The sequence below is a fragment of the Protopterus annectens genome, chromosome 7.part0, assembly GCF_019279795.1.
Source record: "Protopterus annectens isolate FY-2018-M chromosome 7.part0, PAN1.0, whole genome shotgun sequence".
Classification (NCBI taxonomy): Eukaryota; Metazoa; Chordata; order Ceratodontiformes; family Protopteridae; genus Protopterus; species Protopterus annectens.
Genome location: NC_056739.1, coordinates 1,700,117,850 through 1,700,189,938, shown reverse-complemented (window position 1 = coordinate 1,700,189,938; position 72,089 = coordinate 1,700,117,850).

Sequence of the window (72,089 nt, the reverse complement as noted above, 5' to 3'; positions counted from 1 at the left end):
GGGATGCTTGGGAATAAGTCAATAATGTCAATGGTAATCATAAACTGTGTTTCTGCAAAAAATTCATTTTTTATTCCTTTTAAAAATTCCCATGAATCTTTGCAAATACATTCTAATGATGTTATACATTTTTTGGTCATGTTGTCGATGTATTTTCCTAATGGCTCAGTAATGCCCTTTGCTCCCGCTACTATCAGCCTAAATTTTAAAGGTTGTAGGCCCTTGTGGACTTTTGGTATTCCAAAAATTATGGGGGTTAGTGGTTTTTGTACTAGGAGGTAATTAAAGAGCTGTTCATTTATTGCTCCTTGCAAAAGGTGGTCTTCTAAATAGTATCTATAGTATAGTATAGTAGTGCTCTTTCCTGGCATGAAACCATACTGCTGATCACTAATTATCACCTCCCTTCTTAACCTAGCTTCTACTACTCTTTCCCATAACTTCAAGCTGTGACTGATCAATTGTATCCCTCTGTAGTTACTGCAGCTCTGCACATCACCCTTATTCTTAAAGATAGGTACCAAAACACTTTTTCTCCACTCCTCAGGCATCCTCTGACTTTCCAAAATTTCATTAAGCAATCTAGTTAAAAATTCCACTGCCATTTCTCCTAAGCACCTCCATGATTCCATTGGTATGTCATCTGGGCCAACAGCCTTTCCATTCTTCATCCTCTTCATAGCTGTCCTTACTTCTTCCTTGCTAATCTGTTTCGCTTCCTGATTCACTATCCCCACATCATCCAACCTTCTCCCTCTCTCATTCTCTTCATTCATCAGCCAAGAAGTTCAGTGTGAGAACTGAGTTCTATTTTTGTTTTATTAGAAGAATGTATCATGAAGGGGAATAGGAGGTCTGATGGTTTGTTGCATGAGAAAATCATAAGTTTAGTTTTATTGGGATTGAGGATTAATTGAGCATCATAGATCCAAGATTCTATCTCTGTAAAGTCATCTGCATATTGTATGGCAGTGGCCTGGTGAGTAGCAGTGTGAAGCTTGTTGGTGAAGATGGAAAATAGAAGCGGACCTAGAATGTATCCTTGTGGGACACCTAATGGGACAGGAAGTAGAGAACAGAGTTCATGTTGCCATTTTACAGCCTGCTGATGGTCTGATAAGTAATCGTGGAACCATGTAAGGGCAGAGTGGCTTGTTCATTGAGGTGTTTCTGATGAGAGATGGTATCAAATGCTTTGGACATGTCAAGGAAAATGAAGAAGACTAGATAGCCATTGCTTCTGAAATGGTTGATAGAGTTTATGAAGCTTAAGAGACCTGAGGTGGTACTGTGGTTGGGTCTAAAGCTGTGATGGGAATTAGTTAGGTTATTGGAAATTAAGTAAAGCATGAGTTGGGAATGGATACATTTATGTAGAATTTTGGATAGTGGAGATAAGATGGCAATAGACCTGTAATTGGAGAAGTCTGTAGATGTACTGCCTTTATGTAATGGGGTGATGTAGGACATTTTCCAAATCTTAGGAATGCACTGTTCTGTTATGGAGTGATTGATTAAGATAGAAATTGGGTAAGAGATTGTGTCAGCAGCTATCTTAAGATATTTAGAAGGGAGATGGACCTGCAAACTTTAATATGGGTCTAGAAATTTTGATCATTTTACTGAACAGTAATTGTAAACTGGTGAATGAACTTGATACAAAGATCAAATAACTAAATACTAATTTCAGTCAGCCAGCCAGGTTATTCAGTAGAAGTGAATATGAGTTATTGTTTCACATTTGGCAAGGAATATTGGGTGGCATAGCAGCACAGCAGGTAGCATTGTCTCCTCTAGGACAGAGGTTCATTGGTCTGATTCTTGGCTGGGGTGCCTTCTTTGTGGAGGCTGCTTGTCCTCCCTGTGTTCGCGTGGGTTTCCTCCAGGTGCTATGGTTTCCTCCCACATTCCAAAGACATGCAGTAGTTGGATCGGACTCTCTAAAGTGGCCATAGGTGTGAGTGTGTGTGTGCAAGTGTAGTGTGGAAGAACTACTGCAGCAGGGCTAGCCACCCCTCAGTGTAAACCTCTACTCTAGATGATTGCCACTGTTGAAGTGACACCTCGACCCCATGTGCAAAAATGAGAAAAGGGTCTGTGGATGGATGAATTGTTACCAGTGAAAGGAGTAAGCCTAAGTTTTAGTATTTTTTTATGGTGCTGTTTTTTACAGTTTTGAGGGACAAGGTGTGGGAAGTATTGTCAAGATCTGTGGGAATAGTTAGAGGAGTATTGTTGTTTGTTTATTTATTTATTTGTTTGTTTATTGAGAATAAGAAGAAGAGGTGATGAGACAATAAAACTTGCATGCCAGATGGGTTTCCTCCAAGAGTGCTCATGCAGATGACCAATGCCAAATATAAAAATATTTGAAGTGGGACCTGATAAATGGAGGAGGAACTGGTAATACCATTGTTGCCAAGAAGCCTCTAGGAAAATTAGTTTAAATGTGGTGACAGTGGTATGTAAAGGCAGTAGAAAAGATTATGAAGAAGGTGATGTAACCTTTGTAAACAATGTTTGGAAAAATATGAACTAATGCAGATTTTCAGAAATGAGATGCTATCCAAGTAGGTGATAGTCTTTATCAGTGGACTGAAATTTATTTTATTTACTAAATAATTAAGCTGCTTTTCCTAATGTGCATCACTTATTTGTTTGAATTTCATCTATTTTTAAAGTGCTTTATAATAAAGCAGTATAACAAAAGTTGAGTTGAAAATGAGAAAACAGTCGAGTAAACAAAATGACAAGGCATTTTTTTAGATTTTTGGTAACCTATTTAAATCAGAATTGCAGAACAATTTGGTAGGAAAATAATGCAATGGATGTAGAAAGATATTCACAGGGTGGAAGTGAGTGGCCTGTTAACTTAATAAGAGGAAGCACTGAATGGGATTCCTCAAGGATTTGTTGAGCAGCTTTTATGCAGCCTGTATATTTCTGACTGTACTTTTCGCTGAAATTATTGTTTTGAGGAAGGATTATGTTAGGCGTCTTTCATGAAAAGGAATTTGATATTTGGATTTCACTTATATTTAGCATGAAAATGTGGCTGTTAAGGCAAATAATGTGATAAGGGTTACATAGCCTAGAGTGCACTTCTAACAGATAATTAGGTTATCTTTTCGTTATATAAAGCATTTGTTATCAGTGTTTTGCACAATTTCAGAGGTATTTCACTGTGAGGAAAGATAGAAAAGAGAATAACCAAAGTGACTTGGGACTTCCCTTTATTGATGGTAGAAGCTGAAATTAGTTTCATTTTAAATTAAGTTTGGACATACAGAATATGGCTTCTTGTGACAATGGGAAATAATATGCCTCTGAGTAACTGCTTAATTTGAATAAATAAGACCACACATTGGGAGAACTTCATAATCAACATCCACACTGCAGACTAAGCACAGTGCAGGCAGATTTCTGGGTTCACAGATGCGGGATTAAAATGCACAATTATTGACTTTGTTCTAAGCGTTCAAAGGTTGCTGCATAAGTGAAAGTAGTGCACGCAGTCCAGCAACCTCTACCCACTGCACCAGAGCACACAGTGTGAGGGAAGAGCTGAATTTATACATAAAGTGTAAAGCACAGCAGCACGGTCCAATTCTTGTGATTAGTGCACATGATACTATGGGAGTTGTACATTTATGCTGAGCATACCCGCTGCTATCTCGTCATGAATAGTGTTCATGGCACTGTGGGAGTTGTGCTTTTATGCTGGGGGTGTCTTCTACTATCTCCTCATGAATAATGCATATGGCACTGTGGGAGTTGTGCTTTTATACTGAAGGTATCCTCTGCTATCTCCTCATGAATAGTCTCCTAATGAATAGTGCACACGGCACTGCAGGAGTTGCACATTTATGCTAAGAGGAGCTGTCATCTTTTCATGATTAGTGCACATGGCATTGTGGGAATTGTACATTTATGCTGAGGATACACCCTGCTGTCTCTTCATGGACAGTGCACATGGCTTTGTGAGCATTGCATATTTAAGCTGAGGGTGCTCCCCGCTGTTTCTTCATGAATAGTACACATGGTTCTATGTGCACTGCATATTTATGCTAAGGGTGCATATCACCCCAGCACTGAGCATCTTCTCTCAGGATAGCACAAGTGCACCATGTAGTCATACATTTGGAAGCACAGTTCACTCGCATAGCATGAGGTGATGAGGGTAAACATAGTGGATTGTTACTGCAATGCTAGTATCAAGAATGGGCAACTAAAAGCTTACTGAACTGTGCTGTGCTCACCACATCATGAGTACTAGTGCTTGCTTACTTTTGTTTTGGCTTTTTACTATGTGATGAATGTCACAAAATTACAGAATCCTGGAACATACTAGCTCCTATTGGGCTGTTTTCTTGTCAGTACAGCCCATAATTACATTTTGGTGCAGTTGCCCTGCATTGTCTCTTGTAGTACAATATCAGCAACTACTTTATACAGGTGACAAAAAAACTAAGAATAGAGAATTGGGAAATAAGGCAAAAGAAATTGAAAGACCACCAAAAAAGAGGAAATATATACAGTTTGGAGCAGTATCTATGAAGATCCCTTGGAACATAACAAAGATGTTGAACGAACAGAAGACGTAACAGAAAGAATAAGACATTCAAATGTATAGGATATAAAATGGGATGAAGTAACAGCCAGAGAGACTGAAACAAAATTAAGAAAAGCTCCTAAATGGAAAATCCCAGGCCCAGATGCAGCACCTAACTTTTGACTAAAAGTATTAACATCTTACATGAAGATTTAGCCATGAGTAAGAACTATTTTTATGCAAACCCCAAACAGACATCCTCCTGGTTGAACAGGAAAAACAAAACTCCTACTTAAAGCGAACCTACAAGCTATCCTAAAAACTATAGACCAATAACTTGCCTTCCAATGACATATAAACTATACACTGGAATTGACGCCGACAGAGTTTATAGCCATTGAGAAGAAAACTCAATCATGGCAAGAGAACAAAAGAGTAACAAAAGAAAGTCATATGGAAAGAAAGGATCGTTTGTTGTTGTTAAAGCCATAATGGAGAACTGTAAAAAGGGGAAGAATCTAAGTATGGCATGGACAGACTACAAAAAAGCAGTTGATAATATTCCACATTCATGTATAAAAGAGCGTTTACAGATGTATAAGAAACACCCTACACTGATTAATTATATTACGGTGAGCATGAAACAGTGGCAAACCCGTTTGAACTTAAGCCATGATAAAGGAGAGATGATTATTCCAGGGAAAAAAATCAAAGGGTGATATTCAAGGGTGACTCTTTGTCACTGCTGCTCTTTTGTCTTTCCCTTAACCCATTACGTTCTCTATGTAACAGAATAGGTCATGGCTATAATTTGGCTCCCAGAAAACAACAAAGTGTAAAGACTTCTCATCTTCTTTTGTGGATGATTAAAAACAGTATAGTTCACCAGATGAAGAAATTAAAGTGCAACTGAAAGTGGTCAAAACTTGTTCAGATTATATGTTCTGTCTTTCGGTTTATCCCGGTTAGGGGTCACCACAGCGGAACTCCGGTCCGCTAATGTTTGGTAGTGGATTTTTACTTGCCGAGTTACCAGCCCTGATGCACAACCTTCAATGAAGGCACACCCATTCACGCATGCCTCCACACAGAAGATGTTCTAGCTGAGAATCGAACACGACAACGTCTTGCTGTGAGGCGACAATGCTACCGCAGCACCACTACCGAGGGTACTTGTTCAGATGATATAAGAATGTCATGTGGTCTTGATAAATGTGCAAAAGCAACTTTTAAAGCAGGAAAGCTGTAGCTCCAAGAGCACATTAGCCTGGGACAGGAATGTAATATAAAAGGACTTGATTGAGAGGGACTGTATACATATTTGGGAATTGATGAAGGATCAACAATAAAATATTAACAAATGCAAATAAAACTTAGTAAGGAATATTTTAGAATGCTAAAATTAATACTGAAAACAGCTCTGACATCTAAGAACAAAATCCAAGCTGTAAACCAACTTGCTCTTCCTGTCATAACTTACAGTTTTGGAGTGACTGCTAGGTCCCAAAAGGTGATGGTTCTGTTGGACAGGAAAACAAGAAGGATGCTTCCTGCTGCAGCACTACAAAAATATCAGTTTGGGAAAGGAATGTGATATAAAAGATCTGAGCTAGAGGGAGTGTATAAATATTTGGGAATTGATGGTGGGTCAGCAATAAAACATGAACAAATGTAAATAAAACTTAGTAATGAATAACTTTAGAAGACTAAAATTGAATACAAAAAACAGACCTGACATGTAGGAACAAAGTCCAAGCTATAAACAAATCTGCTCTTCTTGTTCTAACTTACAGTTTTGGGGTGACTGGTCCCAAAAGGTATTCAAACAGAATGACAGGACAACAAGAAAAATGCTTTGTGCTTATCAAATGACTTATAAAAATCAGTTTATACCAAGATTATATATTCCTCGTTCTAAAGGAAGTATGGGCCTCCTCAAAACTGGTTACATGTGTAGCTCTGCATACGACTGCATACATAACATATCTGCTGTCCTCACAAGATCCAAACATAGTGAAAGTTTTAAAACATGAGGGCAACAAGTCTAAGATGACTTCCCTGCATATTTTAGCAGAAGCATATTGGTGTCTAGTGGGAAATTAAATCAAACCAGAAGAAGTTAAAAGTCAGGCAGTAACTGGAATGTGCCATAAAAACCCAAAAAACTAAAGGAAGAATATAAGGTGAGGGATCTGATAAGGCAAGAAATGGGGAAAAGGCACGAATATAGTACAGAAAACTCCTGGAACAACCTCATGTTGATCAGGATCTAATGCAGGAATGGTTTAGGAGGGGTGAGCTTAAACCAAAAGATGAAAGGTTAATATCTGTAGCTCAGGATAGTGGACTATGTACACTTTGGTTTACAATGTCCATTGAATGTGTCAGAGAAACAGACAAAAAATGCAGGTTTTGTAAAACAGAATTGGAAATAGTCACACATCCGTTTGCTGGGTATGGCACACTAATGCCTGTATACTGAAAGGCATAATAATGTGGCAAGACTGTTACATTGGGGATTGTGCAAACAGCTGAAAAGCATTGGAAACATGAGCCACAAAGCATTATAGAAAATTATGAAGTTTATATCACATATACAAAGACGTGCATCTGGAGTGTTTTTTCCCCCCAGGCCTCCGCTGAAATTTGGCTTTGTTCCAAGTTGGACTTTCCTGGTAAACAAATGTTAAATAAATAAATAAATATAGTAGTCCATGAAAAGAAGAAGAAAAAGTAGCATTGATCATTGAAATTGCTACATTCAGTGATTACAGTGTTTTATGTATAGAGAAGCACAAAATCGTCAAAAAACAGGATTTACACTCAAAAATGAGGGCAATGTGGAAGAAGGATAACCAGACAGTTCCAATAGTAGTAGGAGCAATGGGTCTCATAAAAAAAAATATTTACAGTCATATTCAGATATGTTACCGATACATGTATCTCCATATGAACTGCAAGAGTGGGCACATTGCAGGTGCTGCAAGGAGCTCTTTTGACTAACATCAAAGACTGAAACAATACTAATGTCACTTTGACTTAGGAATGGGGTCCATTCCCATCATGGTACTAGAAACACAAAAGATTTGGAGAAATTAGAGTAACATAACTGTAAAGTACACTGGCTTATGTGATTGTGTCATGTCTGATGTGTGTGTATGTACTTGGGTATAAATATAATATGCGCACACACGTACACTGTGTATGGCTGCATGATAAAAGATTGGTGCATGAGTCTGATACTTAGATGTGCATTCACTAATGTGCACATGAAGGAAAGAGCAGTGAAATCAAAAACTTGCAGTTAAACCATTTTTTTTAATTAGCACCCATTAGACATCACTGTTACACCACTCCAAAATTGCTTTATTAACCCATCTCTTCTTTTCAAGAACTAAATCCTATGGTCTGCTTGTTTCCGTAGGGGTAGATGGTAAGCATGATGGGAGCCATGTACATGGGGAATGTTTTTACGTTAGTTCTACCATTTTCCTCATGTATGTCCATTGACAATTTTGGGACTAGGTGCGCAATCGGCTGTGCTGACTGTTGCTCACTTCTGTAAGTGATGTAAGCTCTCAAATGCCCCACTGTCACCATTAAAGCAAATGCCTCCATTAAATAGAAAGAAAGGGGGTTACAATAGAAACAAACTTATAGTGAAATACATTAATAGAGGATCAGAAAGACCAGACTGGCTGTAAAAGAAGAGTAACTCTGCAAGTTAAGGAGAAGAGGGAAGCCAACACTTACAGAAATGAAGAAGGGAAAGTCAGTTAAAAATGACAAGGAAACAAATGAATATAGTATGGTGAAAATGTGAAAATGAAAACAGAAGCAAAACAAGGCAGTTAGAGGGTTATTGAAAATTTGAGGAAGAAAAACTGTGATTGAGAAATAGGATCCTAGTGAACAGAAAACTAAATAATACAACAGGAACAAGATTTTAAGGTTTGGAGTTAATGATGAAAGAATGCATGGCTTAAAGTGGAATACAGCACTCCAGTTATTTTTATATGGGGTGGTAACCAGTCTCAAATGGCAGCATAAAATGGACAACTATCATCATGAAAATAACCCTTTCACCTTGCACATTAGTATAGGAAAAGCAGAGGTGTTAAGGCACTAAGGCGCCTGGAAGTTCTTGGTATAAGAACAGATTGTAAGGAGGGGTATGACTATTTAAGATAAAAAAATACCTTGTGCTCAAGTTTAAGTGTGATGGATAAAAACAGATGCAGAAATCATAGTAAGCTCAAGTTTACTGAGTCTTGTGACTATTACATCTTCCCAGTTCCCACTGTTGACTTTACCTCCTTTCTTGAGGAGTGCTTAGCCAGTCATGACAAGTGAATTTATGAATCTCTTGCTAATTATCCCTTTCCCATTTGATGGAAGATGGTTAATTGAGTTGCTTTATCTGCAGGTGGAGTCAATTCCAGAGGCGAGAGAGGCATTAAATAAAGAATCTGTCTGTCCACCTTGTCTTATTTATCAGTTGAAGAAAGTTTAAAGCACTTGTTCTGGTATTTGTGGGATTGTTTGATTTGTGAAGGTACAAGATATCCTGGATTATTGGGTCCCTGCTTGCCCTGAAGGGAAGTCATAGGTCTGTTTTCAGGAGCCTTTAAGAAACAGAAAAGGGGAACAATGCTTCTAGTCTTTTCTGGTAACTTAGGACTTTTAAGCCTGTTATCCTCTTTGTTAGAAAACTCTGGAATCTTTCCAGCTGTTTGCTATGTCTGGTGAGGTACATCCCATATGGGGGAATTGTATTATATAATTGGTCTGATGAGTGCTGAACACAAATGAACAATTACCTTTTAGGATCTGGATGATGTTGCTTTAGCAATCAGCTGTGCCAGTTAGAAGGATTTCCTGACAGTTGTTGCTACATGGTGGTTAAGGGAGAGGGGATTGTCAACCCAGATCCCCAGGTATCTAACTACATTCTCCTTTTAAAGTGGGATATTGTCAGTGTTGTAAGATGTCATTTGACTATCACACTGATTTGTACAGATGCTTGTATTAAAAACATATTTTGTAAAGTTGCTTGTGTTTAAAAATCAACAGGGGGTCCTGCTGCACAGAAAAGAGATATACATGTAAGTCACAGTATTATTATAACTGATTAAATGTGTATGTTTTAACAGAGAATTCTGGAAGGGAAGAAATTATTCTCAGTCCAATAAATTTTGAAAAATAGGTTGAAAATTAAATGGATTGGTTTAGGCCATAAATATATTATCTTACAGGTCTGGTTGCAGCCACAGACAAAATGTATGGGGAAACCATGCTAGGAATCTTACTGTATTGCCCTTAGGGGTGAAGTAATTGCTACCTTGGAAGAGTGGAAGTTTTTGAAATTGTTTTATAGCTTTCAGAAAGCTGCAACAGATCTATGCAAAGCTCTGGGTGTGTAGTGTACCTGAGTGAGGTGACTAAATGTGATGTCATTCTATAACCAGCACTGAAATTATTATTTAGATATTAGTGAGAGATGTGATGGAACTTTCACAGCAGCACTTTGTTTTTCGGAACCTGACAAAAAAGATCTCTCACAGATATCGCACACAACAACATACCTCACCTTGCCATGCTGTAGTAAGCAAATCAACACTCATCATCTTGCCTTGCTGTAGTAAGTAACTTAACTAGAACAGTAATTCTTCAGTCAGTCAGGAAATGTAGTGAGATTAGTTAAGGATTGTTTTTCTGCATCTGTGTGACTGTCCAACTGTGTTATTTTTTATAACTCCTGAGAGTGAAACTCTGGTGTTTGTTGTAACTAAATATTCAGTATTCTCATGTTTTCTATTTTATTATTTATTATTATATATTTCTATAAGCCACCAAAAACGGATGCAGGAGACTCGACTGCAAATAACTCAGTTTTAATGTGTAAATAAATTCACCCAACACGAACACAGAAACACAGATGTAGATGCAACAATTCCAAAAACATGAACGCCTTCCTGATATATGCGTTTTCGTCCAAATGGACTTCATCAGATTCCATTTAAAACTAAAACATACATCTTATATACAGATTTAAAAAAACATTAGCCAATCAATTCACAAGATACTTTGTAATTCATCAAATCAAGCCTCTAATCTAATTAATAATTCATTATGTTGCCCTCATATTTAATACACTACAAAAAACATTTCTTAAAAGTCCTTTAAAAACTGTCATTAAAAACTGTTCCTTCAAATTTAACAATATAAATAAGAAATAAATAATTGAATAAATAATTATTAAAATCCAAATGTTAAAAACAGCTCCATTCATGTTAACTAAGATTTTTTACACTTTTAATTTCACATTCGTGTTTACTCTAGTGCCATCTGCTGTCAATTCCTATAAACACACTTTCTATTTTATGTTACTGTGTTTATATCTTAGCAGATTTCATCTTGAGTAAAGGCAAAATTGATATGTACTCATTTAATCCAGGTGTTTTGTTTGCTTCCAAATTCACCTGCCACCACATTTCCCTATAAGCTATAATCTCTTCCCAGAGACCCCCTCTAATTTCCCATTTTATCTGTTCAAGGACAAAAAATTGGAATTTTGCTTCAGGGCATATTTTAAAGTGCCTAAATAGTGCATTAGTTTCCTTTTCTTTTTTATTTCATAAAGGTGTTCGTATATACGTCGTTTCAGGGTTCTTTCGGTCTTTCCAACGTAAAAGGATGAACATTTTATACAAACTGCCAAATAGACTAAACCTTTAGATTGGCAGTTATAATACCCTTTACTGTTCACCCATTTATCTCTGCTTTTTATAAATATTCTTTCTTTATTAACTAAATACTCACACTGTTTACATTTTCCACACCTGAAAGTTCCCTTTTTATTCCTTGCTCCATTTAATCTTTCCATACTGTCCCTATTTTTTTCTAAAATTCCTTTAATACTTATAGTATTCCTGAATACTACCTTAGGGGAATATTCTGGTAATCCTTCCAAGTCACTTATAGCCCTGAACCTATCCCATTCCTTCTGAAAAACATTTTTTATGTGCCTGTTTAATAAGTTATATTCCAAGACAAGTGCCTGTTGAAAATTCACTTCCTGTTCCATTTCTCTATTTTTTTTTTTTTCTTCTCTTATACCCAAAATTGGAAAAAAATTTTCTTTTCTTCCTTTTTCCACTTCTTCTCTTATTTCTTTCACAAATTTTAATGGGTATTCCCTTTCTAAAAACATTTTTTCTAATAGGTCACATTCCTTTCTGAATTTGTCATCCTCACTCGTCATTCTGGACCCTCTTACAAATTGTCCTTTCACTATATTTTTCTTAGTATATACAGGATGGTCACTATTAAAATGTAAAAAGGAATTTACATATGTGGGTTTTCTATGAATACTTGTTTCAAATCTTTTATTTTCCAAATTAATTTCCACATCCAAATATGAAATAATTTTAAAAGAATAATTATAGGTAAACTGTAAAAACTCTGTAGTCTGTCCTAAATATATAATAAAATCTTTTAATTTTTCCATACCACCTATCCAAAAAATTAAAATATCATCAAGGAATCTTTTATATAGAGTCCAATTAACAGCATAGGGGGATTTTAATAGGTATTGTTCCTCCCAATTTGCAAGAACTATATTCGCAAAGGTGGGTGCACAGGCTGCCCCCATTGCTACTCCTTGCAGCTGTTGAAAAAATTCCCCTTTAAAAGTAATGAAATTATTTTTCAACACTAAGTCCATTAAGCCTGTGCACACCACCTTTTCTTCTTGTGTCAATTTTTTATTTTTGAAGATTTCTTCCTCAAACATTGTCATTCCTGCACTATATGGGATGGACCCAAATAAATCAACTATGTCAATAGTTACTAGGATTAAGTTTTCGTGGTATTTGTCCTCTTTCAAACATCTTAACAGGTCCCATGAATCTTTCAATATTACTTCCTTCTCTTGCCATACATGTTTTGTTTGAAAATCCACATACTTAGCCAAGGTGTGAGTTTTGGACCCACCCGCTGAGACAATAGGTCTCAACGGTGGGTCCATACTATTTTTGTGGATTTTCGGAATACCGAATATCACGGGCACCTTTGGTTTGTCTACTTTCAAAAATTCTAATGTTTTGATGTTTATAAGATTTTCATACACCATACTTTCCAAAATATTATCAATTTTCTTGTAGGCTGTATTAATTTCATTCCTAGAAACTATTCCATACTTAACTTCATCCCTTAATATTGTGTTCATCTTTCCTTCATATACCATAACATCCATCACCACTATCCCCCCACCTTTATTGGGCTTCATTACCCTAATATCTTTATTAATTTTTAGTTCTTCTAATATATGGTATTCATTTGGGTTTAAATTTTGATGGATCCCTTGATACTTCATAATTTTCTCCTTTTTTCTAATCTCTTTTTCCATAATATTTTCAAAATTCTTTAATTGTGTATGTATAGGTGGATTAAATATAGACTTTTTTGTTAATTGTTTCCCCTGTTTCCTTCTATCAATTATATTTGAATTTATACCTTCTTTGTGAAATAATAATTCTAAATTCATTTTTCTGACAAAAAGTTTCATATCAATTAATGTTTGGGTGGAATTACCTTTGGTGGATGGTATAAATTTAAATCCTTTTTCAAGTAACCTGAAATGGTTAAATTCTAACTCCAATGTACTTAAATTATAAATTGTAAAACCATCCGAAGTATACCTACTACCATCTATCTCAATACTTCTACCCATCCCCTCTCCTTTTAAGTTAACATTTCCACACTTATTAACTACGTCCATTCTCTCATTAGTCTCAATGTATGTACTAACTATCTCCTGTATGTCATTATTAGTGGGACTGAGGGTACCATACACTAGTATCTCCCCCTCCCCCTTCTCCCCCCCCCAATGTTGAAAATTTTAATTTCGTCTATTTTCTGACCTGTTTTCCCCCCTATATTCACCCAGGGGTGGAAATTCTACTTCATATTCATTGTCAGCCCACAGCCGATCTTCATAACTTTCCTTAGATTTTCCTATTCTTTTTTTGGGGTCATTATAATTATTTTGATATTTATTCCTATAGAAGGAGGGTTTAGGGTAACAAGTCTGCATTTCATATTCATGTATGTCCCTCTTTAATTTATCCATCTTTCTATTAATTAGGACATTACATTTTTCCTCAACCTCTTCCTGAATGTCGTAGTATTTCTTTCTTTCTGTATTAATTTTAAAAATTAAATCATCTTTAATCAAAACATCGAGGGCATCTATCTGTAGTTGGAGGCTTAACAAATTTCTTTCATTTTCTTTGATAATAAGTTTGACAATTTCCAAACCACATTTGTTAAATACTAACAACAATTCCTTGTGAAAACATGATCCTATTTGGACATTATTCGGATATTTCCAGGTCCTCAGACCTTTAGGTACAATATCCCTTCTCAAGCATTCAGTTAGATATGCATTTTCTATTATTATAGTCTTATATTTGTGCATTAAATCGTACATATTGTCAACCTTTTTACTGTACGAGTCTGTGTTCACACCCCCCATAGGAGGATTTTCATTAACTTTAAAAGTATACTGCTTTTTTAACCAGTCATTTAAATCAATCGGTTTGTTTGTTGTTCCTTGAAGCAAAATTCCAATTTTTTGTCCTTGAACAGATAAAATGGGAAATTAGAGGGGGTCTCTGGGAAGAGATTATAGCTTATAGGGAAATGTGGTGGCAGGTGAATTTGGAAGCAAACAAAACACCTGGATTAAATGAGTACATATCAATTTTGCCTTTACTCAAGATGAAATCTGCTAAGATATAAACACAGTAACATAAAATAGAAAGTGTGTTTATAGGAATTGACAGCAGATGGCACTAGAGTAAACACGAATGTGAAATTAAAAGTGTAAAAAATCTTAGTTAACATGAATGGAGCTGTTTTTAACATTTGGATTTTAATAATTATTTATTCAATTATTTATTTCTTATTTATATTGTTAAATTTGAAGGAACAGTTTTTAATGACAGTTTTAAAGGACTTTTAAGAAATGTTTTTTGTAGTGTATTAAATATGAGGGCAACATAATGAATTATTAATTAGATTAGAGGCTTGATTTGATGAATTACAAAGTATCTTGTGAATTGATTGGCTAATGTTTTTTTAAATCTGTATATAAGATGTATGTTTTAGTTTTAAATGGAATCTGATGAAGTCCATTTGGACGAAAACGCATATATCAGGAAGGCGTTCATGTTTTTGGAATTGTTGCATCTACATCTGTGTTTCTGTGTTCGTGTTGGGTGAATTTATTTACACATTAAAACTGAGTTATTTGCAGTCGAGTCTCCTGCATCCGTTTTTGGTGGCTTGGTGAATTTGGTTCGCTACTTTTTTCTGAGTTTGGTATATATTTCTATACCTTTCATTGTGGCTGGTCTTTTAGAGAATACAATTAACATCTTAAGAGTAGTTATGCTTATTTTAATGACAATGTGGCTGCTCCTGAAAGCCTTGCTGCATTTGGTTAAACTATATCATTTGTACTGGTATTAATTTTACTAAGTATAATTGGGTACCCTTATAAGAGACTTAGAGTAGCTGACTGGTGGCAGCATACTTACAATATAGTCTGGGCAGAGGGGACACGGCTGGTAAATCTGTATCAGACTTTCCCAGGTGTGTGTGTGTGTGTGTGTGTGTGTGTGTGTGTGTGTGTGTGTGTGTGTGTGTGTGTGTGTGTGTGTGTGTGTGTGTGTGTGTGTGTGTGTGTGTGTGTGTGTGTGTGTGTGTGTGTGTGTGTGTGTGTGTGTGTGTGTGTGTGTGTGCGTGTGTGTGCGTGTGTGTGTGTGTGTGTGTGTGTGTGTGTGTGTGTGTGTGTGTGTGTGTGTGTGTGTGTGTGTGTGAAAATGAAACACCCAAGTGTGTGTGTCAGCTACTTGGAACAGGGACACAGAGCTCCAAAGTGGTCAGTGTGGAGTCTTGTTTGGGGCCTGGAGAGAGAGAGAGAGAGAGTGAGAGTCCAGCCCCAGGTCTGGAGTCTTGCTTCCTGTGTGCTCTTTATGGAAATTGTGCTTGCTGCAGAGAGCTGCATCTAGAAGTACTGTGTGTATCCATTTTTGTTCCTAGTGGCTGTCCCTCACCAGCCTTAGTGGTGAGGATTGAGGCTCCTTATTTACTGGCCTGGAGTAGGGACCATCACAGTCATCATCATCAATCAATCCCCTTTTCCCCATTTTCTACATGGGGTCAGGGTGTTACGTCAACTGTCACCATCTCTCTTGATTCAGTGCCACTCTTCTACCTTCTTTGATAGTCATGCCTGTCTGTCACAGGTCTTCTCTTACTCAATCCATCCATCTCTTTGCCGGGCACCCTTATTTTCTCTAGCCTTCCTCCTGCCCATCTCAAGTCTTCTTCATCAGGCTGTCTTCTGCTTTCTTGCATATGTGCCAAATCATCATAATCTGTTCTCTCTGACCTTCTCTACAATTGGAGCTACTTTGGCTTCTGCTCTAATGTCCTCATAACTTCATCTGTCCCACAGTATGCATCCTAACACCTATCTCAGGCACATCATCTCCATCACCTCTAGCTTCCTCAGCTGCTCTGCTTTTATTGTCCACATCTATGTATCATATAGTAGTATCTGGTCACAACAATGTTTTGTAAACCTTACTTTTCAGCTTCTTTGGCATGTTTCTGTCATACACTAGCACTGACATGTTGTGTCAGTTGGCTGCACCCCCTCTGATTCTAGCTTTGACCTCATCATTCAGACTTCCCCTCACCTCAACCACCCCTCCCTGACACGTGAAGCTGTTCACCTGTTCCACTGTTTTCCCTTTATCTCAATGTTTAGCTTCCTCTGATTTCCCCCATTTGCTGCCATTACAACTTTCCTATCTGTACTCGGTTTCATCCTATGCACCTTCAGTTTTGCATTCCATTCCGCTATACTTTGCTGATATTCTTGTTATGCCAACTTGTCTGCATACAGCAACTTTGTTGATCTTACTCCTCAACCTGTTTGCTAATTTAATCCATCACCAGTATGAACAGCAGTGGGCTCACAGCTAAACCCTGATACACACCCACTCCAACTGAGAACCTGTCTGTGAAACTGAACACTTTTCATCCTTGAATCATTGTATCCTTGTACATAGCCTGCACTAATCCTACCAATGTTTCTGGGACTTTGAACCACCCCAGGGCTACCCTTATCATATGCTTTCTCCAAGGCTTGGAATGCCAGTTGGAGTCTCTCCTCGTTTCTAATTTCTTCTCAGTTGTCTGTTTCATTGAAAAGATTGCTCAGTTGTGTTACATCCTGATCTGAATCTGAACTGCTCATCTTCCATTTTACTTTCTACTAGTCTATGGATTTGTTTCTCAGTCAACCTTGCCACAACTTTCATGCAGTGTGACAGAAGTTTAATACTTCTGTATTAGCCACCATTGTGGATGTCTCCTTCGTTTTTGTACACTGACATGCTTATTCTCCAGTCATCTGGGACATGCCTTTCTATCCATACTAGTACCATCAGGAGCCATTTCTCCCCATCTCACTCAAGATCTTGATCATGTCTGCTGTGACCTCATCTGTGCCTGCTGCTTTCTCTGACTTCATTTACCTTAGTGCTGTTCCTTCTTCTAGGGTGTGCTTCTTCTCCTCTTTCATCACAGGCTGTGTCTATGACAGTACAGCTTCTGTGAGGTTTTCTTCATTCAAAAGCTGCTGGAAACACTCCTTCTATCTGCCTTTGATGTCCTGTGGACTGGTGAGCATGTCGCTGTTGGCATCCTTTATGAAAAGTCAAGGTGCCTTACTATCTTCTTTATCCTTCTTTCTTTGCCTTGCAACCTGATGGAGTTTCTTTGTGCCATCTACTATGTCACGTTCTTGAGTAATTCCTTGAACTCTTGCTTTTTTGTTTCTCCAGTCAGCTTCCAGGTCTTCAGCCTAGTGACCACTGCTTGCAGATGACTTCCTGGACTTCTGAATTCCACCAACAACTTTCCTTATGTACTTTATTTCCATACCTGGCTCAGCCACATATCTGTTCTATAGTCTTCACATACGCACTGTTTTAAGGTGCTGCATTCTTCTTCAACTCCACCTATATCCTCTTCTCCCTGAGGTGCCAGAATCCAGAGTAATTTCTTGAACTCTTGTGCTTTCTCTCCAGTCAACTTCCAGGTCTTCAGCCTAGTTTTTTTACCTTAGACCCTTCTCTAACCACTGCTTGCAGCTGATTGAGGCAACCAGTGCTTTACGCTGTTTTCTACATTCTACGTCAATGTCCTCTGCTAGGAGGAAGTCTACCTGAGTTGCATGTTGGTCATTCTTGTATGTAATCTTGTGACTGTCTCTCTTGCTGAACTATGTGCCAGTCGCCATCAAGCTATTTGTTAGGCAGAAGTATAAAATGGCCTCTCCTGTTTTTCCTGTTGCCCCGTCATTGTGGGGCTCTTCTTCACGGATCTTCATCAAAAATGGAATATTATCCCAGTCAGACTTTCCCCATAAACAAATGTAAAATAAAAATAAAATAAATAAATGTGGACCCAGGCACTCCTCTTATCCTGTTCTGTCTGTCCTGATATGTGCATTTAGGTCACCCATTATCATTATCGACACAAATTCATGTTATCCTGCTTTATCTAGTTGGTCCTGCATCTGCAGTCTGAATGCTTTCTTTTCCTCACTATCACAACCCTGCTGTGGGGCATAGACTGAGATTATGAATGCTGTCCAATCATTAGGTTGGAATTTGATAGCCAGGAGTCTGTCACTAATTCTGATAACATCCCTCACTGCCTTCTGAAGCCTCTCTCATACCACAATTCCCACACCATTTCTAGCCTGTCCTCATGAGTACTAGACTGTGGATCCCAAGCCAAGTGGCTTTGCTGCACTGCCCTTCCATCTTGGATCCTGGATATACAGGATGTTTTAGCCTCCTCCTTACCATCATGTTATCTACTTACAAGTTTTGTCTTGCCAATGAAGCTATACTGAGTGTAACAACCCTTAGTTTATGTTTGGGGCTGTTGGGTTTTTATGCAGTGATTAAATATAGTCTATTCAGCCCCACTAGCCATGAAGAGTCTTAATTTATTTTTATAACGTTGTAAGAAGTTATATAGGATATTTTGCAGCTGCCTACCTTTATAACTGTTCCTAGTTACTTGAGTTGTAAAACCTCAGATATTTTACACTAAACAGATTGTTGGAGTGAAACATCTGAGCTACAGAAATAAATTTGAACAATTGTCGCTGAACTCTGTATGATGTAGGTTGATGAGAGGTAACCTTATAATTGTGTATAAATGGCTCACAGCTGCTCCTAACTTAAAAAAAAAATTAAACTAATCATATTCACCCTTAAGCAGTTCTATTACCAGAACAGTCTTTTTCAACATAACCTCTTTTAACTGTAGCAAAATTGAAATAGTAACCCATACAAAATGTATATGGATCATAATTGATGAAAATATGAAATATGACTTTCATCTAAAGCAAGCAGTTAAAAAAAAGTCATCAGTAACTTTATCAACAGGATAAAGCTTTGCCTTACAGATGACACTAAGAAAACCATTGTCAAAAGTTCCCTACTCCCAAACCTTCTATATGGTGCTTCTATTTTTATGAATCTGTAAACCACTGAGCAATCCTACAGTAAAGTAATAAAGTTGCCGCTGATGTTCCATACAAAATACACCAGCCCTTAGGTTTAAAACAACTCCAGTGGACCGAACTGCAGCATACTGTAACCTTTCCTCATTTAGTCACTACATGCCACCTAAACTAAAAATCAAATAAAATGTCTTAGCAACAGTAATATAATTAATCAGTACTCTACAAAAGAACCTGTCACTCCACTGACAAACACCTATTACTTGTCACAAAGTCTAATAACTCTTGTGACTCCTTCTACTTCTTCTATATATCTAAAATCTTGAAATTCATCTTCTCTTGCCCTAAAACAAACTCATAACCTTTAAACAACATCTTAAACAATATCTGATGGAAACATGGCTGTGTGTTCTTGCTATTCAACCAGGTAATACCTCAATTGTTTAATACCTGCTTAACCTCATCCTCCAAAATACCCCCAAAATATCTACAACCCCCCAAAAATAATTCTTATTGACATCCTTTATTTAATCTCATCAAACTGTCCAGTTTTTGACTGTGAACCTTCTGTAGCCACCCCTGCAACACGTTTTCACTTCCCCATTTTTAAACCTTTTGTCTCACAGACCATATCTAACCCTCTTCATTATGTTCTTCTATCTTTCAGCCCGGTATCCTAGTATTTACTTACAACCTACTCCTAGTATCTCTCTTACTCTACCTATCACAGCCAACTCGCTCCTCTATGAACACAGTATGTAAGCCAAAATCTAGAAACCAATATAAATAATATACCTTGTACTGTAGTACCTCTGTTTACCTGGTGTTGTTACTGTTGTTTCACTGTTGAATATTTAAGACCTTTCACCATGTCTGTAACAGGTAATGACTGTGTTGGTGGTGCTGCGGTAGCGTTGTCGCCTCACAGTAAGACATTGTCCCATTCGATTCTCAGCTAGAGCGTCTTCTATGTGGAGACATGCGTGAATTGGTGTACCTTCATTGAAGGTTGTGCGTCAGGGCTGGCAACTCAGCACGTAAAAATCTACTGACAATGATTAGCGGACCAGAGTTCCGCTATGGCGACCCCTAACCGGGAAAAGCCAAAAGACACAACAACAACAACCATGTCTATAACAGGTACAATGCAAATAAGATGTTTCTGTATTGTAGTTATTGTACTCAGAGCCTGTTAGTGTTCATCATATCTTATTTAGTTTCTCTTATGGTTTAATAACTGACTACCTATTCATCTCTGCAACATGTACTTTTTTGTTCTCTAATTGTTAGTATTTTTTATAAGATTTGTACTCCTCTCTCTCACTCTCTCTCTCTTACTGTAACATTTTGCAAACTTAATATATGCATTTTGTGTGGAACTTTTCTCCTGGGACTCTGCTAAAAAGGGGTCTTGTGGACAGCTGGATTATTCTAGTAGACAATGCTAATTAATAAATAAACAAATACACAGATACATACATACATACATACTATATATATATATATATATATATATATATATATATATATATATATATACCTAAAAAAGAAGATATGTCTTACCATAACGTTCCATCTGTGTTGTTGATCTTCATCCATTCATCACTGATGGGTTCAGTACCGAGCCCTTGGAACCAAGTCAGACTTATACCAAAGCTTGCACCAGCCAAAAACTCTTGAACTAAGATTTTACCCATAATCTCCTTATCCCTGTTACCTCAGATCAAGATTGTCCTAGCAAATAAAGCAGAGGCTGTCACCGAGCAAAAAACCCTTAGTGCAGGAAATGGACCCAAAGATCCCCCAGGAGCCCCTAGGAGGGTGAAGGAGGATGGGACTTGATGAATTGATGAAGATCAACAACACAGATGGAACGTTATGGTAAGACATAACTTCTTTATCTGATGTTGTTAATCTTCAGTCCATTCATCACTGATGGGACAGAGTCCCCAGCTACCTTATATCCATGGGTGGCCCTAAGGAAGAACATTCCTGAGCACCACTGAACCAAAAGACGCTGTTCTCCTCTATACCAGATCTAACTTGTAATGAGTGATGAAGGTATGGGGGTAAGGCCACGTAGCTGCTGCACAAATATAGTCCATTGAAGGTCTGGAATGAAAAGACATGGAAGTTGCCATAGATCTACTGGAATGAGCCCTGATGTTTAGCGGGAGAGATTTCTTTTCTAGATTATAGATGAAAGTTATACAGTCCCTGAGCCATTTGGAGTCACTTTAGAGAGTGACTTTCCCATTTTTGGGCCAGAAAAGGAAATAAACAATTGGTCTGATTTCCTGATAGTTTTTGTTCTGTCCAGGTAAAAGCTTAATTGTCTGTGAACATCCAGTAAATGTAAACGATACTCTCCCTTGTTAGAAAATTTAGGAAAAAACCGCAGGCAGATCAATAATCTGATTAATGGAAAGCTTGGAAATTACTTTTGGTAGAAAGGAGGGATTGGTCCATAGTGATGCTCTGTCCTTATGAAAAATCAAATAAGGACGCATTGTTGAAAGAGCTTGGAGCTCGGAAATGCGTCTAGCCAAAGTAATAGCCACCAGAAAAAGAGATTTCCAGGACAGAAACTTGATGTCACACTTGGCTGCTGGTTCGAAGGGGGACCATGTTAAAGATTGCAAGGCAAGAGTGAGACTCCAGGGTTCTGTGGGCTGCTTAATTGGAGGTCTCGAATGATAGATTCCCTTCAAAAAGGTCTTGCTCAGGCGATGAGTGATTAAGGAGGAGTCACCAAAACCATTATGAAAATTCAAAACGGCAGCTAAATGAACACGAATGGTTGAAGCTGTGGAGCCCTCCTCAAAAAAATTAGATAGGTACTGGAGCACTGCAGAGATGGGTGCAGAAAAAGGGTCTAAAGCTCTCTGTCTAGACCAAATTGAAAATCTTTTCCATTTGTCAGCATAAAGTTTCCTGGTGGATGGTTGGGATAATGTCACGAACTGGAGAGGAAAGATTACAATGCCTGGCAATCAATGGAAGTGGAGAAGCCAAGCTGTGAGCTTGAGGCCGGAAAGGTTTGGGTGACTCAGCCCCTGAGGGTGAGATATCAGATCTGGAGTTGGATCCAGAATCCATGGTCTGCAATAAGATGAGACCAGAGAAAGGGGAACCATACCTGTCGAGGCCAAAATGGGGCTATGAGGATCATCTTGATTTTCAACCAAAGGGCTTTCTTCAGAACTAGAGGAATCAGAGGAATGGGAGGATAAGCATAAAGACGTCCCGTGGGCCAGTCATGAGTAACTGCATTCCTCGGGGACTCCCTCAGTGATGGAATTAGGGCAAAATAGTTACTGCACTTGTGGTTGGATGGAGAGGTGAATAGGTTACAGCAAGGCTGACCCCAACGACTGAAAATCTTCACCACTAAATTGGGGTCGAGGGACCACTCATGAGGTAGGAGAATGCACCTGCTCAACTCTGTGATCACATTGGAAATCCGTGGTATATGCATTGCTATCAGAAAACAGTTGGAAGCTATCGCACATTGCCAAACTCTCATGGCCTCTCAACAAATGGGACAGAACTTGGTTCCTCCTTGTTTGTTGATGTATCAAACTACTGACATGTTGTTCGATTGGATAGCAACAGTTCTGGAAGGAAGGGCAGCCTGAAATGCCTGCAACACTAAGAGCTCTGCCCTCAGTTCTAGAACATTTTTATGCAGATTAACCTCTCCGTTGGACCATGTACCTTGGACAGTCATTCCCTGGTAATGCCCCCCCCCCATCAGAGAAGCATCCATGGTCACAATGGCATTGGGCTGAGGGGAATAGAAAAGTTGGCTCCAAAGTGCTGGGTCTGGCTTCATCCACCAAGAAAGATCTAGTTTGCATTGATTCGTAATACAGATCCTGGAAGACAATGGATGATGCATTTACTTTATGATGTTTTTAATTTAGTTCTCCTTCTAATAGCATGAATATGTATGTATTAAGCAAACATTCATTGGTTGGAATTTTAATGATGTCATGTCTATGAAAGTTTAAATTGATGTATTTTTTTACTAGTCCACATCTGAAGAAGTGTTTCTAAATGAAAACGCAAACTGTACGTTAATGTGGAGTATTTGAAACGTGTTATTCAGTGTCTAATAAAATTCATGTCCTCAGTCCTCGCATGCACTGTGGCTTCATTGTTTCATCATGCTGGTACCTGTTTTAGGTTTAAAGGTTTATTTTAGTACCTTGTTCCTTGTTTTTTGGATTACAAATGTTACAGCATAGTCACTTATGAGAAATGCCATTAAACCTGATGTATATATATTAAAATAAAAGAAGTTAAGATCCGTCTAATGTACATTTTTTTTTATTAGTGGATTTTATAATCAAAGCGTCAAGGTCAGTAGTGGAACTAATTGAAATAAATGGAATTTAGGGTGACGAAAAGGGTCCTGGCGACTGTCCTAGACTGTTAATACCTATTGAAAGAATAAGTTCATAACAAGCATCACAGACCACCCATTGCAAGGCTAGCTGTACATATAAGCATGATATTTTGAGTAACTTTGAGTGATCTATTTTTAGCTGAACAAGAACTGACTCTGTGCTTGTGACTGTGTGAGTTGTTTTGGGACAGGAGAACATGAGAAATTATGTTTAAAATCAAATCAGTACTACTTATCTGTTTGCCAGATCTTTCGGAGCAAAATGTGTTACAGGTTAGACATATAACGTCCGTGTCTCTGACATGAGGCTCTAGCTATTTTTCGGTAATTGCAGCGATGACTGGTGTTCAGTACTGCATCCAGGCATGAACATCTTGTTTATTACAGGTATGATGGCACTTGTGATGTGCTAACTTTAGGGATCTATTAGAATATGTGAGTAATTAAGGCTTGGGAAGCTCTTGAAAAGCAAATGCAGGAAAATATGCCAGTATTGCTCTTCAGTGGGCATGTTACTTTAAAGAAATGTGTCTATTGTGCATGTGAAGTGAAAAGTATGTTCAGTGGAGTAGTTAACTGTACAGAACACCAAACATACAATTAATGGGGAAACTGCACCTGCATAAATAGAGCTGTTAATAGCAACACTCTAAATAGAATCAAATTGCATTGGCTGACTTTTAAATTAGTGTTCGATGCACACGAGTTTCCAGAAACATGGTCACCATGTTAACCAGTTCTCAGAGATTTTCTATATGATATATAGACAGTTGTATGTGGATCTACTTCTAACTGAAAGCCCACTTACCCAAAGACGGCTTCACCGAGACGACAATACTGAACTGTTACTTTACTGAACAATCACATTACTGAATTTTTTAAAATGGTAAGTCTGCACTTGGCGAACATGGTACGAGGAAACACACCACAATATGTCAAATCCACCCAGTGTGGGGGGGCTGTTCTACCCACCCCCCAACTAAATTTAGCAACTCCGTGATCACACTAGATTGGGGGAAAAGAGCAAATTTCCCCCATGTTGACCAAGTGCATACTTACTCTGTTAAAAAATTTGGTGGTGTGATCATTCAGTAAAGTAACGGTTTGGTGTTGTTGTCTCGGTAAAGTCATTTTCAGGTAAGTCAGCTTTCAATTATTAGAAATAGACAATATATTGATATATATATATATATATATATATATATATATGGGTCTACTTCAATTCATTGAATCCCATTTCGTCGAACTTTCATTTCACTGAAAGTTCATTACATCGACAAGCATTTGCCCCCTTCCCCAATGTTGTGTGACCCTGGAATTGATATATATAGTGGGGGTGTGTGGGGGGCACAGCCCCCCACATTGGGGGTGTGGGGGGGTGAAGACCCCCACCTAAAATGCTTGTCGATGTAATGAACTTTCAGTGAAATGAAAGTTCGACGAAATGGGATTCAATGAATTGAAGTAGACCCATATATATATATATATATATATATATATATATATATATATATATATATATATACACACACACACACACACACGCGCACACACACACACACACACACACACACACACACACACACACACACACACACACACACACAGACAAGAAGAAACTCTTCTCGGCTACAACAGCTTCCAGGAATTGAGAATTATATGGCTGCAATGCAGAGTATAGTTCTGCAAAGTCTTAGATAATTGCTGCTTACACTGACTTTATTGTTTTGCTGTCGTGTTATTAAATTTAACACTTATTTTGTTTTGGAGTGTATGCAGGCTGGAAATACTAGATTCTGTAGTGACAAATATTCCATTTGCTCATGTAGTCTTGTCCAACAAAGGCAGACACTGTTTCATTAACCTTGCAAACTACTTCAGAAAGATCACTGAAGGCAATGACAATCTTGACTTAGCCAGAACCTTAGATACAAAACTCCCATGCAGTTTGATAAGATTACTAAACAATGTAAATTCATAGAGTGGTATGTTGGATATCTAACTGGTTGACTGAGAAAACGTATGTAACGGAGGTTATAGAAATTCCTGTGAGCATAAAAATATTACCAGAGGTGACCTGCAGAGCTTGGTACTGGGCCCCCTCCCTTTCAGTATCTGCTTCTCTCATATTGAACCTAATGTTCCAGGCTTATGGTTGTCTAAGTTTTCTGATAACTGCAAACTGGGTGCAATTGATAGCTCAGCTTCTGACACATGTTAACTTCAGCAAAGTTTTGATTATGTCATCTGCCTGTGTACTAACAATGGTCTGAAGCTAAAGCCTAAAAATGTGGAGTGGTTCTATTTGGTAAACAGTCTTCCCCAACTTCTATTATATAAACAACACACTCCTCAAAACTGATAAGATGCTCAAGTCCCTGATTACATTATGTTAACAACTCACTGTCGTATGACTACCATGTCTCCACAATAGTTCGTAAATCCTTCCATTTGGCCCAATTACTTTCCAAAGTCATTGCCTCTACAACTAAAGAAATCTTAGCTCCTCTGAGCTAATACCTCATAAGACACATCATTGAATATAATGCTGTTTTCATCATGTGCCATTCTTAACATATTTCTCAACCTGAAAGGCATCAGAGATTCGTAACTCAAGGGTCACTGCCTCAAGTCCCTTAGTTACTCAGATAAACTGTTATTCCTCTTCTTGTACTCAGTTTTCCTGAGGATTCCTTCGTGGTAACCCTTGCTTTGTTTTTTGAGCCATGAAAGACCCTGTCCTATTTGACCTCCTGCACCTCTGCAGAGCCACTGGCTTATCAAATACCCCACCAAGATCTCAAGTGACAATAAGTGTTATTGGCAGGATAGGTCTTAAACCGATACATTCCACAGGTGTAGAACAAACTTCTTTTACATGCCAAAGCAATTCTCTGACCATTTCATAGTTAACCTTGGTAACTGGATGGGCAGTTATAAATTCTTGCCTGGGTTATCCTGCATGCTTTTTCCAGACAAATGGAGCAAACACTTTTGGATTACATAGTAAGCAAGATTGTTAATTTAACCATGTGAAATGTTTTGTCAATAAGCAAGACCATCTTTGACCAGTAGGGAGCACCAGTATGCAAAAAAAAAAAAGTCCTAGGAAAAACTGCATTTAGTGAAGGACTTAAATGATCATCACCTCAAAGAAATAACAAAACTAAATAATTGAATGTGTACAGAAAAGAAAATGTAATGTAGCCATATCTGTCAGTTCTTCGGAGTTTCACAGGACTTCCAGATTTTTGCCTCAAATTTTTGGTCTGTTCCTCTTAAAAGTTGTGGTTCTGTGGCAAATCACTGAGGATTGAATTCACTAAATAATGACATACATTTGACTTTTAGACTTTATATCCTTCAGAAAATATATGTCAACATAAGTCCTGTTATTCTAGCAAGTTTCTAAGATTATAAGAGCAATATTTAAAACCTGTCCCTATTTTTGGGCCTTTGTCCCCATATTATTTCAGGCTTTGTCCAGATTTCTTTCTTCCATGAATAACTCGAGTGGTATGAATGTCACATGCTATGTTTTCATTTTGCTCTACAGGTAATATAAAATATCAGAAATATTTCATCTTACCTTTTGGCATACTTCCCAACCTGCAGGTCCTTGAAAAGTACGTACAACCAGACAAAATCTGAACATCTAATTAGCATAACATTTAAATAACAAATAATTCTTCCTACTTCCAGTAGGAATGTGGGTTGCTACTCAGAAACACGTTTAGAAAACAGAGAATGACAAAAATGTTGGTAAAATATAAGCACAGTGTGAAATCTGTAAACATTGATGTTCTCTATCACAAAATTCTACCACACAAGATAATTTATTGTTGCTTCTTGAAAAGGGAGATGTAAGGTGTTTGATCTCTTTCTGTAAATTATTGGTGTTACTAGTATATTGGTGATGTAGTGTGGTTTACTAAGTACTAGACAGCTTCAGAAGTCATGTAATGGGGGTTCAGAAAATTGTGTGAGGAGGTAAATCAAGCCTGAAAATGGAAATATATCACAAAAAATAGGTATATCATGTGCAGGGGTAAATTAGGCCTCAGAATTAGAATGTTCCTTTAAAACAGGGACAGGTAGGAGAGAGAGGGAGAGACAATCATGAGAAGTGTTCAGTTTACATTAAATGGACAAGAAAAGTGTGTAGATGCGTCGGGCTACTACACTACCTTTGTGGTACCACTTTGCCTTTATACACTCAGACATTCTAATGAGATGTGTAGGACTAAAGCAAGTAATAAACTGTCAGAATAGTTCCCTGAGTTATGCAGGTAAATAGCATTCTGGTACCCACAGTATGTCAGCAGGAATAATGGTCTAAATTTAGTTCTTCCCAAACACCAGCAACCATTAACATAAGGAAAATTAATCTGCAGGTAATACAGAAAATATTTCTTTCTTAGCAGTTTAAAATACTTTAGTTTTAAGTCATAGCATATAATGCCTTGCAAACTCGGGCAACTGTGGACCCACTACATAGGTGATGCCCCTTTGAAAACTGACTTAGTTATCAGGGCCTTAGCACTTTTGCTGACAAGGAACTATCCTTTGATCATCATGTATCAAATTTAGTTAGGAAATCCTTTTTTTAGCCAAACTAATCTCCAGGGGTATGTCTTCTAGGTGTAAGGAAGTTATCATCCCTCTCTGGTCCTCCCTCATTAGACACTTAATAGAATATAACCCCCCCCCCCCCAGTATCTTCTTGGACAAGTATCTGACTAGACTGGAGAGACCAGTGTTTCCTCTCTTAGACAATCAAAGGCATGACTTCTTTGTGCTATACAGACCATCCTCACTCTTTTCTGTTTTCTACAGACTCTTGAGAGAAGAACTCTGTCTAGCCTACACAGCCCTGACAAATCCAGTCCTGTGTGACTTCCTGCACATCAGCCAAAAAAAAAAAAAAAAAAAAAAAACTTACACTATAAAATACCCATTTAAGGGAAGTAAACCTCCAACAAATCATAAATCGGATCTGCTGGTAAGTTAGATGTCTCACCCAGAAAATCCCTCTCTCATGGAATAGACTTCCTCCGGATAGAAAGCAAAGTAGCTCCCTGATTTTTAAGCATAACCTGGATGAACGGATTGGTAATCATAAACAGACCTCAGGTCAGGCCTCACAAGTCTTCACAGAAAGGGGTCAAAACTAGGCATTAACTTTTCTGGTCAGTGGGTGCTAACAAAATGGGATTTTATGGCTAGGCTACAAATGATCAACCCATGAACTACCAAACTAATAGAAAGGGATCACTGCATATTAGAATGATTCTGTGCACTTTTAAAACAAATAAGCCTTCCAGTGTTTGTATTTTCTAATTTTACATTAATCAACACTAGATGTACAACTGATCCCAGGAGCCTAATTAATGTAGTCCTATTCCTTATGGATTTGGTATGTAATGTGAACACACTGGAAAAGAACAGTCTTTGGGATTTAGTCCAATCTGTAATTCAGTAATATTTCTCCCAAATGCTGTACTGTCTATACTGTTTCCCACAAATGTTCATGAATATATGTCTCCATTTTTGCATTGGAATGTTTATAAGATGGAAATTTAAGTTTACATAGAGTCAAATATCATACCATTATTAAGCTATATAGAAGGAAGGAGTAGAAGCCGAAGGAAGATGAAATATTTATGTGACAGACAGCTTAGACACCGTTACAAAGGATATGGATGGGAGCAGTGTTAAATAAAACATGTAAACCCACTGATAGAAGGGCTAAGTTACTTCAGTAGAATCCCTGTAAATTTCAAATGTAAGCAGCTAGACTGGCAAAAATGCTGACAAGCAAGTGACTTGTTCTTAGCTATAAGCACATTTGGTTAAGTTCAAATCTGCATGCAGCAAATTGCTTAATAGTACTCGAGTAAGAAAGCTAATCTGTGGATTGTAAAGGGCATTATATGCCCACAGAGTATTTTCCTTGAAGACTATGTGTTGACAAATGGATATGAACAGTAATATCCTTAAATGACAGCTCCATGTACAAAATGAAAAAAATATATATATTCTACTACTATATCTTTATTTTTATGCACCAGCCACCCCTGTGTGTCACTGAAGATTGTGTCTATAAATGTATATATTGCTAAACCCACAAGAGGGTTTGTAGGTGCTGCAATATTGTTTTGTTTTTAGCATATCCTTTTCCTTCAATGCCTTTTGTATCACCGTAATATAATTGGTTTACACACTATAATTTCACTTCTTTGTTTTGCATTTATTTGAAATGACAGTGCTGTGGATCACTGGCATTATAAGTTTCTGTAAGGATCCATCGTATTGCAGTCTTCATCAGACATCTCTACTGTTGTCTCTGTCATCCTGACTTCTACACAACATAAAAGTAGGCACTAAAATTCTTGAATTTGAAATGTTCTGCTTCTGTGCATGCAGATAGATTTTATTTCCGTGCAGTGACTGCTGACTACTTGTCTCCTCTACCTGTAGCTGAAGGAGTGTCTAGCTTGGGAGGAAATGGTCAGTTCATCCATTCCAGAAACCAGTGACACTGTGCCATTTCCTCAAGCTTTGAGGATGAGTGGACCAGTAGGCTGTACAACAATACAGCTCAACATAGATGGGAAAACTTGGTCCAAAATAATTGCAGTCCACTAAATCTCACATATGACTAGTCATTTACAGTATGTTACAGTTGTGACGTCATCTCCTGAACTAAATTTTAGTGCTAGTTTTTCATAACTTCTATAAGATCAGTACGAGAGCTTCAAAAAATCGTAGCCACATTTTGCCCTGTTTTGGAGAGTAATTTGACTTCAGAGACAGAATGATGTTACATAGCAGTGCTTCTGTCTCACTAAGAATACAGAAAACACCAGAACCAATATTTTCTTTTTGCCATTGTACAAAGTAAGGATTTATGATTTATAATACAGTTGCTTGAGCAAGGACTTTGTGTTTTATACAATAAACAAAGCAGGAAGTAAATATTTTTGACTAATTTCTGTTTGTTTAATACTTTTACTTGTGAAAATACTAGGAAGGTAGCGACTGTATTTGTTATTGACTGATTTATAGCTTTTATTTAATTTTATTGTTGCATTTGTTATGTCTAATAGCCATTGAAAATGCATTTTTTTCTACAACAATTACTGGAAAAATACAATTGGTATTGATTGTCTGGGCTGTGTGTTATGCAGGTTAAGCCTTTTGCTTTCTGTTTTATTTATGTTCATTTTGGTATCATTTATATGGATAGTCTATACTTGGAAAGCTGATGACCAGGTTTGCTGTTGGTTGTTTGGTGTTATGTATTGTGGAATTTGCTTTTTGTTTTGTTTGCTATTAAGTGCTTTCTTACCCAGCAGAATTAGGAAGAGGACATAACAGCTGTTTGGGCTGTATGTTTTTTAGCAATAAATCTCTTTCCGATGTGAGGTATGTACAGCTTAATCATACATGCACACCTTATCCCTAAGAGGGTAAGGCATGTCATTACGAGTAAGTTCTGCAATTCCAACACTCTGAGTAAATCCAGCATTTCCATCACTCAGAGGTTTAGTGCTAATGTACAACTATTTTATTTGAAATTTGTTTGAGTTTTTATATAAATAAAGTGCATCTCCCTACTTTGTTTTGTTTTAGATATGCAGCAGATGTGCTGTGTACACATAAAAAAATCAGTGATTCAGTGATATATGGCATGTATGCTCCTCATATCTATCTGTGAAAGGTGAGTGGTTGCTGAAATACTTCATAGCAGTGCTTTTATGCCATGGAAGCATATTAGAATATTAGAATTATTTTAAAGTGTTCTTGTTGTGCTCATCTGATATATGACCTTCTGTAGCTTCTATAATTTATTTTTTGTATGAGCTTCACTTCAATTCTCTTATTATGAAATCCAGTAAACTAAATTGTGCTTAGAAACATTTCATTATTATATATCTATAAGAAAAGTGATTCAGCCAGTAAGATTGCAAGAAACATTGCATGAACCCCTCATTCATTATATAAAGTACATCAAAGTATTCACGTTCTGCTTCCTCCTCCAGACTAGTAGCCCAGCATAACGCATCTGAGATACTCCAGGTACAACTAACATTGGGTAAGATGGTGATTCAGGTCGTAGCCTGCTACAGGTCCCCAACCATGTCCCAAGACTCTCACTCCACATTCCTAAGCACCTTGGAAACTATTAAGATCCAACCCAACACTCTCATACTAGGTGACTTCAACTACCCATCCATCAACTGGGAAAACTACTTATGCACCAATGCACTGGCCCAACACTTCCTGGAATTTGTCAGTTCCAATGCCCTGAACCAACTCATTCTTACCCCCTCTAGAGGAAGCAACATACTTGACCTGGTTATTACTAACATGGGCAACCGTTGCTCTACACCAATAGTCAGTTCCTCCTTGGTTAGATCCGACCACAAACTAATCACCATGGAAATCCACATCTCATCCACACCCCTCTCAAAGGTATCCACCATGAAAAACTTCTCCAAAGCTGACTTTGGACTCCTAAAACAGAGGCGGTTAACTTCACAGCCCCCATGCCAATGGAAAATAGATGCATGACTGCCGAATCGTACACCAATGCACTGTACGAACATGTACATAAATGCATGGAACTAGCCATACTCAACAGAATCAAGATGCTCTCCTCCAAAAAAAAGGAAGCCAATCAGATAGTCCCCTGCAATTAATAAATTCTACAACAGAAGGAAGAAACTGTTGCAGAAAAAGGTGAAGTCCCAAGACTGGAAAAATTCCCTTATCAGCCTCAACAAAAGTTGAGATCCCTCATCAAAACTCCACAGCCAGCTATGAAGGCAGAATTACAGCAGACACTGAAAACAACCACAAAGCTTTCTATAGTTATATCAAGAATTTCCATGGCAATACCCAGATTTGCTCTGAGTTAATGCACAATGGTGCCTCCTATACTGAGCCAACAGATATTGCCAACATACTGGCCGACAGATTGAATGCCAACTTTGCCCCCCCAAAGGACGAATCTCAATACCGGAAGAATGCCAGGCACCCAGCGTTACTTTAAAGCTGCATTGTCCAAGGCCAAGAATACAGCTTCCAAGGGACTTGACAACATCCCTGGTTGTGTTCTACATGAATTACAAAGTGAACTGACACTACATCTGTGTTCCCTGTTCACTCACAGCCTCACCTCAGGCTTTGTTCCTACCAAATGATGCACTGCTACAGTCATCCCTCTCCATAAAGGAGGAGCAACTACAGACCCTGGAAATTATTGCCCCATTAGCCTGACGAGTCTGATATGTAAGGCTATGGAGTGCATCATCATGGACCTAATTAACAAGGATATAGGGAATCTCCAAACTCTAGATCCCATGCAATTTGGTTTTGTGAAAGGTAGATTATGCCTGCTCAACCTGGTTAACTTCCTTGAGTCAGTCACCAGAGCTGTGGATGAAGGTAAGGCAGTTCATACAGCCTACCTCGATCTGGCCAAGGCCTTTGATACCATTCCTCACTCAGGAATTATTGATAAACTTACCAAACTAGGCATCAACCCCATATCATTAGGTGGGTTGCTAATTGGCTCACAAATAGATCCCACAGTGTGAAAGTAGCAAACTCCAAGTCAGACTGCCAACGAGTCACGAGTGGAGTCCTACAGGGATCGGTCCTGGGTCCTCTCCTGTTTGGCATCTACTACTCAGAAGTCCAAGCCAACACTGAGGGACTCTGGCTGACCAAGTTCGCAGATGACTGCAAGCTGGGAGCCATTATTAATTCCCCAAGTGATGCAGACACCCTACAAAAAGGCCTCACTGAGACCAATGACTGGTGTCGAAACCATGGCCTTAAGCTTAATGCCAAAAAATGCGTCATCATCCCCTTTGGGAAAAACTCAGTTCCCACTAATTAGCACATCAATGGGAGCCCACTGAACAATGAAGGCATTATAAGAGATCTGGGGACACAGGTTAACAGCAACCTCTCCTTTGACCACCACATTGCCACACTGGCCAGAAAGTCCTTCTATGTGGCACATCTCATTACCAAGGGTTTTGCATCCAGGAAGACAGAGGTCATCATTTCTCTCTACTCTTCCCTCATTTGACCAATCATAGCATCTTTTGGATTAAGCACTTGGGCTTCAGACCAGTTGTTTTACATTAGGAAGGTTTGTGGCCTGCACTGTGGTGGCAGGACAGGTAGCTTACATCCTTCTAAGTTGGGAACTGCTGACTGAGAGCTCAGTGTCTGTTATTCTAAAAGTGTATTAGTTCTGGTTTAAGCACTTGGGCTTCAGGCCAGTTATTTTACGTTAAGAAGGATTGCGGTCTGCACTCTTGTGGGAGGAGAGGCTGGACTCTGCCCTTCTGAGTAGGGAATTTCTGGTTAGAGGCTTATAGTGCCTGCATATTCTAACTGTTTCTTACTGAAATTGGTACACCTTGTTTGCTGTAGCATAGACTAGATCCAGGCCTGCTGAATCTAGCTTTATTTGTATGCTTGTTGTTTGTTTATTTCCCTGAAACGCTAATTCCACCTAAAACGCGGCCTTTTAGCACTTCTGTGGATCCCTAGTGATATCTGCATTGCTTAATGTACTTATTTCCTTGTTTCACTTGAAAGAAAGTTACTGTTTGTCGTTTTTGCATTTAAGTTACCTGTAACACATTGCATTTAAGTTACCTGGCACTTGCTCACTAAAGCAATTATATAAGTCAGCTCTAAACAATTAAAAGCACTACACCCTCACAAACTCTCCTTGAGTACCTTGTTCCCCATTGGCCCTTTTTTTCAATTATAAAGGAATTCCTAATACTATTCTAGCATGTCCAAAGGTCAGTTGTCAATCTCCTCTCCGGTCCAGCTGGTGAATCTGGGAATCTTGAGGCAATGTTACAACTGCCTCATGTACACAGACAACCCTCTCCTCCTCCCAACAAATTCCAACACATGTGAGAGATGCAACCATATAGCCAAACTGGAGGCTAAGCTCTCTCAACTCAGTACTGGCGTAACCAGTCAGGAGGATAAGGAAACCACACTCACTACAATTCCAGTCTCACATAGACCTACCACGACAACAAACCAAACACATAAACACACAAAAGCATACTCGGAGGCTCTAAATAAAAATCTGCCTAAGCAGCAGAGACCTCCAAAGCAGACACCCAAGCAACCGCTACCCCAAAACAAAACACGTGCAACACATAGCTCACAAAGCCAGTGTGCCAAACAGTCACAGCCCTTAAGGCTAAACAACACACCTGATACACTTGTAATAGGTGACTCTATCGTCAGGCACACTGACGTCCCGCTCACCAGGCTGAACAAGGAGAAGGTCATGGTGAGCTGCCTGTCGGGCGCTAGTATCCGCCACATAACACAAGCACTCAGGTCACTCCAAGGCAAGTACAAATATGACTCAGTCATTGTCCATGCTGGTGTGAATGACCTGAGACGTACCTCCCTGGACTACATGAAAAGAGACATAGAGGAGCTCTCTGAGCATGTAGCCCAGGCCAGTATGACCCTGACCTTGAGTAGCATCTTACCCTCACCAAGAATGATGCCACAATATGAAGACAAGATGATCACGTTCAACAATTGGCTTAAGTGTTGGTGTCATTCAAAGGGGATCCAATGCCTGTCAGCCTGGGATGACATGCTCGACAAGCCACGATGCTTCGCTAGGGACGGCTTGCACCTGTCACCCCTGGGCTTCGGATACTGGCAAAGGCTCTTGCTACCCCATAGTGCCTTTTTAGGCAAGGCTCAAAGACAAACCCACCTCCATAGGTATCACAAGGGATAAGAAACTAAGAGTAATGCTACTCAATGCCAGAAGTCTAAACCTCAAGATGCATGCACTCTAAACTCTCCTTAGCATGGAGAACATCGATATCTGTGCAGTAACAGAAACCTGGTTCAAGGCTCCGAGAGCAACCCAGCACTACCAGGTTATACCTCATACCATTCTTTTTGGCCCCAAAACTTGTACCGAACCACAAAAGGAGGGGGAGTATCAATATTCGTCAAAGATACCCACACCTCCAGGTTTGTGGCACAGCACGAAGCATCAGAGACTATCCATGTGCAACTAACTGTGGGTAAAACTGCCTTCCAGTTTATAGCCTGCTACAGACCACCCTCCCAAACACAGGAACCCCACTTGGCCTTCCTGAGAATACTGGAAAATATGAAGGTCTCTCCAAACACCATTATATTGGGCGACTTCAACTACCCAAACATAGACTGGGAGCATTACTCTAGCTCCAACACCCTAGCCCAAAGGTTCCTAGAATTTATAAATTCAAATGCTATGGAACAACTTGTTACCACTCCCACAAGAGGGGAAAACATATTGGACCTGATCATCACCAACATGGGGACACTATGCTCCAGACCAGAAGTGTATCCCTCACTGGTAAGATCAGACCATAAACTAATCTCACTGGATATTCACATCCCGACCCCACCCCCTGCCCAGAAAACCACAGTGAAAAACTTCTCTAAAGCAAATTTCACACACCTCAAAACCGAGGCGAAATTCTTCAAAGCCCCCGGGCCTGTGGAAAATACGGCCCAGACCGCAGAATCCTTTATAAACGCATTCTATGAACACCTCCAGGAATGCATGGATCATGCAATCCCAAATAAAACCAAGACCCAATCCTCCAAAGGCAGACGTCCTGTCTGGTGGACCCCAGCCATAAACAAACTATACAATAGAAGGAGGAAGCTACTACATGATAGAGCAAAATCCCAAAAGGGAAGGCATCTCTGATCAGTATTAGCAAAATACTACGGGCACTCATAAAATCATCTAAGGCCAGCTTCGAGAGAAAAATTGCACAGGACACTAAGGATAATCACAAGGCTTTCTTTAGTTATGTTAGGAATCTGGGTGGGAATTCCCAGATATTTTCAGAATTAGTCCAAAATGACAAAAATACACCGAGCCCACAGACATTGCCAACATCCTAGCTGACAGGTTCAGTGCAAACTTCTCCCCTCTCCCCACCAAAAGGGCAAATATCTATCCCAACAGAGTGCTGCCCCTAACATCTCAGATGCTCAGGTAAGAGCCGCCCTCTCCAAAGCAAAAACACAGCATCAATGGGACCAGATGGTGTCCCGGGCTGCGTCCTACATGAACTCCAAGAAGAGCTAAACCCAAACATAAAACTACTGTTCAATCTTAGCCTTACTACAGGATATGTACCCAAAGAGTGGCGTACAGCAACAGTGGTCCCTCTCCACAAAGGTGGTGCCTCAACGGATCCTGGAAACTATCGCCCCATAAGCCTGACTAGCTTGGTCTGCAAAGCTATGGAAAGGATCATCATGGACCTCATAAATAAAGATATTGGGGACCTACAGACACTGGATCCTACCCAGTTTGGCTTTGTTAAGGGCAGATCCTGCCTCTTAAACCTGGTCGATTTCTTTGAAACAGTCACCAAGGCCATTGACGAGGGGAAGGTGGTCCACACAGCCTACCTGGACCTCGCAAAAGCCTTCGATACAATACCCCACTCGGGCATTATAGATAAGCTCACCAGCTTAAATATAAACCCCTATGTCACTAGATGGGTTGCAAACTGGCTCAAGGGCAGAACCCACATGGTTAGAATTGCTGGAGCCATGTCAGACTCCAAACCAGTTACAAGTGGTGTCCCACAAGGCTCAGTCCTGGGACCTCTCTTGTTCGGTATATATTTCTCGGCGGTGCAGGCCAACACGGAAGGACTGTGGCTGACCAAGTTCGCAGATGACTGCAAACTGGGCGCCATAATCAACTCTCCAGCCGACACAAGCATCCTCCAAAAGGGCCTCATAGAAACAGACAACTGGTGCCAGAGCCATGGCCTCAAGCTAAACGCCAAAAAGTGTATAGTCATCCCCTTTGGCAAAAACAAAGTGCCCACAAATTACCACATAGGTGGTAATCCATTAAGTGCAGAATAAGTCATTAGGGACCTGGGGACCCAAGTTGATAGCAATCTCTCATTTGACAACCACGTGGCCAAAGTGGTTAGAAAAACATTTTATATAGCCCAACTAATCATGAAGGGATTCACATCTAGATCGGGGAGGTCATCGTGCCTCTTTACTCATCTCTCATCAGGCCCATAATTGAGTACAATGCCCTTTTGGGATGTACCTTACCAGACACCTGCAGCAACTGGAAAGACCCCAAAAGTACCTCACCAAGAGGATCAAAGGGCTCAAACAGATGCCATATGCTGCCCGGTTAAAGAAACTCCAGCTCTACTCAGTGGCATACCGCCTGCTCAGAGGCAATCTGTGCCTGACGTATAAAGCCATGTCCAACCCGGAATTAATGGACATGCTGCACCTCAGAAAATCCAAATCCCATCGAGCTACTGGCTCGAGAGACTTGAACCTCAGCACTGAAATAAATAGGACATGCTGGAGGGACAGATTCATAACCCAGAGGCTCCCTTCACTCTGGAATAAAATCCCAGTCCAGGTTAGGCAGAGTCCCACATTGACTCTCTTCAAGAGGAATCTTGATGAGTGGATGGGAGATCGTAGGTTTACCCCGGCTATCACTTCTGTGTCACTGTTAGACAGAGGCACAGTATACTAACCTCAAAAAAAGGCATAGCAAAATTAATTTAAAATGGGTGGCGAAAGCCAAACACACTCTGGCTAGGCTTATAAATGCCCTAGGGCAGATAGCCTAGTATGAACCTATGAACCTATGAACCTATAATGCCCCATTTGGCATGTACCTCACTAGACACCTGCAACAGCTGGAGAAGCTACAGAAGTACCTCCCGAAGAGGATCCTAGACCTTAAACACATGTCCTACATGGACAGACTCAAAAAACTCCAGCTATTTTCTGTCTCATATCGTCTACTAAGAGGCGATCTCTGCTTGACTTACAAAACCATGTCTGACCCAGCTCTGTTAGAAATGCTACATCTAAAGAAATCCCAATCCCTCCGCACCACACACTCAAGAGACCTCAACCTCATTACCACAATCAACAGAACATGCTGTAGGGACAGGTTCATAACCCAGAGACTGCCCATGCTCTGGCATAGACTTCCCATACATGTCAGGCAGAGCACCTCACTAGCCCTCTTCAACAGAAATCTTGATAAGTGGATGGGAAATAGAAAGTTCACCCTAGGGATAACTCCAGTGGCTCTACTTGATAGAGGCACTGGGAACTAACAATGGGTGGCACAATGCCAGGGCACTACTATGGGCTAGGCTTGTTAAGGCTTCAGGGCCATTAGCCTAGTACACACCTATGAACCTATGAACATCCCTCCTGTTGTCCCTGTCATCCTGACTTATACACGCCATACACCAAAATGCCATTCAAATTTCTGTTTAGGTATCTTTACTTGAAAGACCAGTGTTGCAGCTTCACTGATGTAGTAAAGCCCTGACTAGGACCACAGTGACCCATATGCAATTAGTCAGCCAGTCTACTGTTGGAGCTGGTAGGGGAAAGGAGGAATGATGAGGGCTCTGCTTGCAAAACACATGATGTGGATCATATGCTAGTGGGAAGAAGGTCACACTTGTGACTGCAGTAGAGACTGGAGACATGAACAGTGGACAGGGTAGGCAAATCGGCAGGTCTCGGGTAGTGTCATGTCTTTGTGTAAGGGGGCAGGGATGTGACTAAGGCCAAATCTCATACATTGTAATGGCCTTTTAAGGGTGATATTAGCCAACAGAGGTTAGAGCCTTCCTCCATCAAGTCAAGCTGCTCTCCTCTTTTAGCAACAGTAGCAACTCCTGGGTTCACTCTCCCTCAACATCCTGTTGTTGTCAGTTTGGCTATTTGATGAAAGTCATCTGGATGAGTTGAATATAATGATGAATTCACATGAACATAGTATGGGGGAAGGAGAGTTTGGGGGAGCCACTCTGCAATTCAAGTTAGATATAACTATCAAGATCCAACCAGTGGCAAAAACAAGATTAGTGCTAAGAGAACAGAAAGACTGAAACAGCTAATCATAGGTTAAATACTAAATAGCCTTGCTGTGTAATGCTGATGCAGACAGAATTGCCAAGTAAAATGATTCAGCAACTTAATACGCATTCAAAAGGCTGTGTATCTTTCCTGCTATTCACCTATGTGAGCGAGCAGGTGGAGAATGTTTCAAATAGTTGACTCATTACAAAATATTTTGACAGTTTGAGTCTTGTGCCCCCCCCCAGCTTGTGTAGTAATCCTAACTGTCCACTAGACCGTATACACTTAATTCAGGTCCTTCCTATTCTCTGTGATTAAGACTTAACCCTCAAGCATCCCTTTCAGTGCTGTTTGCCTTAGTTTTATATCACTTGAGCCCCACCTGTTTATTTGCATCTCTATACATTCCCCTTCATTGCTAACATATCTTCCTACTCTAATCTGTGCATAAACTGGCTACTAATAAGCAAGTCAATGTGAGGACACACTCCCAACCTTAATAAACTTTGCTGTCTCTTCTCTCCTTCACTTTACAAGTAGAGTTTGCATTACTACTCAACCCCTCTGAGGCCTTCACTCATAGTTTTCCACTGCTTGCCTCTCTGGTTTGGCTGGTTTCTTTGCATTGCACCTGGTTCATACACTTTTTGCTACCCCAACCCCCAATACTAAGTCTATAAATAGATTTCTGCTGTTTATGGAGCCATCCTTAAATTTCTAGTCTCCCATCAGGACACAAGTGCTCATCAGGAGTTGATTTCTGCTCACTGGTAAGCCATTAGACCTCAGGAATTTCTTAGTGTTGTTTTTAGCTAATTATTTGGTCGCTAGTTAAAGAGCTACTAGTGGGAAATATAATCTTTTTTACCTCCCAAGTGTGAACTATCAATCTGCAGAATAAAACTAGAGAAATAAAATATAACATTTTACAATTACTTACCTTGCATGCACAGAAATCAGGTCAGGTACCTCAAGGATTTACGCAGCTCATATCATCCCCCACCAGGATAGGCAAACCCAATAACAAAGACAGTATCCTAGATTGAATACTTATCAATAGCCACCCCTATATGTACCAGTCAGGGACCCTCCCAGATGACCTAAGTGACCACTTACTTACGTACATTATTAAGCACAAGGTGGACAACCCCCACCAGACCACCTTTAAAACCATCAGAAATAATAAGAACTTCAACTCCACCAACTTGCAATTGGTCAATCCTAAAGCACCTTTCACTGGACGATGCGGTAGCGTACCCTTTCACTGGACGATGCGGTAGCGTACCCTTTCACTGGACGATGCAGAAGGGTAGTACCCTTTCACTGGATGATGCGGTAGCGTACCCTTTCACTGGACGATGCGGTAGCATACCCTTTCACTGGACGATGCGGTAAGGTAGTACCCTTTCACTGGACGATGCGGTAGCGTACCCTTTCACTGGACGATGCGGTAGCGTACCCTTTCACTGGACGATGCGGTAGGGTAAATACTTTAATTCTATATTCTTTACTGTTCTTGATTCTCACTCTCCTGCTCGCTTCATTAGAACCAAAACAAAAACTGCCCCATGGCACTCAAAAGAGACCAAATCTAAAATCATAGCTAGAAATAAGGCATGGGACAAATGGCGTGCAATAAAAGGCCCACTAGATCAACTCAGATACTGACAGCTAAGGAATCACACAAAAAATCTATTATACTAGACAAAAAAAAACTTCTACTACCATCTTCAACAAAAACATCACAACAAACCTCAAAAGTTTTGGGCAGGAATTAACAAACTTCTTCACCCAGGACAGTCCTCCACTCCTACCCCGTCAGCTTCCAACCATAAATCCCCAGAGGATATTGCAAATACCTTCAATAGTTTCTTCACAAAGACTATCCAATCCCTAGCCAGCTAACTAGCACCCAGCTGCTCCAACCCAAATTCTGCCACAGCCAGTACCCCACTCTCCTTTAGCTTAAAGCCTGTTTCTACATCACTTATCAGATCTCTAATTAAGAAATTAAAACCAATTACTCTAGCAGCTGATCTCCTCCCACCAGAGTATCTGCAAAAAGCAGTAGATGCCATAGCATACCCCATCTCCATCATAATCAACAGAACCTTATCTGAAGCCACCATCCCCTCCATTTGGAAAATATCTCATGTAATACCACTCCATAAAGGAGGCAACTCCTTCGAACTGTCAAACTTTAGACCCATAGCTATTCTGTCACCATTGGCTAAAATTATGGAGGTGTGTCCATAAATAACGTATGCATTATCTTACCCAGAACAAGCTGTTGGCTAACTCTCAGCAGTGCACGGTTTTAGGCCATACCACAGTACCACCTCAGCTCTCGTATCCTTCTGTAACACCATAAATCATAACTGAAATAATAGCAAGCTTTCCTCAGCCCTCTTTTTAGATCTCTCCAAGGCCATTGATACGGTCAACCACCAAATACTCATGCACGCCCTCAAGGCATTCTCACTAAATAGCTGTGGTGCTTCAATGGTTTCAATCTTACCTATGTGGTAGACAACAAGCCATCCTATGGCAGGACAAACTATCAACCCATCTACCCGTCACCCTAGGAGTCCCCCAGGGCTCCATACTAGGACCCCTTCTTTTCTCTATCTTTATTAATGACCTTCCCACTGTCATCCCAAATGCTACCTGTATCCAGTATGTGGATGTCTCCACCTTGATTTGTTCAACCACCTCCTTGACAAATCTAATGACATTAACCCAGAGTACTTTCAATATAGTTGAAAACTGGATCTCTAACCGTCAGCTGATATTAAACCCTAACAAAACAAAGTTGCTTCTTTTCTCCCCCACTTGTAAGTCTTCCTCATTGCTCTTTACCATAAAATCTAATAATGGTACCATTATCTCTCCAGATGTGCAAACCAAACTCTTAGGCGTCACAATAGACAACACCCTCAATTTTGATATCCATGTCAATCAAACTATCAAAACCATTAACAAAAAACTTGTCTCAGTATATAAGATCAAACCTTTCCATACTCCATTTGCTAGGACTGCTATTGCTCATTCCCATCTACTCTCTACTCTTCTCTGTGCCTCCCCTCCACTCACTAATTTGAACAAATCCACTCTTAGCAAACTCTCCAGCTGTTACAACCATATTGATAGCTTTGTAACAGGCACAGCCAATAGGACCCACCACTGTCACAACCTAAATCTTCTGGGGTGGCTAGAATGGCTGAGACTACTTCAATACAACCAGCTTATAATTACCATAAAGTTCTCAACCACCCTGATAATACACCTGCACTTAAAAATATCATAAACCCTTATAGCAACCTGAGGCACTTCACTCTTCTAATAAACTACTGGTTCAAACAGCCACAATCAACAACTCTGCTGGGGACTCTGTTTGCTAACTCTGTTGGCAAAACTTGGAACTCTCTTCCTGCTGATCTTACTCTTTTTATTTTATTTATTTATTTTATTTTATTTTACATTTGTTGACTGGGATAGTCCAACTGGAGCCATGTCCATTTTCAGTGGAGGCCCAGGGAGATAAGCTCCAAGTTATCAGATACAATAATACAAGTAAAACAAGAGTACATAAGTAGTATTGCCAATGAATACATAGACAGAAATGAGATACCCCTGGTTACAGTCAGGAGAAAATTAACAAAAAATAGTTAGTTGGGTTATTCACAGTCATGTTGAGAGTTACTCAGGCTTGTTGCAGTGGCAAAGCCAGTTAAATGCCATATGTTGTTTGAGTTTAGTTTTAAATTGCCCTGAGGAGGAGAGCAAAGTAATATCACCTGGAAGTAAGTTCCAGGCTCTGCCTGCAGCGTTAGCAAAGAGGGCATCTCCAGCGGTGTTGTTGATTTTGATTGTCTGAATTAGAACTTTGTTCGAGGATCGAAGCAGTCTTGGATTGTTGTGGGGGGGGGGGGTGATAATATTTTGAAGGGCTGGTGTGTTATCTGGGTTACAGAGGATTTTGTTAGCCATGATCAGTAGGTTATATTGGATGAGACTGGGAAGTTCTAGCCACCCAAGCTGTTTTAGATTGATGCAGTGGTGTGTTTTAAAAGGCATTCCAGTGGCAAACCTGGCAATATGATTGTAATAGGTTGACAGTCTATTTAGTACAGATTTGTTTAGATTGGAGAGAAGGGCGGAGGCGTACAAAAGTGTTGAGAGTAGATGAGAGCGAGCTATAGCCATCTTAGCTGGAGGGGTTAGGAAGGCTTTTATTCTATACAGTGACCCAAGTTTTTTATTGATGTTCTTGATTGCTTGATTTACATGTAGGTCAAACTTTAGGTTATTGTCAATAATGACACCTAGTAATTTTGTAGAGGGGTCACGGGAAATTATTGTCCCATCTTTTGCATTTATGGTAAAGGTGAAGACGGCAGACCTATGAGTTGGAGAGAATAACAGAATTTTAGTTTTTTTGGGATTTAGTAACAATCTATGTTCAGAGAGCCAATTTTCTATGATATTAAAGGTGGACTGGGTAGTGACCCTCAGGTCTGTGGGAGAAGTAGCTGAGCAAATCAGGGTGGAGTCATCAGCATATTGGATACAGCTGACGTTTGGTATGACTGTATACAAGTCATTAATAAAGATTGAAAACAGTAGGGGCCCTAATATGGAGCCTTGTGGTACTTCAAGCGTGTTTGGTAATAGATTAGAGGGCTTGTTCTGCCATAGAACAGCCTGTTGTCTTCCATTAAGGTAGGATGTAAACCAAAGAAGGGCATTAGTATCAAGGTGGAAAGTTTGTAAGGTGTGGACCAGAAGTTGGTGATCAACCATGTCAAATGCCTTGAAAAGATACAATAATAGGGCAGAGGATATGTGATTATTGTTACGGTTATTGTTTATGCTATTGGTAAAAGCCATTACTATGGTGTGGACGAAAACCATGCTGGGTATCCGCCATGAGGTGATTTTGGATTAGGTGGTGCATAAATTCTTTTTGTATACATTTTTCCATAATCTTTGCAAGTGGAGAAAGTACAGCTATAGGTCTATAATTGGAGAATTCCATAGAAGAACCTCCTTTATGTAGTGGGATTACGTAGGATGTTTTCCAGATGGTGGAAATGTTAGCTTCTGCTATGGTACGATTGATCAGTATCGATATTGGATAGGCAATGGCATCAGCTGATTTTTGATGGTACTCAGCAGGGAGCTGGTCAGCGGAGAGTGTGGTAGGTTTTAATTTTTTGATCATGTTACGGATAAGTGATGTGGACACTGGTTTGAAGGAGAATGAGAGTCGGTTTTTAGAGATAGAAGTATCAGGGGCAGGGGAGCTAGAAGGTAATTGTCGAGCTAGAGCTTGAATTGTTTCAGTAAAGAAATGGTTAAAACTGTCAGAGACCTCCTCTGGGGATTTATCAATGATGGCAGCAGGGATAGGTGTAGATGTTTTACCAGGGCAGAGTAGATTGTTCAGCCCTGCCCAGAACTTCTGAGGATTGTCCTTGTTGGTTGTCTGTAAATTGCAGTAGTATTGTTTTTTTGTCCTGTAGAATAAATTTTTTTATTTCATTCCTAGCATACCTATATTTAACATGATCATGGGGGTCTTTTGTGGAACGCCGTTGAGACCATAGTTTGTTTCTGCTGGTAATTTTTAGTCTTGTCTCTTTAGTTAGCCATGGTGCAGTTCTTGCTTTTGTACGTTTTGAGCAGGCAGGTGCATGTAGATTAAGAATTCCAAGAAATTTGTTGTTAAAATAGGCAACTGCCTCGTCTAAGGGTAGGTGTTTTAGTATGGACCAATTGCAAGAGCTAAATTCCAGTTGGAATTTGTCAGGGTCAAAGTTTCTTTTGCTCCTGACTTTTCTGAGTAGGGGTTGTTGTGGGGTAATGGCTTTATCCTTAACTATGTAAGTGAGGAGATGGTCACTTAGGTCATCGGGGAGGGTACCAGCAGTGTACAGTTGGGGATTGCTACTTATGAGTACCCAGTCGAGTATACTATCTTTTTGGTTGGGTTTACCTGGCCTGGTAGGGGTGGTAATGGTTTGTGTAAATGCATGCAAGTTGATGTGGGTAGAAGAGGATTCTTTGGAACAAGAGCCCCAGTTGATGTTATAGTCTCCTAGTATTAGTGTTTCTTGGAGGTAGTGACAAGATAGTCAGTGAAGCATGTCTTCAAGTGTGGCTACATTATTACCTGGGGGAATATACATACAGATGATGTTGATGCTTTTACTTTTGTTATGTTGCAATCTAGTGGCAATAATCTCTGAGTTATTGATCTGAGGTGGTTGAATCACATCTATGGTCGCATTCAACTCAGATTTATAGAGTACAGCCACCCCTCCGCCTTTCCTGGAAGCACGATCCAGCCTGTGTATATTATATCCGGGTGGTAGCACTTCATTGTCAGTAATGTTAGGTTTTAACCAGGTCTCAGATAGACAGAGAACATCAGGGGAGTTGACAGCCAAGAGGGCATGCAATTCGTGTACCTTATTATTAATGCTCCTAATATTAAGGTGACAGACAAGGAACTTGTCTTGTCTTACTCTTGAACCCTCTCTTACTCAGTTCAAAAAAAGCTTCAAGCTGTACTTTAAAACTCACTGGCTATGTCCTTGTTCAAAACCTGACTAGAGCCTCCTCTATAGTCTGTAATCATATTACTTTGCCTAGTCAATTTATCAACACTGTTTTAAAAATGTATGATTATATTGCCTGCTTGCTCAACTGGAGCCTATAAACTGTGTGTAACTTGTAATCATGTTGTCATTTTTATGGTATGTTCTACCTTGGAGCTTTTCTCCCTGGGCCTCTACTGAAAATGAACATGTATCCAGACAGACTATCCCGGTTAACAAATGTAAAATAAATAAATAAATGCATTGTTATCAAAAGAATGGAAATGCGTTGTCTAATTGCACTGTACTAGATTCTTAGGTTGCATGGATATAAGGTATTTATGCTTGGAAGAGCTTAGCCTTCCATCCACATTCTCACAAAACAGCCTAAGATGTACTAGTAAGACACTACTAACTTAGATTGATCTCAGGTCCTTTCTGCTGCTCCTTTTACTGTACTTCTTGGATCATTTTGTTTTGCTACTATTTGAGGTCAATAGCAAATCTTACAAGCTCTTGTCAAAGTTTAAAAACATAATTAGCCTGCGTTAAATCGCCTTTCCCTTAAGGAGACCATTTTACTATATTCTGGGGTAGTATTTCAACAAGAAATCTACAGATTATTCATTCTGTCCCAAGTTCAAGGGGTCTCATTAATTAATTATTTAGTTTGGCTTGTTTCATTAGTTTTAATTATCCTCTATAACAATGGATTCCAGTGGGATCTCAGATGGCAGAGTCATCCACTTGCTCGTTTGTTTTGTCTTCTTGTGTTATCCATTGCAATTACATTGTGAATCACATCACTCCGCTCCTTAATGACCTGTAGGCATGACACTGTGATCTTAGATAAGTATGTTTTTAGTTTTAATCAAACCCAGAAGAGATGAGCAAACAAAATCAGTGCTCCAGATCAGTTAAATTATTACATCTTCTGAACACAAAAAAGAAAAAATAACTGATTTATGCTTCCAGTAGCAGGGCTTGTACAACAAAACCAGTTCTGTATTTTGTATTGTGTCAACATGTCATGACTGTTTCAGTGGTACTGCACTAGAATTTGATGGTCCTTTTTTCTGTGTTTGCTGTTTCTGATGCATCTTAGGAGCTCGATCTTGAGATTCAGCCTTTGTACATTTGCTATTAGGTGTGTAGCCAAAGAATCTGAATCAAACAATGGTGATACCCCAGAAAGTAATTGCTGTGAAGCATTCCTGCTTGTAGTGAGCTCTTTAAGAACCATTTCATTATTTGGTGAAATCCTTTATTGTTTTGTTTTTCTTTTGAATGCAGGCTGTTCTTTTTTTAATTGGTAGCTATCATTCATTCATCTAGGTCTGTGTATAGGAGGCATGCAGTATACTTACTAGTGGAGGTTGAGGTTCAACTCACTCTGTGAGGAGGTTTGTTGTTTGCTATATGTTTATCTTTTCGGCTTTTCCTGGTTAGGGGTTGCCACAATGGAACTTCCGTCCGCTAATGATTGGCAGTAGATTTTTTTATGGTGCCGAGTTGCCAGCCCGATGCCCAACCTTCTGCAAAGGCACGCCCATTTACGCATGTCTTTCGGAGACCACTCAACCTCGGGGAGGACATGCAGACTCCACACAGAAGGCCCTCTGTTTGCTATATATGTCACTGTATTTAAGTGGAGAATATGCAACAGGGTTGCCACCTTTTCAAAAGTCCAAAGATGGACATTTTGTGGAAACATGGGATTTTACAGGACAAATCATACCCATAACCACCGCAAAGTATAGTGCATCAATTTTTTTGCCAAAATAAAAGCTTATTCTTATACTATGTTAGTTATTTATGCTGTTTCATATAATATTTAGATGTTTCATACACAAAATAGTTAGGTTACACAACTATTAAAGAAAACTTAGGAAAAGTTTTTTGTCCTAAAATCTTAGGACATTTGCCATTTTTCATTTTTTTAACAGGGCAACACTGTCCAAAGAGGGACTGTTCTGCACAAAGAGGGACAGGTGGCAACCCTATTATAAAAAGGAAAGGTTCATTGTTGCATTATACTGTGCATTTGTCAGTGTGCAAAATGGTGAGAGTGGCAAATAAAAGAATCATACCATCCTACTGAAACTTGTATTTAATGCTGCCGAATTTCATTTGTCATTGAGATTTAATTTACTGTATGTATTTGTTAACTGAGTAAATGAACTGGCCCTTTTTGGACCCATTTGAGTTACAAATCGGGTGTCAAGTACAAGTGTAAATGTAAAATGGACAATTTAGTGTAGTTAGTCAACCACCGTGTTTTTTGGATGGTTGGATATATAAACAAGTATCTAGGGGTAAACCCACACAGGTAAGGGGAGAACATGCAAAACACTATACAGGCAGTTACCAGAGGTCTAAGTAGGAAAGATTTTTACTAAGCCACAATTCTGCTGTTCTATTAACTGTATTGTAAAACTTTCATGAATTTCTTTATATTATATTTCATTGTTTTGAAGTTTTTCTTTTTTTTAATAATGTTTCAACCACCATAAGCAAGCAATAGAAAAGATAACATACAGAGGAAGAGGAGAGAGGCATATCTTTCTGTGTCATCCCAGATTTTACTGGCAAAGAGTCCTTAAAATTGTGGCACTGCTCCATGCCTGATCTGAAATCTTGTGAAAAATCAGAGTATCATAGTCATTAAATGCAATACACTATCGCAGAAGTTTTCTAATTGTTCAAAAAAAATGTCCTATTCAGAATACACCTACTAACTTGTAACCAAAATTTGCTAAATTTCTCCTGAAAAACTGTTTCTGTGACTGCTGGGTCTGTTTCAAGTTGCAATATGAGGGGTAAGAGTCCTCCGAACAAAGTTTTTATTGCATACAGCTGGTTACCAGTATAATTAAAAAAACATAGCCATTCATTGGGCAGCTTAGAGGAAAGGAAGAGTTATGTTAAAGACATAGCATGTTTACCAGAACACCAATTGGCTTGTAGCCAAGCCTTGCTAAATGCCTACTAAAAATGCTCTATAGATGCTGACACTGTTGTAATTTAATTTGTAGCACAAGCATTGCCCTACAAATAAAGTTTATTGCATGCAGATGGTTACCATGGTAACTAAAGAAGCCCAGCGCTTCATTATTGAGTTTAAAAAGGAAAATAAGAGTTTGATAACCATAGAATGCTTACCTGACTGCAAACTGGGTTATACCTCAGCTTTACTAAATTTATCCTGAAAAGTATTCCTGCAGCTTCTCAGATTGTTTGCTGCTTTTATAATTTGCAGCAAAAAAGATACGAACTCTCTGAACAGTTTACTGAGCACAAGTCATCACCAGGGTAACTCAAGAAATGCAGCTCTTCAATAGCTTAGAGAAAAGGAGGAATGCTTGTAACCATACATAATATATTTTGCTGCAGCATGAACACTTGGGGTGTAATGTATTTTCTTTCCCTTTTAAAGTTATAATATTAGGTTGATTTTTAATTAGTTGTCTGCAAATAGTTACTATTAATATTTAAAATTTATAGCCAAAAGCTGGGTGAAATTCATAAAATCAACAGCAATTTTTGCTGAGTAGGACACCTAGTCAAAAATTGCTGACTCCAAAATGGAATAACTTGTGTTTTTTTGAAAGGCTGATGTGCTTCCCTGCACCCTTCCAAGGGGGACTTTACTCCCCCACCCCCACCCCAGAGTTCTTTCTTAAATAAGCCAGCTTCAAGATCAAATCACTCTACAGAAGGGAGGAATTTTGATGAGTTGTCCAGTTGATGTAATAGAGTGTAATCCAAAATTGATGCAATTCTAGCTCAAATTAAAGTAAACTGTCTGATGGTTTGATGATATTCGAATCTTGGTGCACCTTGCAATTTTAGATAAACATGATTTACTAATTTATTTTAATGTGGTAAATGAGAGAAGGTGTTCCCAAGTAGGAGTGGGGGCAGCCTTACTATTTTGCTGAAACATGGACTATAGTTTTAACTGTTAATATTATGAACAATGTTGATGTTTTTAATGTTATCACTTTAAGCATTCGATTAGTGCATGAAACAATTTGGTTATATGCACTTCCTGGACTTTAAGGCCCAATATATACACTGGTTTAGGGCATTTATAACCAATGAATTTAATGTATGCTTATCTCCAGATGGGAGTGTTCTAGAAAAACTAGCTAACTAGTCTTGAAACTTTGTGCAACTAAACCAATAAAATACATTTGGTCCAGTTACTGTTCATTAATTGACTAGATGCTAAAAATAAGAAGGTTTGTGTAACTAAATGTGATGTCCTATATCCTGCAACTGGTGAAAATTTGTTTTTTTTTTTTCAAACGTTCTATATCAAACTAATAAAATCACACTTCTAAAGAAGTCAATGGTTTAAAATCTGCTGTCAGTTATTTTTGTTTTAAAAAGTCGGTGAGACAGTTACTGTAATAATATGCTCCAGATAGACTAACTTCATTGCATAATAACAGATTAGGAATAGTTGCATATTTTAGGGTGGTCTCTGATAGCTTTGCTTAAGTAAGACAAACACATGGCTATTGTAAAAACTACCTGAAAGAAACATTACAGGAGAACTTGAATAAATATGCAATGCAGATGTTCTTCTTCTTTCGGCTTTTCCCGGTTAGGGGTCGCCACAGCGCAACTCCAGTCCGCTAATGATTGGCAGTAGATTTTTACGGTGCCGAGGTGCCAGATCGATGCCCAACCTTCAACGAAGGCACGCCCATTTCACACATGTCTTCGAACGCCACAATATTGTAAAATGGTACAGTAATGAGAAAAAGAAACTTCAATGGTCAAAGAAAGCTTCAAAAGTACAATGTGTGTACAATAACTAAAAGATTTTAATGAGCTAGCTTGAAAAAGCTGCATATCTTGTTAAATTCTACAGAGCAGTCTGATTAAAAACCTCAGGGTGGTTAGATAACATCCTTAGTGTCTGTGTTGTTTGTCCACCAACCAGATATGCAGTAGATATCAATGGCTGGCATGGAACCATTACAGACATAGTTTAGGTCACCTATTCAGATCAGTTCATTGCTACCATTATAAGACATTCAAGAAAATGCACCCACTATAGTAGTTTTTGTTGAGACTGGCATTTAAATATATACAGCCTGTCATTGATGAGTACTGCATCAGTATGGGTAGGTGTAACAACTTGCAAAGGGCTATAGGTACATTCTTGTTTTTATCCCTTGTGAATCTAACTCCAAACATATAACTTCAGATATAGTTGTGAAACCCACAATGATTGCCAGAACTTTTACAGCCTTATCTCCCCGCTCATTTAAAGGGAAGAAGTGGAACTTACTGTAGTTCATCTTTATCCCCAACAGAGAAGCAGATTATTTCAACAATAGTCATTCTTTGCAAGTTTTTTTTTTTGGTAGGGGAATAAACTACATTATGCAGTCATCATTCACTGATATTCCTGGAAAATGGCAGTAGCTCCTAAACATGAAATGGAAAGACCTCTGCCCCTGCAATAAATAACAGTGATGAAAGGGAGTATTCTGGTTTTGCTCCCCTAGCCAGGGAAAACAAGTGGGTAGTAACAACATTCACAATTTATATGGTATGTTTTCTTGTGGGTCTGAATAAGTAGTTTATGTAGCTGAGTGCACTGGGTATAGGAACTTTTTATGTTGGTAAATGTTAAAGTATTTAAGTGGCAATATTGCTCAATACATGTGCTGCATCAGCTTTGTACCTGACAGCAGAATGTTTTTTTATTATTTGTTAGTGGTGTACTATTACCTATTCATTTAATAAATTGTATGTTTTGATTGGTCTGTGTAATACTGCATGATACAGCAGAACCAGTACTCATTTTGCTTTTTTATTGTTGATATTAATCCATCGAAAAGCATTGATATATGAAATGTACATTCATTTAATAAATTGTATGTTTTGATTGGTCTGTGTAATACTGCACGATGCAGCAGAACCAGTACTCATTTTGCTTTTTTATTGTTGATACTAATCCATCGAAAAAGCATTGATATATGAAATGTACATTAGATGAGTTAATAATAAATCACTTATTTCATTGAATATGCCTTACATAGTTTTCTACAAGTTATCGTTCTGAACGGATTCACTTCACAATCTCGAAATACTGAAATCTCGAATTTCAGTTTTTCGAGACCATGAAATCAAATCCACACAACACTGCAACTGCAAAATCAAAAAGCCCAAAACCACAAAATTCAAAATACCTAAAACACAGCACACACCAGACCACACATATACCACAACACCCACACCACAGCATAAACAAACAAAACAGCACACATCCACAAACCTACAACACAAATAAGCAGGAGGCAAGCCCCCCTGCACCCCATGTGGGGGGGCTGTGCCCCCTACACCCCCCTACTTATATATACTAACTCCGAGATTGCACAAACAGTAAACAGATGCAAATACACACACACATTCTACAGTCCCTCACACACTCATCACACATATCAGCACACTCACATACACTCAAACTCCCACCCAAAGCCCTTACAAAACACTCACTTTCCTGACATAACACCTAAATCCACACACGGCACCTCACACCATCCACATACAATCCCAGACATTACGTAGCGTAAAGCCATAACCGCAAAGTCGAGATATTCAAATTCATGATTATGCACTTTCGTTATTTTCAAATTTCGACTTTACAGTCTCGAGATACTGAAATTCGAAATTTCAGAATTTCAAGATTATAAAGTGTTTCCTTCTGAACACAGTATAAATCTTAAAATGTAAACAATACTGTCATATTGCTTATACCTAAAATAATCCTATTTGTGCATGGATATAAGCAAATTAATGGTACTCATTCACAAAATCAATAATTCTGTGTTAATTTTCTCATACTAGGGGATATTTAATAATTTCGAAAATGTGGCTGCTATTTTCACTGGCATGCAGTTTTCTGAAAGACTTTTCCAGTTATGCAATGCAATAGTAACCTTATCAAACCACTTTAAGAATGTCCACAAGTTAACCAGAATACAATAACCTGAATAAGTCTAATGTTTTCTTCATGTCAGTCAGTCAGTTAACATATGTAAGATAGCATCTTCTCATGTAATGTGAACAAGTACTGTGCAAGACTCACCCAGGCAGTTTTAGGTCACAAATATAAACTATGCTGCAAATGTCTCTTCAGACCAATGTCCCAACAAAAACAGTTTCTCTTCCAAAAGAAGCTAGGTTGTTTAAAGCATAAACTGTGCTGCAGATGTCTGTTCAGACCAGTACTCCAACAAAATCAGTTTCTTTTTCAAAAAAGCGATGTTGTAAAATCATGTATAAAACTGCTTTTTATTAATAACAAGGAGGTGAGCGCTTTTACATCTTCTTCAGACCATGATATAACTGAACTAAAACTTGACTTATATACACATGCTCATAGATAATTAATCAAACAATTAAACAATTAATTCTGCTTTTAAAAAAATCAGCTTAAGAAAGGCAAACCATTCATATAAGCTGCAATGAATTTTATTACTTCAATGAATGTTTATATTCATATCAAACCATGTAGCAAGTTAATATAAAAAAGTTTATACAAATATAGGGTAAAATACATCTCATATAATATGATATTACATCTAATATTTAAATTTTCTACTTTTTAATTTGGGTTTTAAAGGAATCTTGTCATTCAGTCCTGGGGGGATGTGTGCTTGCAATCTAATTATCCAGTCTGTTTCTAACTGTTCAGTTCGGTTCCTTACATCTCCCCCTCTCCTGCTAGGTAAGTTAGTTTGTAAAATCATGAACTTAAACCTATGTCTAGCCCCTTCCTTTAGGACATGTTTGGATAATGCATTTACTTCAGATTTTATTCTGATTTGGTACACATGCTCCCTGATTCTATTCCACAACTGCCTATCTGTTTTTCCTACATAAAAACCACTACATTCCAGGCAGGTAGCTAAATAAACTAAGTGGTCTGTGTGACATGAACCAGTAGCCTTGAATGTATAAAGTTTTGAAGTTACAGGATGTATAAACATATTACTACTATCTATATATGTGCAAAATTACATTTACCACAAGCTGCAGTACCTCCGAAACCTGATGTGTTTAGTGTAGTACTGTCTGGAAAACATAAAAGCCGATGTAGATTCTTTTTGTTTCTATATGTATATCGTGGATGTTCACCTACTAATTCCTTTAGATCAGAATTTGTGGTAAGGATTTCCCAGTGTTTATTTAACACATCCTTAACCAAACCTACATCTTGAGTATAGAATAAAGTTATTTTCTGTTGTCCACTATCAACTGTATCCTCTATTCTATCTAAGTTTCTATAATAGATATTGCCCTTATCAGAAAAATAGGGGCAAGCTCCATTTTCTCTCTTCTGCACAACGTTAATAAAACAAGCTTCTACTTCTTCACGGTTGTAGCTGCATGTAATTAATCTATTACTTAGTACCTCAAGTTCCTTTTCAAAATGACTCTGCCTGGGATTTAATCTAGATGCTCTTGTAGCCTGTCCTGTGATAATATTTCTAAAGACATGTTGAGGGTGCATACTATTTCTGTGCAGTAATGTGTTTTATAACAGTTTTCCTATGTACACCTGTATTAAAAGTCCATTGTGCATGCGTTGTATAGTTACATCCAAAAGCTATACTGTCCTTAGAACTCATCATAGTAAATTTTAAAAGGGGTTAAAGAATTAATTTCATCATAAAATAAGAACAGATCTTCTACTGGGCCAGCCCACAGAAAACAAATCGTCCACGAACCTCCTATAAAACAAACAAACTTAAATGTTTCAAGTTGAAAAAGTTTTTCATCTTCCCATGAGGCCATCACTAGGTTGGCGTAGCTATTGGCACAGGAGTGCCCATAGCTACCCATCCTTCTGTAAGTATAGGGAATCCTCAAATAAGAAAATATTGTTGTCTAATACCAGTTTAAGAAATAAGCAAAGTAATTCACTCTTAGTTGCATTTAAACTACTATGTCTTTCTAAATATGTTCTAATATTACTAACGCCTACATCATTGGGTATATTTGTGAACAATGACGTGACATCCATTGTCACCATTTTGACTGACTCAATATTCTTTAATTTTGTAGTTACATCATAGAAATCCAACAGGAATTGTTTAGAATCCTTCAAAATAAAAGTATTTAAATTAACTATAGGTCTTAATGTCTTCTCAATGAACACTGATAAATACTCTGTCACCCATCCTTGGCCTGAGACAATAGGTCTCATTGGGGGATTTTCTGGATTTTTATGCACTTCGGTAGTCCTTGAATAACGTGACAGGTGTGTCTACAAAAGGAACTTATACAAGTTTATATCAATAGTTTCCTTTTTATATAATTCATCTAAGACATTATGTACCTTTGAGACAAATTCTTGTACCCTATGTCTAGATATAGATTCATAATAGCTTGTATCTCTAAGCATCTCAAACATACTTCTATTATATATGTCTTTGTCTAGAATAACTATTGGCCCACCTTTGTCTGCCGGCCTTATAGATATATTTCTGTCATTTCTTAGATTCTGAAGGGCATTAAACTGTTTCGGTGTTAGATTTCGCTTATTACTAATGCCGTCATTATTTTCTTTCATATTAAATAACTCCTTTTCAACAATTTTGCTGAAAGTATCAAGTATAGGGTGTAAAACAGGAACATATGTGCTAGGTTTCCTGAAATGACCATCAGCCATTCCTCTTTCACTATTCTTAAACAACATCTTCAGTTGTACATTTCTGACAAATAACTTAACATCAAGGATAGTTTCAGTGACATTGCTAACTCTGGACGGAATAAATGAAAGCCCTCGATTCAGTACATCCCTTTCAAACCTGTCGATGGGTCTATGAGACGGGTTCCAGACTAAGTCATTTTCTCCCACATTTTCTTTATAGTTGGTTCTCTCAAGTCTGTTCCTATAGCCTTCCTCTTCTGTCTTCCCCTGCTCATAGAGCGATTTCTCCCTCTGGCAGAGTTCTCGGCTATGGGGAAAGGGTTATGTTTATCTGATCCTGTATTAATATTAGACAATAAGAAGTTATGTACCTACCATAACGTTCCATGTTAGTTGTCTTCTCTCGCCTTCTTTCTTGCTTGATGGGTTCAGAGCCGATCCCTCGGCTCCGACTCGGCACTTGCTAAGCTCGAGAGTCACTTTTACCAGCTCGAGGCAGCCCCATATCCCATGATGCAAGGCGGTAAGTACCCAGATCTCGTTTGCTGACAAAGGGCAATAGCACCAAGCATAAAATACTTCCCAAAGGAAGAAAGAAAACTTACAGATGGAAGAAGGACCAGATCTGAATGGTCTTAAGCATAACAGTTTCTTATACAAGGTCTGTCCAGGCCAGGGGGAAGGAGGGAGGTAAGAAAGAAGGCGAGAAGACAACTAACATGGAACGTTATGGTAGGTACATAACTTCTTAATGTTAAGTTGTCAATCTCGCCTTCATTCTTGCTTGATGGGACCAGCGTCCTAGCACCTCTATCCTGGGTGGCTCAATGGAACAAACTCTTGAGGACTGTAGAGCCAAAACTGGCTCTGTCCCTGGAGGCCAAGTCCAATTTGTAATGGGAAACAAAAGTGTGAGGAGTGGCCCAAGTGGCTGCTGCACAAATAGTGTCCAAAGGAAGTCTAGCTTGAAAGGCTGTAGAAGTAGCTAAGATCCTAGTTGAATGTGCTTTAGGTTTTGGGGACAGCTGTTTTCCCTGAGTATAAATTTCAGAGATGACCGAAGAAAGCCATCTGGACAAGGTCACTTTAGAAACAGGAAGGCCTTTTTATTATCCATAGGAAACAAAAGTTGATCAGATTTTCTAAATTTTTGTTCTGTCCAAATAATATCTAAGTTGACGGTGGACATCAAGATAATGTAGCTTTTGTTCAGCTCTATCTGAATAGTTAGGAAAAATACAGGAGATCAATGGATTGATTCAGATTGTTCTGAGAAGCGACCTTAGGTAAAAGGTTGGATTAGTTCTCAAAGATACTCTGTCTTTGTGAAAAACCAAATAGGGGGTCGAACCGAAGAGCATGAAGTTCAGACACCCTCCTGGCAGATGTAATAGCCACTAGGAATAAAGTTTTCCAAGAAAGATATTTCAGGGAACAAGAAACAGCTGGCTCGAAGGGGAAGAATCAAGGATGTCAGCACTAAATTTAGATCCCACTGAGGAGGAGGATTCCTGATTGGAGGCTTTAGTAGGAAAATTCCTTTCAAAAAGGCCCTGCAGAGCCTATGGGACATAATATTATGATCTGCTATCCCGACATGAAAATTGGAAATAGCAGCCAATTGAACTCTGACTGTGGAAGAAGAGGAGCCTGCATGAAAAATCTCTGCTAAGAAGTCCAGGACTGCCTGAACTGGGGCAGTAAAAGGATCAATATTTTGGGCCTTAGCCCAATAAGAAACGTTCCATTTGCTTGTATAAATCCTCCTGGTAGAGGATTTTAGTGGAGCTACTATGATGTCTCTAACTGGGTTAGAGATCAAAGGAAGCCTGGCTAAGGAAGGAAGTGGAGCAACCATGCTGTGAGGTTGAGAGAAGGGATTGACCGGGTGCAGCTGACCGATTGGTGAATCAGAAGATCTGGCACTGGGTCGAGATGCCACGGCTGCACCAAAAGGTGATGATGGAGGAACGGATACCAAACTTGTCGTGGCCAGTAAGGGGCAATGAGTATCAATTTGTCTCTCAAAGCGGTAGCTTTCTGGATCACCTGAGGGATCAGAGGAAATGGAGGGATGGCATACAGAAGTCCCTGGGGCCAATCCTGGGTCAGAGCGTCTCTGGGGGGATGGCCTGATAGAGGGAAGAGGCTGAAAAAGTCTGGACATTTGCTGTTTTGGGGAGTAGCAAAAGATCGCAACATGGACGACCCCATTCCAGAAAAATCTCTTCTGCTATAGATTGCTTGAGAGACCACTCGTGAGGCATGAGGATAGCTCTGCTCAATCTGTCCGCTACAATGTTGGTTTTCCCAGGGATATGCGTTGCTACCAGAAACCGTGAGAGGAGATCGCCCATTGCCATAGTCTGAGCTTCTCGACACAAGGGGTAGGACTTGGTTCCGCCCTGTTTGTTGATATACCAAACTACAGACATGTTGTCTGTGTGGACTGCAATTGTCCCTACGGGAAGAAAGTCATTGAAGGCTTGCAACGTTAAAAGCACTGCTCTCATCTCCAGGACATTTATGTGCAGATGGTACTCGAACGGCTGCCACGTCCCATGAACCATCCTGCCCTGATAATGACCCCCCCACCCGATCAGGGAGGCATCCATGGTGACAGTGGCTATCGGGGATGGGGGTACAAAGTACCTGCCTTGGTGAACCTGAGGCGATGTGATCCACCAAGCAAGATGCTCTTTGCATGTCTGTGTCACCAGAATCTGGTGAAGTTGCTGGTATGACCATTGTGTGAACAGCATCCACTGAAGAAGGCATGTAGAATCGAGCCAGGGAAGAAGAGTAATGGCCGCAGCCATGAGACCTAATACCTTTAGAACCATTCTGGCCTGTACTTTCTTGCTGGCCAGAATGATCCTGACATGACTCTGAATGTCTGAAACTCTTTGTTCTGTAAGGGTAGCTGACATCGAACAGTGTTTAAGTTTGCGCCTATGAAGGTAATAGACTGGCAGGGCGATAAGGATGACTTTTTGAAGTTGATTGAGATGCCCAAATGAGAACAAAGGTCTATTGTGTAATCCCTGGCTTGTATAAGATGATGCCTGGTGGTGGCTGACAGGAGCCAGTCGTCGAGATACGGAAACACCTGGAAACCTTGGCGTCTCCGGTGAGCCGTGACCACTGCCATGCATTTGGTGAACACTCTGGGGGCTGTAGTGAGACCAAAGGGCAGGGCTCTGAACTGGAAATGACTGGACCCCAGCCAAAGCGGAGAAATCACCTGGAGCATCTGTGAATTTTGATGTGATAGTACGCATCCTGAAGATCTATTGAGCACATCCAGTTGTCCTTCTGTAAGAAGGGCAGAATTGACTGAAGAGTGACCATTCGAATCTTGTCTTCCTGACAGACTTGTTGAGTCTGCTGAGATCCAATATTGGTCTCCAGTCTCCCGTCTTTTGGGGACCAAAAGAACCTTGAGTAGATTCCGGCTCTGAATGGTCTATTGTAACTGGCTGAATGGCTCTTTTTGCAGAAGTTTTGAGATTTCTGACTCTGCAATCTCCCTTAGACCGGGTGGTACATCTGGAAGGGAACTTGAGGGGAAGGGACTTTCCTCGAAAGGAATTATGTAACCCTTGGATATGATCGACTGTACCCATCTGTCTTGAGTGAGGGAATGCCAGGCTTCTGGGTACAGTGATAATCTTCCCGACTGCCTCCAAGGAGGGACAGCCGGGCAACACCTCAGGGATGCTGAAAGGGCTTATCAGAGAGGCTCTCTGTTTCCCTGGTTCTTGGACCCCTCTGCCTCTAGGCGTCTGTTGTTGTTACCCCCTCTGCCTCTAGGGGTAAACTGACCACGTGAATCCGGCATGACTCCTTGGGATTTCTGGAACCACATTTTCCCACCTTTCTGTCCTTTGGGATAAGGTCTAGAAGGGGTGGAAAACGGACTCCAACAGCAGAAAGAGTCTTGCCGTCCTGTTCGCACCTGGTCAAGGTTTCCTTCACCTGAGGGCCAAACAAAGCTGACCCATCAAAGGGAGAATTTGTGAAGGACGCCTTAAAGGGATCATAAAATCACATAGCCGCATCCAGGCTTGGCGTCTAAGAGCCACACCTGTACCTGCGGCTCTACTGCTCCATCCGCAGCATAAGATATTAGCCGCATGGAGGAGTTTGCAATGGAATTGAGGGTTCCTAGCTGAAGCAATTTTTCTTGAGCCCCTGCAGCTGTAGGATCCTGAACTACTTCACCCAGCTCCTTAAGGATATCCTCTGGAGTCTGGTGAAGTGACATAGGTAATTCAGCGACGCATAGCAAAGGTCGCTGAGGAAAACATCCGCTTACCATTACCTATCCATGGTCCTAGAGTCCTTATTAGGAGGATGGACGGGCACGGAAGGATCTGCAAGTTCCTTTTTGGTGGCCGCAGCCACCACCATGGCATCAGCGGGGACACCCTTAGTAAGGAATTGTTTGTCACGGGGCAGTGATAAATTTTGAAGGCCTCCTAGGGACTGGCTCTACAGAGTCAGGAGCTGCCCATGCTTCGTGCAATAACCTGCATAAGGGGTCGAAGGCGGAGACACCCAGGAGGTGGAGGGCCGCCTCTAGGTATACTGACTCATCCTCAGAGGGATTGTTGGTGGGCCAGTTTCCCCTCTGTTTCAGGAGTTCTAAGATGTCTGAGAAGGAGACATCCTCAGAGGGGATCTAGGGATCCCTCTGACTCATCAAAGTCAGTATCCAAGTGACAGACTCGGGGAGTCTACATGCTTCCTCTTACAAGTCCTCTTCCTAGGAGGATCTCCGAAACATCAGGAGAATCCGGAGGGAAATTCCCAATGGGGAAACCTGAGGCGGAGGATCTCTGGGTCCTGTAGCAAGAGAAGTGGCAGAGATGTCAACAGGTACTATAGAGGGAGGAGCGGGGAACAGACTGCTGACTGATACCAGTGGCCAGTACACTCTTCATCACCTCGATACCCCCCTCCCAGGCAGGTCGAGAGAACCCGCTCCGAAGCTAGGAACTCCAGGGACCACCGAAGGAAGTCTCCGAGGCAGATGTCGAGCCCGAGCTCCAAGGCCGAGGCTCCAAGGGAAGAGCGGGGCTCGGACAAGGGTCCGATGCCACTCACCCCTCGGAGGAGACTATGGAAGCCCGACCACGAATCCCTCTAAGGAAGGTCTCAAGAGGAGATAAGAGTAGAGGCTGAAGGAACAGAAGGGGTATCCGTCCTCCAGCCGTAGCAGTAACCATTCGAAGACTCCAACTCCAAGCTCTGGGGTAGAGTTGAAGGAGGAACTGTAACGGGTGTGGACCAACAGTCGTCTGTTGAGACGGACTATGTAACATTTGGGCCAGTACCTGTGACTTAAGTAATCTACTGACCACTCTCTCTAGGTCATGATCTGACAATCTGGATGACCTTGAAGATCGGCTCCGATGGCTCCGTTCCGATAGAAGAGGTGAAGCGGAGCGAAAGTATCGGCTCCAAGGAAGGAGACCTCGACCTCTTCCTGGAATGAGCCATCGAGCCGATACCATAGATCCTGTCGGGCCGACCTCGGAGGCCGACAGGAAGGCTCCAGCGGGAGCCGCAGCCATAGCGGTGTCGGAGCCGATCGGGCCGACACCGATGCCTACCACATGGGTGTCGGAACCGTCGGGCCGACACGAAGTGGTCGATACAGATTCGCACCGATAGCCATGGTGCCGAAGGCTGTTAAGCCAGAATCGGCTCCAGCGGACCGATCTCGAACAGCAGTCGGGCCGAACGCAGGCTTAGACACAGAAGCCTGGGCCTTGGAAGATTTAACTGATTTTGGCCGACTTAGCGGAGAGCCCTCCGCTTAAGAAGCCCCTAAGAATCAGTTTATGCGTCTTTCCTGCAGGACTCTCTGGCTGAAGGAATGACAAATAGCACAGGAGTCCTGCAGGTGAAGAGGCCCCAGGCAATACAGGCAAGAAGTGTGACCGTCTGTCAGAGACATCTTCTGACAGCACGAGTCACACTTCTTAAAACCTGAGGCCCTCTCCTTTGACATGGTGCTTAAAACACACACACACACCAGTCAAAACACTTAAATTAAAGAAAATACCAAAAGGTATTCCTAAAAATAAACACACACACACCCTAACAGGGAGGGGATGGGATGGGTAAAATTTGACTAAAAAATATTAAAGGAGACAGGGATTTTCTGTCAGGAAAACTAAATAATTAACTTATAACTAATAATAAAGAGTTTTTTAACAAAAAGGGGCTTGAATATTAGTAAAGTGAATCACTTACCAGGAGCTGGTAAAAGGAGGACCTCATAAGCGGCGGCAAGCGAGATCTGGGTACTTACCGCCTTGCATCATGGGATATGGGGCTGCCTCGAGCTGGTAAAAGTGACTCTCGAGCTTAGCAAGTGGTGCCGAGGGATCGGCTCGAACCCATTAAGCAAGAATGAAAGCAGAATAGTTCAGTGCACCTCTTACATTCGAATTATTTGGGTCAGAGTTAATAGCATTAGTTACATTTCCTAACACAGGTACAGATACATTTTCTCCAAGTTGAATTGTCTTGGTTAGTGCTTAAATGAACATCATTCTGATTCATTTCTACATATAGTAATAATGAATCAGAATGATGTTCATTTAAGCACTAACCAAGACAATTCAAGTATTGCTCCACTTGGAGAAAATGTATCTGTACCTGTGTTAGGAAATGTAACTAATGCTATTAACTCTGACCCAAATAATTCGAATGTAAGAGGTGCACTGAACTATTCTGCTTTAATCCCTGCAGATAGCAGAGAGATAGAGTCAAGGTAACAGCAGTGACATAGTAGTCGCGTAGTAAAACCACTTTGTCTAATATTAATACAGGATCAGATAAACATAACCCTTTCCCCATAGAGAACTCTGCCAGAGGGAGAAATGCTCTATGAGCAGGGAAGACAGAAGAGGAAGGCTATAGGAACAGACTTGAGAGAACCAACTATAAAGAAAATGTGGGAGAAAATGACTTAGTCTGGAACCTGTCTCATAGACCCATCAACAGGTTTGAAAGGGATGTACTGAATAGAGGTCTTTCATTTATTCCGTCCAGAGTTAGCAATGTCACTGAAACTATCCTTGATGTTAAGTTATTTGTCAGAAATGTACAACTGAAGATGTTGTTTAAGAATAGTGAAAGAGGAATGGCTGATGGTCATTTCAGGAAACCTAGCACATATGTTCCTGTTTTACACCCTATACTTGATACTTTCAGCAAAATTGTTGAAAAGGAGTTATTTAATATGAAAGAAAATAATGACGGCATTAGTAATAGCGAAATCTAACACGAAACAGTTTAATGCCCTTCAGAATCTAAGAAATGACAGAAATATATCTATAAGGCCAGACAAAGGTGGGCCAATAGTTATTCTAGACAAAGACATATATAATAGAAGTATGTTTGAGATGCTTAGAGATACAAGCTATTATGAATCTATATCTAGACATAGGGTACAAGAATTTGTCTCAAAGGTACATAATGTCTTAGATGAATTATATAAAAGGAAACTATTGATATAAACTTGTATAATTTCCTTTTGTAGACACACCTGTCACTCCGGTTATTCAAGGACTACAAAGTGCATAAAATCCAGAAAATCCCCCAATGAGACCTATTGTCTCAGGCCAAGGATGGGTGACAGAGTATTTATCAGTGTTCATTGAGAAGACATTAAGACCTATAGTTAATTTAAATACTTTTATTTTGAAGGATTCTAAACAATTCCTGTTGGATTTCTATGATGTAACTACAAAATTAAAGAATATTGAGTCAGTCACAATGGTGACAATGGATGTCACGTCATTGTTCACAAATATACCCAATGATGTAGGTTAGTAATATTAGAACATATTTAGAAAGACATAGTAGTTTAAATGCAACTAAGAGTGAATTACTTTGCTTATTTCTTAAACTGGTATTAGACAACAATATTTTCTTATTTGAGGATTCCCTATACTTACAGAAGGATGGTAGCTATGGGCACTCCTGTGCCAATAGCTACGCCAACCTATGATGGCCTCATGGGAAGATGAAAAACTTTTTCAACTTGAAACATTTAAGAAGTTTGTTTGTTTTATAGGAGGTTCGGTGGGCGATTTGTTTTTTCTGTGGGCTGGCCCAGTAGAAGATCTGTTCTTATTTTATGATGAAATTAATTCTTTAACCCCTTTTTTAAAATTTACTATGATGAGTTCTAAGGACAGTATAGCTTTTTTGGATGTAACTATACAACGCATGCACAATGGACTTTTTAATACAGGTGTACATAGGAAAAACTGTTATAAAAACACATTACTGCACAGAAATAGTATGCACCCTCAACATGTCTTTAGAAATATTATCACAGGACAGGCTACAAGAGCATCTAGATTAAATCCCAGGCAGAGTAATTTTGAAAAGGAACTTGAGGTACTAAGTAATAGATTAATTACATGCAGCTACAACCGTGAAGAAGTAGAAGCTTGTTTTATTAACGTTGTGCAGAAGAGAGAAAATGGAGCTTGCCCCTATTTTTCTGATAAGGGCAATATCTATTATAGAAACTTAGATAGAATAGAGGATACAGTTGATAGTGGACAACAGAAAATAACTTTATTCTATACTCAAGATGTAGGTTTGGTTAAGGATGTGTTAAATAAACACTGGGAAATCCTTACCACAAATTCTGATCTAAAGGAATTAGTAGGTGAACATCCACGATATACATATAGAAACAAAAAGAATCTACATCGGCTTTTATGTTTTCCAGACAGTACTACACTAAACACATCAGGTTTCGGAGGTACTGCAGCTTGTGGTAAATGTAATTTTTGCACATATATAGATAGTAGTAATATGTTTATACATCCTGTAACTTCAAAACTTTATACATTCAAGGCTACTGGTTCATGTCACACAGACCACTTAGTTTATTTAGCTACCTGCCTGGAATGTAGTGGTTTTTATGTAGGAAAAACAGATAGGCAGTTGAGGAATAGAATCAGGGAGCATGTGTACCAAATCAGAATAAAATCTGAAGTAAATGCATTATCCAAACATGTCCTAAAGGAAGGGGCTAGACATAGGTTTAAGTTCATGATTTTACAAACTAACTTACCTAGCAGGAGAGGGGGAGATGTAAGGAACCGAACTGAACAGTTAGAAACAGACTGGATAATTAGATTGCAAGCACACATCCCCCCAGGACTGAATGACAAGATTCCTTTAAAACCCAAATTAAAAAGTAGAAAATTTAAATATTAGATGTAATATCATATTATATGAGATGTATTTTACCCTATATTTGTATAAACTTTTTTATATTAACTTGCTACATGGTTTGATATGAATATAAACATTCATTGAAGTAATAGAATTCATTGCAGCTTATATGAATGGTTTGCCTTTCTTAAGCTGATTTTTTTAAAAGCAGAATTAATTGTTTAATTGTTTGATTAATTATCTATGAGCATGTGTATATAAGTCAAGTTTTTAGTTCAGTTATATCATGGTCTGAAGAAGCTGTAAAGCGAAAGTGCTCACCTCCTTGTTATTAATAAAAAGCAGTTTTATACATGATTTTACAACATCGCTTTTTTGAAAAAGAAACTGATTTTCTTGGAGTACTGGTCTGAACAGACATCTGCAACACAGTTTATGCTTTAAACAACCTAGCTTCTTTTGGAAGAGAAACTGTTTTTGTTGGGACATTGGTCTGAAGAGACATTTGCAGCATAGTTTATATTTGTGACCTAAAACTGCCTGGATGAGTCTTGCACAGTACTTGTTTACATTCACAGTTCATGACATTTTTATTGGAACTGTGCAGGCACCTTTGCTCTGTCGTGGTATTTCTTGTTATTATCTATACATCTTCTCATGTAAGTTTAGAACTTATCTTACTTCTAAATTGCTCAATTAGTTTTGACAGATGTTTGTACTTCTACATAATTGAAATGTGTTGTCTGCATCTGACTGATCAGGTTTGGATACTGCACAAAATAGGAAAGCTATTACAGCTATAAGCTGCTGATATCACTGGTGTCAAACAGGCATTTGAAGATTCATTGTTTGAGTATAGCTACATTTGGCAAAGGGGCATGCTTAAATGCATTTTGGCAGATGTTAGACCATGAAACATGTATATGCTTCCCAATACTAAAAAAAAATCTAATCAGATCTTGAGTCTAAAGTGTTTTGGTTGTAGAGAAATGAGATATAGTATTTAAAAGGCATCAAACCATGACTTCATAGCTAGCAATTTTCATTGAATCATGGCTGCCACCACAACATATTCCATTACCACTGTTTTTTTGTGAAATTAATAGGAAAGGTTTCATTAGCGGGTGGACAGATTATTTTAGTGACAGTTGGTAGAGAGTAGCAAACTTTTTTGTGACAAATTCTTAATTGCTGGGAAAAAAAAACAGTGCAGTTTTTTTTCTAGTTAGTCTTATGCTTGGAATCTTTAACAAAGGTTTACAGCTAAAGATTTCTCTTTTTAAAATGCAAAGTCAATAAAATTGTCGATCCTAAATTTGTTTTTTAGAAGTTTTTGTGAATTAACCAATTTAAGTCTAAGAATAACAGAAGCCTTAGTTTAATCTCAAGATTAGTGACCATTCCCTGCCATATGGCACAGAGGGATAAAGCCTTTACTGCACCCCAGATGACCCCTGTTCATCTATGGTATGGGTGCTGGAGGGACCAGGCAGGGAGAATAGGAGTGAGTGGCCAACTCTGCCTCTGCCATCTCGGGAGGAAAGGAGTTAGCCTGGCTCACTACAAGAGCAGCATGAAAACCCTGGTGAGCTCATTGCTGAAAGTGGTGTGTTGATTGGTCAGGAGGTTGCCTGGTGAGCTCATTGCTGCAAGTGGTGTGTTGATTGGTCAGGAGGTTGTGCTGTTTGGAAATCTGCATGAACCTCCCAAAAGCAATCTTAGTTGTGGTGACAGAGGTATAGCTAAGGTAAGGCACGGGAGCAAATGACCTGGGTGCGTAACAGTCTTAAGTGCATTATCGACATTAAAAAATCGATACTGGTAATACAATTTTGGTCAGAACTGAAGCACTTCAGCACGCTGTGTTTTGCATAGACTATAGAAGCTGCTTGCTATGGTTTATCTTCAGGTCTGAGGAGAATTTTTTTTTTTTTTGCTCCTCAACTTAAAGTTTCAGAGTGGTGCCAGATAGGAGGTTGGCACTGGGCACCAGAATAGCTAGCTACAGCTCTGGGTGGTAGATGGGGCACACTCTCCAGAAGCAATAAGATGCTGCACCTGAGTCGTTCATCTTGTCAACTGTCCCTAGCCATGGGTCAGATAAAGCCTGAGGGAGGCCAAAGGCAAGTCTGATAGACCTAGTGAGTGAGTAAAGGAGCTAGGGTGATTCACGATCAGCTGTAGGGAGCTAAAAAAAGATACATAACTATCAACCTTGCTAGCTTGACCCACATTGGAATCCAAATGTAGCTATATCCAATTCTCCAGAAGTATGAATTTATCTGCTAACAAGTAATCTTTAAAATTTGGAATTGTCAAAACTACTGTACTACTTTGAGGCAAAAAATCATCAGAAATAAGCTAGTGATTTGTTGTTGTTGTTTGTCTTTCGGCTTTTCCCGGTTAGGGGTCACCACAGCAGAACTCCGGTCTGCTAATGATTGGCAGTAGATTTTTATGGTGCTGAGTTGCCAGCTCGACGCCCAACCTTCAGTGAAGGCACGCCCATTCACACATGTCTTTCTGAATCCCACTCGACCGCGGTGATTTGTTATTTCAGATAAATTTGTTAATTTAAACTATGAAAATATATAAAGTTTTATTTTAATTAATTAAATTTCTAATTAAATTTACTTTAATGAAATAAAATATTTTTCAGGAAAATATACAGCTTACCGGGGTACAGCGGTAGGGTTGTTACCTCACAGCAAGAGGTTCTCCTGTTTGATTCACGGCTGGAGTGCCTTCTGTGTGGAGTCTGCATGTCCTCCCTGCGGTCGAGTGGCCTCTGAAAGACATGCGTGAATGGGCGTGCCTTCGCTGAAGGTTGGGCGTCAGGCTGGCAACTCGGCACCATAAAAAAATCTACTGCCCATCATTAGCTGACTGGAGTTCCACTGAGGTGACCCCTAACCGGGAAAAGCCGAAAAGACCAACAGCATATAGCTTACCATTGAAACTCTGGTCAAGTCATCCATTTGACCAGTGATCAAGATTGGTTTAATTTTGTCAACTATACTATTAAAATTATCTGGAATAATCCTTTTAATGTTAATGGGGTATCTGCTAGCAAGACATTTAGAACTTTCAGGGTCTACTGTAAAATTATCACATATAAAGGATTGCTTAAGAGTATAATCAGTCATAGATATACATTTGCTAAACTATGTTTGTAGGTAGATAAAAACTAAGACCACAATTCACTAAGGTATCACATGTCATGTACCTTTTTTCTGATTCAGCAAACATCCTAACATGGTGCTGCATGATCTACCATGAAAATGTGCAGCATTGCGTAGGGTTGGCCCCACGGCCATTCTGAATACTAATGAGGCATTCCAGGAGAGAAGCATACACTATTTAACCATGCCCTCTCTCCCTAGATCCACCTTTAGGAGGTTGTGCAACTGCAAAATTAACATATTTAAGTAAGAGAATGCATGAGGGCAAAATCCTCCATGTGGGGGATGCTGGGGGCTTGTCTGCTTGCAAAAGTGATCTTTTTTATGAGTAACATTCTCTTCATTGTATAAAAACTGACAAAATATTACTTGTAATAATGTTAATTTGAACATAGAGGAAGCCTTTTATATCTCTACTTATGAACAGGACTCAGTTATCCTTTTATTATACAGAAGGTTTTGTCTTTTTGAATAAAAATAGTTACCAATTGGATTAAATAAAGGTGCTTAGTCATATTTATTCTAATATAGTTAAACAATTGAAAGTCTTACTAATTTTGTTTCTTAGGACTGCGGTGGTGGTGCTGCGGTAGCGTTGTCGCCTCACAGTAAGACGTTGTCCTGTTCGATTCTCAGCTAGAGCGTCTTTTGTGTGGAGATATGCATGAATGGGCGTACCTTCATTGAAGGTTGTGAGTCAGGGCTGGCAACTCGGCATGTAAAAATCTACTGCCAATCATTAGCGGACCGGAGTTCCGCTGTGGCGACCCCTAACCGGGAAAAGCAGAAAGACACAACAACAACTAATTTTGTTTCTTACAAAACAAAGCTGTACAACTGTCAAATTCTGGTACATTTCCTATTTTAACTTACTGTGATCTATAACGAGAACATCCATTTTTTGTGCATTTCAGTAGCTAGAATACCTTCCAACTCCTATGTTAAAGCATGTCCTTCAAAGTCTCCTGAGTTTTCTAGAATGTGACTGTTTGGGCTACTGTAAATTTCTTTGGATATAAAACTAAACTTAAATACAGTTTTAAGTGGATCTTTTGTAGTTTTATTTTCTTTGTATTTATTTTTATGTAGTTTTTCATTTTACCTTAGGATATTCACCAGTAACTTTCATGGAAGTTGTTTCCATTCCTCAAGTTTTGCTGTCAGTTCATAATGAAATTTCAAATAGTATGTTTCAAATGTTCACAGTAGTTTTGCCCGTTGTACTTTCATTCTGTAAAATAATGTCATGTCATGACTTAAAATACCTATCATGTAGGTTCTTAATCTGTGTCTCTTAATTGCAAATTGTTTTCAACTTGATCCCATTAAATAATTGAAGCCAACGTAAGGTGCCCCTTGAAGTCAGTTTTGTTACTACTTATCTGATTTCCAAAGGTACCAGGTTCCAAATACCTCAATGGCTTTCAATAAAGAGACTGAATGTGTAATAAAGATTTAACTCTGATAATTTAAAATACAGGCATCCATTCTTCAGTTTGACTTTGTAAAGTTATAACCTATAAATCTGAGATGAATACTGACAGCAGAATGATCAGGGAAAATCTGAAGGTTACATTTAATATACTTGGCTGCAAAGAATAAACTCAGAGACTTTGAATAAAACATCCATCTGTCACCATGATGTTTGCACTTAAGAAAAAAAAAAAAGCCTTTTTGATATGGAAATCTATTTCTCTAAGGTCATACTATATGTGTTAAAACTTGTGGGTGGATTGTGTCTAAACTAGTATACATACAGGTTTTCTAGTTACCTGCCAAGATATATTAAACATCTTTAAACTTCTTTATTATTTATACTATTTTTGTGTAAAAGAAAATGTTGTTATGGCATGACTAGAACTTATCAAATAAACATGTTTATATGGCAGGATTTCCAAAATAAAAATGATATGTCTACTCTCAGGCTCTATAATGTTTTAATGGCCACAATTAATAATTTTTATTTATAACCAGTGTTTTGTTTTTATAACAATCACCTGCTTCTGTAATATGACAAATACATTTTTTTGTAGTTTTCTCCAAATAATTGTTTTTCAAATACTGTTCTTGTAAACAGAATATTTTAGCCTTACTTTTGTATGTTGTGTCAAAAAGAAAGTTTTTTGTTGCTCAACATTTGGATGATTTCAGCTACTGCTTTTGGCATACACATCTTTTAATGGTTATGACAGACAGTGTAACAATATGAGGTACATTATATTCACTAGTGAAAAGACTTTAAAATTCATCAGTTTCCATACTTTAAGAAAATTATGTCCCTCATCTTAAATTATATGTGTAAATAATAACATTTTTTGCTTGTGAGAAGGTAAGTGCAGCAAACATTTAAACAATCCTGTACCACCATTTACATTCATCCCAAGCTATACACCTAACTACCTAACACAGAACAATTTTACTAGAATATTAATCAATAGGCATCCAACTACCTATAATAACTCGAAAAAGAGGCAATTTAAATGCAAAGAAATGTCAGAGATTCATCTGGATAATCCCAGGCTACACACCTACATATGTAATACAAAATAATTATTGTTAGTATAATAATCAGTACTAATCAATACACACTCATCTACCCATAATAACAACTCCAAAAAGAGGCAAAGTAAATGCAATGGCTAAACAATGTCCTCATGACACCCCAAACTCACACTAATATAAACATTAATTCTGTAGTTGTACGGTCTCTGTAGTTTCATGACAAAACAAGGTTCAAACTAATTTCTTCCTAACCCCAGCTCAGCCATTATGATACTCAAATCCATGTATAGTTAATAAACCATATGCAAATTAACAGCTCTAACTAGCCATATTAATAAGTAACATATAATCTTACATACAAACAAAACTGATGTTCACATTATATTACATGATATCAGTCTATGAATAACAGAAAGAAGCAACAAAAACATGCGGTTCAGCCTTGCATCTAAAAGCAAGAAATTAAATAAACCACTGTTTATAATGAAGCCTCTCATATTAAGTTTTTAGGCAATGGTTACATTGACTGAAATTAATATTTCTGAAGTATATACCCTAATATCATAAACCCCAGTTGTAACAAGGTACTTTTAAAGTCATAATACACAATACCCACACCTCCAGGCTGGTGGCAACTCACGAAGCATCAGAGACCATTCAGGTGCAATTAACCATAGGCAAAACTGCTCTACAGTTTGTAGCATGTTACAGGCCACCCTCTCAAACTCAGGAACCCCACACAGCCTTCCTGAAGACACTGGAGAGTATAAATGTCTCTCCAAAGACCATCATATTGGGTGACTTCAACTACCCAAACATAGACTGAGAACATTACTCAAGCCCCAATACCCTAGCCCAAAGGTTCCTGGAGTTCATAAACTCAAATGCTATGGAACAACTTGTCACCATTCCCACAAGAGGTGAAAATAAACTAGACCTGATCATCACAAACATGGGGACAAAATGCTCCACACCGGAAGTATATCCCTCATTGGTGAGATCAGACCATAAACTAATCTCACTGGAGATCCACATCCCGCCCCCACCCCCAACAAAAAAGACCTCAGTGAAGAACTTCTCAAAAGCCAACTTCACACTTCTTAAGACTGGTGTGGTATCCTTCAAGGCCCCTGAGCCATTGGAAACCACAACCCACGCTGCTGAATCCCTTACAAATGCTTTCTACGAGCACCTCCAGGATTGCATGGATCAAGCAATCCCAAATAAAATCAAGACCCTTTCCACCAAAGGCAAGCGCCCAATCTGGTGGACCCTAGCCATAAACAAACTTTACAACAAGAGGAGAAAGCTACTACAAGATAGAGCAAAATCCCTAAAAGGGAAGACATCTCT